The 72,089-nt window shown below is 38.4% G+C and overlaps 2 protein-coding genes and 1 long non-coding RNA gene across 5 annotated transcripts; 1 reads left to right on the top strand and 2 right to left on the bottom strand.

The window, feature by feature from the left end:
• Positions 1–5,528: 5,528 nt before the first annotated feature.
• Positions 5,529–22,488, top strand: IDNK (IDNK gluconokinase). Of its 2 annotated transcripts, XM_031447191.2 has the most exons (7): positions 5,529–5,648; positions 6,027–6,057; positions 6,452–6,538; positions 15,716–15,759; positions 17,576–17,711; positions 21,201–21,322; positions 22,275–22,488. In XM_031447191.2, the coding sequence occupies exons 1-7, from the start codon at positions 5,599–5,601 to the stop codon at positions 22,342–22,344; spliced, it is 540 nt and encodes a 179-aa protein (XP_031303051.2). In that variant the 5' UTR covers positions 5,529–5,598; the 3' UTR covers positions 22,345–22,488. The 2 variants fall into 2 exon arrangements, with proteins under 2 accessions (XP_031303051.2, XP_031303050.2); XM_031447190.2 differs by lacking the exons at positions 21,201–21,322; positions 22,275–22,488 and having other exon boundaries at positions 17,576–18,294.
• LOC135322244 (uncharacterized) lies at positions 8,560–14,156 on the bottom strand. Its single transcript, XR_010382579.1, has 3 exons — positions 14,103–14,156; positions 12,361–12,406; positions 8,560–8,753 (listed from the first exon to the last, which is right to left on the bottom strand). It is a non-coding gene; the product is annotated as an uncharacterized LOC135322244 (long non-coding RNA).
• Positions 22,489–26,407: 3,919 nt separating the features above from the next.
• UBQLN1 (ubiquilin 1) lies at positions 26,408–66,612 on the bottom strand. 2 transcript variants are annotated; one of them, XM_031447188.2, is made up of 11 exons: positions 66,217–66,612; positions 49,347–49,498; positions 47,553–47,668; positions 40,579–40,841; positions 39,935–40,093; positions 39,528–39,762; positions 34,648–34,790; positions 31,670–31,753; positions 30,327–30,442; positions 29,808–29,976; positions 26,408–28,410 (listed from the first exon to the last, which is right to left on the bottom strand). In XM_031447188.2, the coding sequence occupies exons 1-11, from the start codon at positions 66,394–66,396 to the stop codon at positions 28,258–28,260; spliced, it is 1,770 nt and encodes a 589-aa protein (XP_031303048.1). In that variant the 5' UTR covers positions 66,397–66,612; the 3' UTR covers positions 26,408–28,257. The 2 variants fall into 2 exon arrangements, with proteins under 2 accessions (XP_031303048.1, XP_031303049.1); XM_031447189.2 differs by lacking the exon at positions 31,670–31,753 and having other exon boundaries at positions 66,217–66,582.
• Positions 66,613–72,089: the final 5,477 nt, after the last annotated feature.

Here is a 72,089-nt window from a genome sequence, read left to right as displayed (position 1 = left end):
TCATTTAAAGTATTGTCTGAATTCAGTTTAAATGATGGAAGTAAATGCGGTGTAGTGGCAGAGAAATGGAGTGACAGCGATACTTATCAGGAACTTCAGAATTTTAACAACTTTTTTAGGAAACACTACCTCTAATGAGTATGGAAACAAAAAAATGTGAGAGTCAAGAGGTGAATTATCTAAGTTCATAGTCTACCAGTTCTCTAGGTATCTGCCACTTATTTTCTGTGCTTCATTGGGAAAAAAATCACATTATCTGTGAAGCGGTAAGGAATATTTAGAGAAGCTATAACATGTTAACCTCTTTAAAATGAAAGGGTTAGAGATATTTAAAAAATTAAGTAAGCATGCTAAAACTTTAAGGAAAATTACTAAAATAAGACAGAGTATATAGCTTTCCAGAGTGGTAAAAATGAAAGAAGACAAAAGGCAGAACAAAAGAATAATAAGTCCTTGGGAGTCTTTTGCTGTCTTGGTAACTGGACAAAACCTGTATAATGTTTTTATCAAGTACTTCAGGATGTCACTTGGACCAATCATGGAAGAATTATTGAAGAAATTTCTAGTACACAACAATTAGAAATCAAAGGCATATTTACAAGCTAAAATGAGTGTACAAAACCAATAATTTATCACAGCAAAATAATGTACTTGTTTTAAGTTGTAAATATCATTTGAAGAAGTGTCTCTGGAGTTAACCGTAACATGTGGGAAATTTCTGTGAATTTTTTTGACCACAACTCAATGATCATTTATAAAATTTTTAAAAGAAATAACTATGTGATGAGCAATGCACAATGTGAATAATGTACCAAAATGATTTATAAAATTGATTCAGTTCTTAAAATGAAAATAAATAAATAAACAGATAAATAGATAAATAAATAAAGAGTCTGAATCAACTGGCCGCTCATAGAGGAGATAGAAGAATTAGAGATATGATAAAAAAATAAGCAAAAGAGTATTTCTGTTTTGTTTTAAAGTGGATCTGATTTTAACTAAAATGTAATTCTTATTTAGTGGCATGAAGTCACAAACTGACACCAGTGAGGGAGCACTACCATGTCACTGGTGTCAGAGATAGTTACCATGTCAGCAGAAACACTAGCAGCCGGTTAAGGAGTAAATCAAGCTGGAGGAGACGAAAGTCAAGGTCAATTTAGATTCTTAGCATATCAGACAGTACGCACTCCTGCTTCACCAGCTCACTTTCCTGAGCCCCTCACTGCTGCTAGGACTTGTAAACTAGGCAGGAAAGATCCCAATTGTGTGTGTGCATGATACATCATACATACAGAAGTATGTAAGATGTGTATGTACAGTTTAAAGTAAAAGAATAAAATGAAACACCCGTGTATCTGTACTAGTCAGGGTTCTCCAGAGAAACGGAGCCAACAGGAAATATATAGATACAAAGAAGGAGATTTATTATTGGCCCATGCAATTATGGAGGCTGAGATCTGCTACCATGATCTGCTGTCTGCAAGCTGGAGGTCCAGGAAGGGCAGTGGCATAGTTCCATCCCAAAGGCCTGAGAAGCAAGAGCCCAATGTCCGAGGGTGGGAGAAGTGGACGTCCCAGCTCAGCAGAGAAAGAAAATTCACCCTTCCTCCCCATTGTTCTGTTTGGGCCCTCAGTGGATTGGATGATGTCCACCATGCTGGCGAGGGCCATCACTTTACTATCAATTAAAATGCTATTCTTTTCTGGAACCGCCCCCTCACCACACAAAAACACCCATAAATAATGTTTTACAAGCTATCTGGGCATCTCTTACCCTAGCCAAGTTGACACATAAAATTAACCATCATACTATCCAATATCTAGGTTAAGAAATAGAATATTGCCAGTTCACCAGAAGATGTTTTGTGCCCCTTCTGACACCCATCATCTAGAATTTTAGTTTAATCATTCTCTTGCTTTTCTGCATAGTTTTATTATATGTATATGCATCCTCAGACTGTAAGTTTATTGCTTAATTTTTTCTTTAAACTTTCTGTAACTGGGAATTGCACAGATTTAATTCTTCTAATCAGCATTTTGGTTTTGATATGCTTTTGTAGCTGTACTTCATATTATTGGCTCCACAGTGTTTCATTGCTTGAATATGCAATGACTTATTAAACCACCTTATCACTGATGGATATTCAGGTTGTTTCCAGTTTGGGGCTATTATGAACACAACTTCTTGTACTTTTATGTACATATGTCCAGGAGTGTTAGTCTAGGAACGAAACTGCAGAATTGCACGGGATATGCCTATTCAGTTCTACTCTATCATGCCAAGCTATCTTTCAAGAGCGGCGACATGAATTTACATTATTCCCAAAGAAGGGTGAGCATTCTCAATTCCTTATATCCCATATATACATCTTCAGAGTACAGGTTTTGTACTTCTTTTATTAAAAATTTTCCTCCTTATTTTGTTCTTTTTGATGCTGTTGTAAATGGAGTTTTTCTTCTTAATTTCATTTTCAGATTATTCACTGCTGGCGTATAGAAATACAGTTGCTTTTTGTATGTAGATCTTGTAGCCTGCAACCTTGCTGGACTTGTTCATTAGCTCTAATAGGGTCACTGTAGACGCCTTAGAATTTCCTGTATACAACATCATGCCATCTGGAAATAATAATTTTACTTATTCCTTTCCAATGTTGATGCCTTTTTTTTTTTTCTTGTCTAATTGCCCTGGCCAGAACCTCCAGTAGAATGTTAAATGGAAGGGGTGAGAACAGACATCCTTGCTTGTTCCTGATCATGTGGGAAACATTCAGTCCTTTACCACTAAGTAGAAGACTTGCTGTGGGGTTCAACAGATGCTCTTTATCAGGTTGAGGATTTGATATTGCTAATTTGTTGAGTATGTTGACCATGAAGAGATGTTAAATTTTGTCAAATGCTTGTTCTGTATCTACTGAGGTAGCTAAAATTATTTGTCTTTGTGCAAACTTTGTTCTGGGCCCTTTGAGTGACTCTTTTTAGTTATGAAGATGTGAAGCAAGCATATAACCAATACTTCCGGAAGATGAATAACAGATGACTTTTGGGCTTGGTTAAGACCTGGGATTTGGTCTGCAGGGCTCTCCTATGCATCTGCTTGAATTCTCAAAATTAAGCCAAGATCAAGAATTCATCTGGAAAGGAAGAGGTTACAGATGTAACCTCTTCTTAATAAGACACTTCAGATGTGAGGCTACTTTTACGGAATCATCTGCCCTACCCAGCCACGCTGGTAGCTGCTTTCTCCCCAGGGAGGTGTCTGTGCGCATTAAGAGAAGATGCGCCCCCCTGCACCTCATCTAACCCCTGTGTAATGGGCAGCTGCATACAGGAGTCTTTCCACGGCCACCATTACTAGACAAGACTCACGGTGCAGGCTGACTTGGGTCACTATAGTAATGCATGCAGGAAGCAGTGCCTCACTCAAGGTCTCTTCAGGTTTGCAGGGCACCGTGTGCCTCAGCTGGTACAGCAGTACTGCAGTAGACAGACAGGACCTAATAGCAGACCAATGCTGGGGCTCAGGGTTGCCCATTAGTAACAGCTGAGGAACTCTGAGACAACCAGGACCAGCAGGTGTCAGAAAAAAAAAAAAGTGAAATTCAGCTCTTAGGGGCACCTCTGAGCTCTGCTGTCCTGGAAGCAAGCACAAGAGGATTGGTTCACTGACTTGAGAACAAAAGTGTTGAATATCTTTCCTCTACCCCACCAGATATAGTCTACAACGTTATCTTCCCTGCTCTGTGCCAGGGGGACTGGCATGCATGGGACAACTCAGCAGACCCTCTAGCTCTCTGCCTTCTAGTTAGGATTGGCCAGTGGGGTTTGGCCACTAGCAGGAGATCAGAGGGCAGAAGAAGGGGAGGAGAGGTTGTTCATTGTCCTGATTCTGTCCCTGTTGGGTCAACAAGGGGTACCCATCTCTCTTCCAAAGGCCACATTTCCTGTCAGACACCTCTATCCACACAGCGCTCTCTCTCCTTACCCCAGTCCAGTAGAGGCTCCCTTCCATCATCCCCTCACACACCCCGAGTTACTAAGACCAGGACACCGTCATTGCTTTAACGGACCTCACCAGCATCTCGGTAAATAATCCCTTTGTTGAATCCTTTTCAGATGACCCAACTTGAGTTGTGCTGTTTCCTGCCACCACCCTGACTAGTACCGAAATTTGAGGTGCTTGGAGATATCTTAGGAGGAAAATCTGGGGAGAAAAGCCAGACTTTCTGCTAATCATTCTGATTTGAACTTTGAAAGAAATGTGAATTTTTTTTTTTTTTTTTTTTTTTTTGCCTGAGCTGGTAAAGCAGAGCACTAATCACAGCAATGCTTACACATCTATCCCCCTACCTGCCTGGGAGCACCTGGAGGGTGACAGTATTCACCTTTGAAGTCCTGCAGATGGTAGATGGTCAAGAAATGTTCAGTGGCCACAGCTGAACTGAAGACCTTAGTCAAGTGACCTCGTCTCTCCAGGCCTCAGTTTCTTCATCCGCACAACTCGATCCAGAAACACTGAAGTGTCACCCACTCTAAGTAAGAAAAAAGTCAGTGCAGGGGTAATTGCAATATTCATTAGATAAATGCTTTTATGTCAGCTTTATTGTTTTCAAGGACACAGAGTAATATAAACTTGAGTAACAAAGGAATTTGGGCAGAATGTCGTTGGGAGTACTTTTAATCAAATACTTTAAATGGCACACAATTAACACATTGTTTTAAAGCAAAAGGGCCCTTTAAAGGGGTGCTTCTTCCCCTTAAGTAATTCACCTGAGAACAGGAACCAGATTAGGTAGCGGAGACATGACATGTGCCACTATGGTCCAGTCTATTTGACACCAAAAGATACCTGCCTCATATTATTGTGACAAACTGCCAGGTTACAAAACACTGTGTACATTATGATGCCAAATTTCATAAAATATTCATACCCATTTATCTACATGGGAGGGTGAATCATTTTGGGACTGGCTGCTTGTTGTCTCACGGTGCGGGAGAGCGTGAATTTATTTTCTCCTTATTCTTGTTACAACATTTTAAAAAATTAATAAAAGCGCTTTCCAGCGGTGGAGGAGGTTCAGGAGGGCCCGGCCTGCAAGGACGAGGCTCCTCTGCTGCCGAGAGGGGCCGCGAGTGGCGGGCCTGGGGGCCGGCTCCCTCCCGCCTGAGGGCCGGACGCTCCACTTACCCGCGGGCCGCGGGCGCGGCGGAGCAGCGGGCGGGGCGGGGAGGCGGGGAAGCCGTAGAGCGCTGGGGGCGGGGTCTCGGCGCTGAGGCGGGGAGCGTCCGCCGGGGACCAGGCGCTGGCGGCCGTGCGGAGCCGGCCTGGGCGCTGGGCCTGGGAGGGGCGCGGCGGGGCGGCTGAGGGGCCGGGTGTCTCCGCTGAGGGGCCGGGTGTCTCCACTAAGGGGCCGGGTGTCTCCAGGGAAGGGGCGGGCTGGGGGTGGGGGAGAAGGGGAGTTGTAGGGGCGGGGTCTCGGACGGGGGGCGGGGTCGGCCCGCGCGGGCAGGGCGGAGTCATGCGGCTCCGCCCTCCGTGGCCGGGAAGGCGGGGCGGGCCGCCCGGGTAGGCGGCGCGAAGGATCCCGAGCTTGGGCGATGGCGGCGCCCGGCGCAGTGCTGGTGATGGGAGTGAGCGGCTCCGGGAAGTAGGTTCCGGCGGGCTGGGGCGCGGGGGGATGAAGTGGGGAGGCGGCGGCCAAAGCTGCCGCCGTTCCAGACTCTTGGGGATGGGAGGACCCTGGGGAGCGCCCCTCCTTTCCCTTTGCTGATGAGGAAACTGAAACCCGGGCACCTGCTCCCTCTCCCTACTTTCCAGTCTGCTCGCCTTGGAGCGCGTGGAGAAAACTAAAGTCATGCTCTAGACTCCAGGGTCAAGAGCATCCATCTTACTGCTTCAGTATCTTAAGTTGTTGGTATTTAACCCTGGTGGGTACCCCTCTACTTCTCAGGGCTTCTCAGATGGAAGGAGGCACCAAACGGGGTGGGAAAGGGCAGTCCCATGAACATCTGTGTTCTCTCCACAGATCGACTGTCGGCGCCCTGCTGGCATCCGAGGTAATCATTCTAATGCCTCTCAGTCGCGAGTCCCATCATGTTGTCTTGTTGCTTCTCTCCCTTTCCTCCACCCTTTCTTCTGGCCTGAGTGGTTTGTAAACTCTGCACAGACACCTCCATGCAACTTGTGAAACCTAATGGAGCAATTTTTTCTCCTCGGTGATTATAAATAGTGATGGATTAAAAAAAAGGACCTGCAGCAGCCCAGAGAGCAGGGATAATGAGGCAGTGTTACAAACCTCTGCACCTCGGTGGGAGAGGGGTGTCCTCAGGCTGGTGGGCAAGAGGGTGGTGGTGGTGTTTCTACACCAGCCCGTTTGTGTTAGTAACCCCAAGTGGCTGTCCCATGGGCCACCCTACCTGCCATATACATACTTTCACTTTGTTTTTAAAGCTGGGATGGAAATTCTACGATGCTGATGACTATCACCCAGAGGAAAATCGACAGAAGATGGGAAAAGGGATACCGCTGAGTGACCAGGTAAGGTTCATTGTTTTCAGTTTCCAGCACCTATGTTCCAGCTGGGTGACGCAGGTTGAGATCCCTGCAGTGCTTGATGCAGGAGTTCCTGAGTCATGAGATAACTCGTGGACAGTGCTCTGAAAGCCACGTGCATAGCAGGTCTGCCATGTATGTTAGCTTTGGCCCTGAACTGTCTAAACTCAGAGTCAGGAGTGATGCCACCCTCTGCCCCAGCTTGGCAGGATCTTCCAAAAACACTTTGCTAAAGGACTGTAATCTGCAGAATGTAATCCCTGAGGGAGCAGAGGCTCCCCCGTGCCTCATATGTGAGGAAGTGCATCTTCTCTCCCCAGGACCTGTCAGCCGACCATCTCACGAGACCCTGGCATCCATCCCAAAGCTACAGAGATCTTTGCAAACTCAAATCTGGCTCCCTGGAGGTCTCCCACTGATCTCAGGGTCAAGACCAAACACCTAAACTCCTGCACATGCACAGTCAGGCTGGACTGACCATGCCCTATTCAGTCCCTTTGGGTGTCCCCCCCTACTGTCTCCACTGGAGCCATCCATGACCCCTTTCAATCACTCCTACCTCCATGCTCCTTCCTGCTGGGCCTTTGAGTCTGCTGTTCCCACTGTGTGGAATACACTTCCCCTTTCTTCTGTTACCCTGCTGATGCTGCCCACCTCAGTTCCCCTGCCCCTTCTTCAGGGAAGCGCTCCCTGACTTACTAGATAAAACCTCCTGTAATAAACTCTCATGGCACAAGATCCCTTATCATCCTTGCAACGTGGCATTTGATGGAGTGAGAATTTGATTAATATTTATCTCTGCAGCTAGATTTTACCTCCAAAAGGGCACGGACTGTGGCCATTTCTATTAAGCACTGTATATCCCCAGTAAATATCAGAAAATACCTGTGGCATATTTGTAAGTGAATGAATGAATGAATGAGTAGCACCTCATTCCTTTATGCACTGTCATGAGGCCCTTTCCTGGAAAGTCTCTCTCAAATCAGAGTCACAAACTATAGATTCATGGCGTGACTGACTGTAACTCAGGAGAGACTGTGAGGGCAGAGTGGAGGGCTGGGTCCACAGAGCAGCTGAGAGCAGGGCCCCATCCAGGCACACGTGCCAAGGGTGTGCAAAGAGGAGGTACAGAATGGAACCGGCCAAAGAGCAACACTGGTGTTTTCACTTTCGGTGACGTTGGCTCACCCCCAGTTACATCCCACTGTTTTCTCTTTGTCCTGCCTTGAAGCACTGGAGTCATAAAACCACATGAGGTCTAATTCTAGAGCATTCTGAGGGTGCATTTTTTGTTTCAGGGAATGCAGCTTGAGTTTGCGATGGCTCAAGCCTTGAACCATCAAAACTTGAATAGGTAGGGAGAGGGAACCCTAAAAGAGATACAGATAATTAATTAAACATAATAATGATGTTTATTAAAGATAAGACACATAATATAGATAACCTGGCCCCACCACTGAGCTTGTGTGACCTTTGGCAATGGCTTAGTCTCTCTGTGCCTTATTTTCCTCCTGTGAAGCAGGGATGTTGACAAGACCTATTTCATTGGGTTCTTGGTAGGATTAAATGAGATAATATGAAAAAATGTGCAGAGACATGCCTGAAGCTTTAGTAAATATCACTTCATATTGTTGTTGCTAACATCACATCTATATATACATACATGTAACATAAACCATTTCAGTGTAGTGTGTAAAATGTGATTGTGCCAGTGTTAGTGTATTTTTCTCCTTGGTGAGTGCAAATGAAAATTAAGGAAGTAAAGCAACCCAAGTGGATGGATTTTAAAATGGCATTTAAACATCCTTCCCCTTGTTCACCAGTGAGGCTTGTTAAGTGGGCAGTATGGATGGGGATAGGGTGGGGAGTAGAATTCAGAAGAGGAATTTACTGTGCAAAAGAAAAGGTTATCAGTTACTGGAAGAAACATAACAAGTTACTAAATATATTCAGGGGAAGCTGTACAAGTTAGCTTGACTTTAGAGAGAAGCAGAACAAGGAGAGAAAGGGGTAGAATGGCAGATGGTTTACATTTTTCACAAGAGCACAGCAAATCTAAGAGTGAAGGGTGGGTCATAGCTGGGCTAGCACCAATGCCCTCCTGGTTGCCCTGGCAACCAGCCTCACCTTCAGGATACTGGGCTGAAGATCAGGTAGAGTGATGGAGGCAGTGACACAGGTTTGTCTTGGGGTAGAGAGTCTGAGGAGAGTTTGGGGAGGGTTTTGTGCTCAGAAGGCTTAGATTTGAAAGGAAAGAACCTGAGTTAAATGTACCAATGGCTCCTTAAGGCTATTTCAGTTAAACTTCAATTAAATTAAATGTAAATAAACTCCGGTTCCTAGGTTGCACTGCAACATTTCAAGCGTTCAGTAACCACATGTGTCTGGTGGGTATTAACACAGACTGGTGGGTATTAACACAGATGGCATAGGTAGAGAACATTTCCATCAGGGCAGAAAGGTCTGTTGGACAGCGCTGGTGTTGAAAGATAAGCCACCAAGCTAAGATACAGTATTAGCGTGATGGTGATAATAAAAATTATAAAGAATTTTCAAGCTGCCAGTCAGTGAGTCTCCTCTAGGCGCCAGGTCCATACTGTCCTGGCGGCCCACAGTGACACGTGAACAGACTCCACCCTCAAAGTCTATCTGAAAGAGGAGTTTTTGAGAATTTTTCCTGATTATAAATATAGTGCTTATCCTGTATAGAAAATTTGACCAGTGTTGAAAAATTCTTTCACAGAATACATCACTCTTGGTTTCATCTTCCAAAAATATCTGCTAACTGAATTTGAGTTTTTTACCCTCTTTTTGGGGGTACATATTATTTTTACATGCATTCTTTCCTCTGTGGGCTTAAGTTCACTTTTGCACCAGATAAAACTCGTCCATGCCACCTTCTGCTCCCCTCCCACTTTCTTTGCCCTCTCTTTGCCTCCCCCAGTAATGCCGAATACTCTCCTCTTCCATCTGTTCCTCCAAGCTTCATTTAACCATTGTCCCCTTCCAGAAGACACTGCTTCCCTAGATGTTTTCATCAGATCACTGGAATCTTGGGCCAAGGAAGCTTTCTCTGTCCTCATGATGCTCTGATTTACCCCTAAGTGCCTGAGCACTAGGCTGGGGGCTGGGAGTACCCTTTCCCCGCCACATCCCTGCATGTAGGGACTATCAGAAATGAGGTGACCTAGAACATCAGATCCAGCAAGTAGAAATACTCATTTGGTTTATGTTGTTTCCTCCTCTTTTCCCTAAGACTTTGTGTTTGACTTTCTTAAGTTATCATATTGTCTGTAGTAACTATTCATACCTACAGTTCAGTGAATCTGCTCTAATATTTCCTCCATTTTGCCCCAGTTTCTGCACCTGTGAAAAGGAGATCTTGATCACTTTCTTTATTCACAAATGTCAATGAATACAAAATTTGGAGCTTGTGTGTCTAAGTCCTCCCTAAGACCCTGACAATAAAGTCCAAATTCCTTAGCAGGTCACTTAAGGTCTTGACCATATCCCTGATGGTGTCTCTTGACCTTCTTCACATATCAGCTCCCACACCTCCTGCTCACCAGTGCTAAGCTCCTCCCTCATCCATTTACTCAAGGGTCTTGGGAAACCAGCTTTAATGCTCCTGGTCTTGCCCTTCCACTGCTTGGTGGGCCCTACTTCAGTTGAAATCCTCTTTATCCTTTATCCTAGAGTCTGGTCAAAATTGACCTCTTCCCCTACTGTCTTATCATAGCCCGTCTTAGTATAATTCCTTGAGCCCTCCTCACTGCCCTGTGGGTAGTTTAATTGATCATCCACCATCATCGGGCTGTCACTCCTTTGAGGACAGGGACTGCAACGTTCATATTTATATCCCCAGTGCTCAATGATCACGGTAGTCAGGCCCTGTCTTGCAGGCTCAAACCCTGATATGTCTCATATGAGAACCCCAGGTTCACAAGGTTCCTACATAAAACCAAAACTGCCAGTTGATTAACTTACAGGAGAATTTTAACTGCCACATGGCTCGTAACACTCACATTGATCTGATCTCAGAAGCCGACATACAATCAGGCTTCTCAGTGAACATGCAATCAGAAGAGTAGGAGAGTTAGGGCTAAGGTTTCTAAAGGTTTCTAATCCCTTTATAGGAAGAAGTTTGCTACTGAGAACATGATGTTCAAAGTCCTATGACCAGAACCCCATGTCCTCTGGACAGTGTTTAAATCTGCAGTGGAGGCTCCTGCCTGGGGCTTTCACGTCCGTCAAGCCTCACTGGGACAGACATGCTTCCTTTATATGTGTAAAAATATGCGGTTCAATCACAGTGATGTCTTGCTAGCCTGAGGGTCACCCTTACTCCTTTGGATGAGTTTATTCATCTCTGCCCCTCTCTTTTAAGTATTGATCTTTAAATTAAAGCCTTTAAGAACAAGCTTATTTCCTTCTTTTCCAAGAGCTTAAGAAGGTACCTCACTGTGGCCCCCCATATGCTGTTAAGAAGACTCCTTAATTTTATGAAAGTTGACATCTAAACAAATCAATTATCAAACACACATACATACACACAAAGTGTCATCATTTCTGCGACTTGAAGCTGGATGCCCACATTTGCATGTAAAACACTCTTGACGTTAGTCGCCTTGATCCTAAGTATACCGCTTTACCAAGTATGTGGCCTGCACTGCCTTTCCTGCAGGCGTGAAGGTACCACATCTTTGTAGGACTGGATCCTAGCTGGGAAACAGCCCATCCTACTGACTGGTGAGTCTTCAAGTTCCAGTCACCCTACTCTGTTGCAACTTTCTGTTAGAGGAAATGTTTTAGAAAATATAGCCAGGAGGCTAAAAAAAATTTTTTTTTAAAGATCACCATATAAATAACAGTGTTCTCACCCCCATTAGTTCATGAATATAGTAGAAAAGCTTGATTATGCACAATAGGAATAGAGGAGAGAAAGGAACTTAGACAAGTCACCCAAAGAAGAACACACCAAATCACACTGTAATCAAAATGACAAAAATTAACAATAAAGAGAAAATATTAAAAGCAACAAGGAAAAAGCAACAAATAACATACAAAGGAACTCCCTGCTGATTTTTCAGCAGAAACTCTACAGGCCAGAAGAGAGTGAATGGCATGATACATTTAAAGTGATGAAAGGGAAAAACCTACAGCCAAGAATACTCTACCCAGCAAGGCTGTCCTTCAGATTTGATGGCGATCAAAAGCTTTACAGACAATCAAAAGCTAAAAGAATTCAGCACCACCCAACCAGCTTTACAACAACGCTAAAGGAACTTCTCTAGTTGGAAGAGAAAAGGGCACAACTAGAAACAAGAAACGTACGAAATGGAAAAGCTCACCAATAAAGGCAAACATACAGTAAAGGTAGGAAGTCATCCACACAAACTAGTAAGGAGATTAAAAGACAAAAGTAGTAAAATCATCTGTATCCACAATAAACAGTTAAGGGATACACAAAACAATTAGATGTAAAATATGATATCAAAACCAGTAATTGTGAGGAGAGCAGAGTACAAGTGCAGGGTATTTAAAATGCCTTTGAAATTAAGAGATTAACAATTAAAAACAATCATGTATGTGTATATATATAATGACTGCTATATCAAAACTTCTGTTAACTACAAACCATATATATTAGATATACACACAAAAAGGAAAGAGGAATCCAAACATACCACTAAGGATAGTCATCAAATCACAAGAGAAGAAAACAAAAGAAGGAGAAAAAAGACCTACAAAAACAAATCCGTAACAATTAACAAAACGGCAGTAAGAACATACATATCGATAATTACCTTAAATGTAAATGGATTAATGCTCCAATCAAGAGACAAAGACTGGCTGAAAAGATACAAAAACAAGACCCATGCATATGCTGCCTGTGAGAAGTGCACCTCAGATCTAGACATACATACAGATTGAAAGTGAGAGGGTGTAAAAATATATCCCATGCAAATGAAAATCAAAAGAAAGTGGAGTAACAACACTTAGACAAAATAGACTTTAAAATAAAGATTGTTGTAAGAGACAAAAAGGACACTACATAATGGTCAAGGGATCAGTCCAAGTAGATAATAATAATTGTAAATCTAAATGCATCCAACTTAGGAGTACCTCAAAATACAAGGCACTGATGAAAAGAATTGAAAATGATACAAACAAATGAAAAGATATACTGTGTTCTTGGTTTGGAAGAATCAGTATTGTGAATGTGGCCATACTACCCAAAGCAATCTATAGATTCAATGCAGTCCCTATCAAATTACCAATGGCATTTTTCATAGAACTAGAACAAAATATTTTTAAAATTTGGATGGAAACACAAAAGAGCCCAACTAGCCAAAATAATCTTGAGAAAGAAGAATGGAGCTGGCGGAATTATGCTCCCTGACTTCAGACTATACTACAATGCTACAGTAATCAGTATGGTACTGCCACAAAAACAGATAGATCAGTAGAACAGAACAGAAAGCCCAGAAATAAACCCACACAGTTAAACTCAAAATGGATTAAAGACCTAAATGTAAGGCCAGATACTCTAAAACTCATACAGGAAAACACAGAACACTTTTTGACATAAATCACAGCAATATTTCTTTGGATCTGTCTCCTAGAGTACTGGAAATACAACAAGATAAACAAATGAGACTTAATTAAACTTAAAAGCTTTTGTACAGCCAAGGAAACCATAAACAAAATGAAAAGACAACCTATGGAATGGGAGAAAATATTTGCAAGTGATGAGACCGACAAGGGATTAATTTCCAAAATATACAAACAGCTCATACTGCTCAACATCAAAAAAAAAAAAAAAAAAAAAAAAACAATTAAAACATAAGCAGAAGGCCTAAATAGACATTTCTCCAAAAAGACATCCAGATGGCCAACAGGCACATGAAAAGATGCTCAATATTGCTAATTAGTAAAGAAATGCAAATCGGAACTACAATGAGGTAGCACTTCACAGCAGTCAGAATGGCCGTCATCAAAAAGTCTACAAATAATAAATGCTGGACAGGGTGTGGGAAAAAAGGAACCCTCCTAGACTGCTGCTGGGAATGTAAATTGGTGCGGCCACTATGGAGAACAGTATGGAGGTTCCTTAAAAAACTAAAAATAGAGTTACCCTATGATCCTGCAATCCTACTCCTGGGCATATATCTGGAAAAGATGGAAACAATGTCTAAATGTCCATCAACAGATGAATGGATAAAGAAGATGTTGTATATCTATATAATGGAATATTACTCAGCTGTAAAAGAGAAGGAAATAATGCCATTTGCAGCAAATTGGATGGACCTAGAGATTATCATATTAAGGGAAGTAAATCAAAGACAATTATCATATGATATCACTTACATGTGGAATCTTAAAAAGTGAGACAAATGAACTTATTTATAAAACAGAACGACTCACAGACATAGAAAACAAACTTACAGCTACCAAAGGGAAAAGAGGGGACGGAAGAAATAAATTAGAAATCTTGGAAAATAACATATACATACCACTATATATAAAATAAACAGTAAGGACCTACTGTGTAGCACAGGGAACTCTGTTCAATATCTTGTAATAAACTATAATGGAAAAGAGTCTGAAAAAGAAAATATATGTGTATAACTGAATCATTTTGCTGTACACCTGAAACTTACACAACATTGTAAATCAATGATACTTCAATTTTTTTTAAAAAGAACAAAAAAAGGATTAGGTAAAATTGGACACTTTTGTAGAAAAATATAAATTCCTGTGGGAAAGTAGTTTTGGATGGCTGTGATTTGATGGCACAGACAGTGCTCAGAGACACAGTCTGCTTTTTTCCCCCCAAATAAAAATATAACTTTGCTGATTCTAAAGCATTTGGCTTTAGAATCCAGCTTCCTGCTATCTCAAATGTTACAGTTACCAAAACTGAATCAAGAATAGAAAACCTGCATGTAACACAATGCTCATTAAAAAAATTTAATCTGTAATCAGAGATCTCTCCTCAAAAAAGTCCCCAGGCCCAGACAGTTTTTCAGATGAGTTTTAGCTTAGACTGCTATAATGGAACACCCATAACAGGTTGACTTCAACAATAGACATTTGTTTCTCACAGTTCTGAGGGTGACAGTCCAAGATCAGGATGCCTGCATGGTCAGCTTCTTGGTGAGCGCCCTCCTCCTAGATTTTTACTGCATCCTTACTGGGTAACTGAGGGGGAGGGCAGCAGAGGCAGGACAGAGTGCACAGTGGTTTCCCCAGTCTCCTTATAAGCCGCCCTACTTATTTTATGAGGCTACTATAACCTTGATACCAAAATTTAATGTGGACAAGAAAAACAAATGGAGGTCAGTCTCTATTATATAAACACAAAAACCCTAAATAAAATGGGAGTAGTCAGATGTTTAAGAGCATGTACTTTTAAAGATGCATCATATTTTCTGAATGATAAAGGATGGGGACACGGGTGAGGATATGGTTGGGACAGATATAAAACCAGACTGTGAGTTTAAAATTATTGAATCTGGATTATGAGCACCATAAAAGTTTGTTTTGTACTATTTTGTCTGTTCCTGTGTATGTTTAAAATTTCCACAATAAAAAGTTTGGTTTGTTTTTTTAATGTATTATGGCCAATCAATATTTATCCCAAGAGGATTTCTTTGTGAAACACTCTAGGGTGTCCTTTGTGAACTTCCTCTGCCTTCTCTTTGGAAAAATACAAAATTCTCATAATGTTTTTATAGGAGCTTTGTTTTGGAAGGTTTGAAAAATAGGATTGGGGGCAGCTGACTTATATAAGGGTTTCTGTGAATACTTCTCCACATTTGAGTTCAGAGGCACCTAAAGAATCATGCAGTTCAGTAAAAGATTTGTAAACTTGTCAGAAACAGGGAAAATATATTAACAATGGGGAGATGGAGATGGGGGAGGTTAGTTACATAGTGGCATTTTAGGGCAATTCTTATTGTGAGAAGAGCCTCTGATGCTTGGACTAGGAAGATGCTTTTGCTTAAATGCCCAGGGACTTGACCCTTCAGTCCTGAGTATGGCCTACTTCTCAAAAACACTAAGACCTCTCTGGACCTTAACACTGAAGAACATGATGAACTATGTTCTGTACAAACAGTACCTGGAAAAGCCACTGTGTGTCTGTTTTCTTTCCAGGACAGGATTCCATGGCTCTGCACCCTGCATGACATTTTACAAAGGTAAGAGAGCATCAGGCCTTAGACAAGTCAATGAATAAAGAAAACCCATCAGAAAGTACAGGGCAAAAAACACTCTTGAAATCACAGCCAACCGATCCCAGAGATGGATCCCAGAGATGGAATGCGCCTCTATCAAGTAACCAACAATTTCATATCAGCCACTGACACAACCTAATGGAATCAAACTTCTAGACAAACCCATTGTTACTCGCTGGGAGTCTTGGTCAGCTACTGGCTTCCGAGAGCCTATTTCTTCATCTGCAAATGGAACAAATACAGTTTCTACTCACAGATTGTTGTGAGGAATTAGTGAGGTGAATAATACCTAATACATATAGTAAGTGCTGAAAAAAGTAACTGATGACACCACTGTCATAGCCACATGTTAGCCACCACTGTTACTTCCCTCCTACTGCAAGTTCTGACAACTGCGAAGATCTGGGGTCATCTGTAAGTCAACAGATAAGTGGCCACGAGGGTTGTCCAGCTCTGTAGCACACCTCCGAGCAAACCAGGTCCTCCCTACCCACCTGCGGGCCTGAGCCTTGGGAATCCTGGTTGGGACACGGAGGATAAAGAAGTTGCAGGAAATGGGTTCTAAATCTTCCTGAGATAAAGTTTTATAAATCTAAAACCATCAGGGCCATATATGATATTGGAGTATATTTATGATTTAAAATTCAGTTTGCTTTTTTCACACTGCACAAACATGGCTGGCAGCCCTGTCTTTGTATGGGCTTAGGGTTTTAATAAAGGTTTAGGGTTTCAGGGTTTGAAACTTCCTGCCCACCCGGGTCTCTAACATAAATAGACTTGTCAGAGATCAAATATACTGACCTGTGATAGAAGCAGAAGTGAAGATCCTCAGGAGAGCAGATAACAGACCTCCAGGCTCAGAATAAAAAAGCTCTCACTCATGGCCCGAGGGAAGAGCTGGAAGGCTCGGGGACATAAGGTTGTTGCTGATGACTCTCCACCCACTAGGTCCCCAGTCCACACTGGCCATAGATCAAGGCAGGCCCTTCAGAATTGTTTTGAACTGAACTTTCTACTAAGTACCCAGTCTAGCATTTGCCCTTCACCCCTTTACTTAGTTCCTTCCTGGCCCCGGGGACGGTACACATGGGCTTGGTGGGAGCAGGGCTCACCCGCATGTACGGTCTGGGACCACACTGGATTTCTCTTATTGGTGCCTTGTCGCTCTACTTCTACTTCTGGCTCAGGTTTTTTTCCTTAGCGCATCCCTGGAAGCTTCTCACATCCCACTCACCTTGACCTCACAGGGACTGATGCTCCCTTTTCTCCTGCTTTCTCCAGCTCTGCACTGGTAACGTCCCCAGACTCTTCCAGCACACTGTAGAGTAGGAATGGAGAGAAGCCAGTTGTGGAATTCAAATCACTGAACACCTGAGGAAGAGTCTGAGCTGAGCTGTGTGTAGGATGCCGGCACCTGCTGGCAGCCACCCATGTCCACAAGTGGCAGCTGAGCCACATCCTACCAAGCGGCAGTGTGTGCCGGGCACCTTGATAAACTTCCTCACCAGTTCCATGGGCAGGTACTCTGAGCAGCCCCATTTAACAGATGATAAACTGATGCTCAGGGAGGTAAAACCTTACCCAAGATGGCTCACTAGCTGAAGATCTTTACCTCAAAACCAGGACTGCCTGATACTTGGCCACTATTCGTAACGCCTTCCACTGTCAGAGAACTAGGACTTGGAGTCCTCAAACTAGACCTGACACCAATTATTTTAAATGTCTTCACTCTTTAGCATCTCCCCCTACTTCCTTCCCTGCTTTTTTTTCCTCCCCACAGAGATGTAGCCTCTGGACAGCATGTAGTTCTAGCCTGTTCAGCTCTGAAGAAAGTATACAGAGACATCTTAATACAAGGAAAAGACGGTGCACCTCTGAAGCGTGATGAGTCCGGAAAGGAAGAAAAGACGGCTGAGGTAAAGCTCCTTGTGGTCCATCTGACTGGGTCATTTGAGGTCATCTCTGGACGCTTACTCAAAAGAAAAGGACATTTTATGCCCCCTGAGTTACTGCAGTCCCAGTTCAATACTCTGGAGCCCCCATCAGCTCCAGAAAATTTCATCCAAATCAGTGTGGACAAAAATCCTTCAGAGATAGTTGTTATAATTATGGAAACTCTAAAATGAAGTGAGAATCATTTCTATCAGTGGTCCAAAATAGAATTAGGCGCAAATCTCAATCTCCCATCCCAAACCATGTTGCAGTATCCTTGGTGATAAGTATTCTAGATTCTTCTTAAGGTGAACAAATGACAGTGTGCTGAGATACGCTCGTTTGGGTATATTTTTAGGAATTTGTGGTACTCTTGTCATCATGCTCTGGCACATTCAGAGAAAAGGATAAGAAAATTTGAAAGCACAGCTTTAATTGAAATTTAAATTTGTGTGATCCAATCAAATGATCAGAGGAAATTCTATAATTGATGCTGTAAATCATGACCTTATTTGGAACATCTCTGATCATGGCTGTACTCAAATAAATGAAACTTGACTGTCCTCAGCACCCTCTGTAGACTGGTCTTGAGCAGAGATGTGTATAAAGTTGACCATTCACCAGCAAGTCACGTTACACCACACACCTCTTAATCCTCTCTTTGGATCATTTCAAGATAAATAAAAGGCATAAATAATTCATGGTTTAAAAAAAAAATTGGAGACATGGAACTTGACTGAATGAAGTGCAGGACTCACTGATTTCAGTCTGCCCCCCACTCATTTATAGAAACCCCTGTGATTACCAGTCTGGTTATCAGCCTACCTACCTTCCTGCTGTAAAAGCCATAAATGGACGCTAGGCAGGTGAGGAAGGAACATGAGTTGCTATGGCCAAAACCTGAAACAAAACCTTCCAATGGGCAGCAACGTGCCGGTGGCAGCCAGGTCGGCGAGGCTGTGGGGAGGCCCGAGGTGATGGTGTGTTGCTCGCACACAGCTTACCAGGCACCAGCTAGCAAAGCTGCAACATGGCCAGCAAAGGTTGGGTTTGAGCCCTTCCCCCATGGGACTCCAAGAAGCTTCCTTATCCTTCTATCCTAACCAGGGCCACTGGCTGGTTCTGGCCAGAAAGTGAGTTTGGAACCAATTACCTGTTTTCTTTCACAAGGATATACTTTTTTTTTTGTCTCAGGAACTGCAAAAAGAGTATGTGTATGTAAAGAGTAAAGGGCCCTTCTGGGTGGATGGACCTTGCCTAAACAAATGGGAAGCCCTGGATCTTCCTCTCTGCCAGACTATTTGGGGTACCTCCTGCCTGGTTTAGGTTTACATCAGCATTCATATTCAAGGTCTAGGTCCTAAAGTTGACCAGTCAAGATAATCTGGCTAGACGAGAGTCACCCTCAGGTGTAGAGAAAGGACTCATTCAGCTCAGTGTACTTGGTGAGTCTGTGCTGAGTGCTGTGATGGGCGTTCTGGAGAGCTCGAGGACCCATAACACAAAGCCCCGGCTCTCAGGGAACCTACGCTGGAGTGGAAAGACAGAGCATCTTCTATCCTCTGGTACCAGCTGCAGTTCTCAGTGAAGGCAGTTCTTCACAAAAAAGAATTTTCAGATATCCTGCTAGACTTTCAAGTAGGATCAAACGAAAAAGGCTGTTTATAATTATAGGAACATTGAATCTAACTCTCTATTACATATAAATAAAAACATTTTCGCAGTTTTAATATATACTGAAATTTCCAAGACTGCAATAAAGGGAAAATGGTATTCTACTTTATTTTTAACTTTACTAAGAGTTGTTTACCATTTCAGAAAATCACAGTGAATTTGTCAGGAATACAACCATCTACATCCACCTGCATTTCTAATTCTTTATTGTCAGTGATCTACTGATGGGCAAAGCACCAAACTAACTCTACTGTGTTCATCTACTGTAGCCATGTCCAAGCATCACATACTGAGACCCACTGGTTTATTACACATCACTTTCCCTTTTTTCCTCCCTTCAGAGTTAAAGTATCATATTATTTGCTTAGGTAAGTCTTATTAGGAATTAATTTCACTTCAAGATGACAAAGGGAGCATGAGACGATAGTTATTTAAAAAAAAAAAAAAAAAAAAAAAGAAGATGCTGGTGGGGCTGAGAACCATGGCTCTGATCTTCCCAAGAATGGCCACAGGGAGGGAGGCTGCAGTGTGGGCCAGTACTGCCCTCTTGTGGCCCTGGGGGACATACAAGCACAAACTGCTCTCCCACCCTTAAGAACCCTATCTAGTTGCCAAGGGCCAAATCTCTGGGTCAGAGGCTGTGGAATGCTGCTCCCCACCCAGCCCTGACCACACCCCTGCCCAGCCTCTATGACCGGGGAAGAAGCGGCAAGTGAGAAATGTTTGCAGTGGTTCAAAAATAGATGCCAACCGAAGATTTCCTCAGTCCTGCAAATACCACGTTAACACACCCTCTGGTAGGACTCCCCACCACCAGAAAAGATGTTTAGCTTAAACATTCTCCTCTTCTATTAAATGGAGTCACCGCCTGCCTCATAAAGTTAAGGGAACTGAGACAACACATGCAAAGTGCTGAGACTGAAACACAACATACTAACTGTTCAACAAATGTTAGCTCTTGTATTACTTGTCATCCCCTGGCATCTGAGGCCAGAGGCTGAAACTTCTGTGTGAGAACTTAGGAACCCCTTCTGAGTGAGTCTTCAGTCTTTGAGCTCTGATAGGCCTCCTCCCTGCTTCCCAGCCCTTGGCCAGGTCAAATCAGACAGAGTCTGAGATGATGTCCTTGAAGCCCAGGGTGACTGGGCAACCTGCTCAACAGCAGGCTCTGGAATCAGGACCCCAAAAATGCTGGGCTCTAGGTGCAGCACTGGGTCACGTACAAGGTACCTGTCACCACATGCCGTCAGAGGTCCAGTACTCATGTCCTGTGCCTCACTAGAGACTGCTCTGATGAGCAGACTTTTCAGTGGGTAGGAGTACAAGGGAGAAATTAAAATAGGCTGACTTAATGATACCATCAAGTAGAGATTTTAATTTTCTGAAACTGTAATATGCAGGTTTATTCTCCATTCACTGAGTAATTGGATTGGAATTGAGATTGGAATATTAACTATTATGGGCATTAATGAATGCCCAACAATTACCAAGGAAATATTTGATTGATTAGACGTCAGGCCCACAAGCTGGGTTGGGCATCAATGTTTCAACCCCTACAGAATCTCATGTGAAATCTAGCCTGGAGCTGATTTCCATGTAATCTTGAATCTCTCCAGTGGAGCTTCCCCCCCCAGCAACCAATCTTAGATGCTGTGGGAAATTTAATTTCACTTTGTGGATGAAGGTTGAAAAGTCATGGGCCATTGCTCAATAGGACCCTAGACCTCATCACTTGTGAAAGGACGAGTCAGTCAATGTAGCAAACTTCACTGTTGTCTTACTGGAAAACAATGCCACAGCCACCCCAACCTTCAGCAGCCACCACCCTGACCAGTCAGCAGCCGCAAACATCAAGGCAAGACTCTCCACCAGCAAAAAGATTACAACTCACTGAAGCTCAGATGGCTAGCATTTTTCAGCAGTAAGTATTTTAATTAAGGTATGCACATTGTGTTTTAGACATAATGCTATTGCATACGTAATAGATTACAGTATAGTGTAAGCATAACTTTTATATGCACTGGGAAACCAAAAAATTCATAGGACTCAATTTATTGCAACATTAGCTTTATTAAGGTGGTCTGGCACTGAACCCACACAATCTTCGCAGTATGCCTGTATTACATAATTTCATTTATATGATCCAGAACAGGTAAATCCATAGGAGACAGAAAGCAGATTAGTGGTTGCCAGGAGCTGGGGTAATAAGGGAGGAATGGTGGCTGCTTAATGGCTACGAGGTTCCCTCTTGGGATGACAAAAAGTTCTGGATGATTGTGATGGTAACACAACACTGAATGAATGTACTTAAACACCACTGAACTACGTATTTTTAAATGGTTACAACAGTAAATTTTGTTATATCTGTATTACCACATTTTTCAACAAAAATGAAAATCAAAGGCCTTCTCTTCTCCCGACAAGAGCCAAGCCTTTCTCACTAACCTTATTACCAAATGCTAATAAGACAGCCGACTAGAATGTATGCTTCCTTTGGACAGACTGTTTCGCCAAAGGTGGGTGCTCGGTCAGGTGTACCCTGTTCCTTCTACAGCATTCAATAAGCAGATGAGTCCCTAGTTCTCCCTTGAGAGAGAGTGAACACTGGAGAACAAAAATGTGCTCCTCCAACATTTTTCCCCTTCAGGGATCACAGTGTGTGTGGTAGATTAAGACAACCACAAATTCTATGACATCGTACCCAGCAAGCAGCTGGGCCTATGACCCTTAAATCTGGGCAAGCTAAGACTGCTTGACCATCAGAATATGGGACAAATGGCACTGGGGCAGTTGGGGGGCCAGACTTTAAAAAACTGACAGCTTTCCTTTTTCTTGAAATACTTGCTCTTGAAACCTATCAACCATGCTGTGAGGAAGAGAAAGCAGCCCTGCAGAGAGGCCCACGTGGAGAGGAACCAAGACCCCGACTGCACTCCTAGATGAATACATGTAGCAGTTAAACAGCTACGTGAGCAAGCCCTCTTGAAAGCCACATCTCCAGGCCCAGTCAGTTTGCTCCAGCAGTATTCACCAATCCTCGCCAAACTGCTCATTCATCAATAAAGTTAATGACTGGTTTTGCTCTAAGCCACTAAGCTGTGGAGTAGTTTGTTACGAAGGAGCATTAGATAACCACAACACAGTGGAGATTCCCTTCCCTCTGTGGAAAGGAGAGGAAAATGGGTCTGAATAGCTTTTTTAAAAAAATCTAGCTTGAATACACAGCAATTACTCTACGTATCCCATTGAAGAATTAGGGCCCACATTTAGCTTTGGTCTTCCAGCGGAAACTATACTGGGAGCTCCTGTGTGTGCCTAGTTCTGTTCTAAGCATAGTGTGGTAAGCAAGGCAGGCTGGGTTGTGGACCTGGGACAACTTATGTTATAACTAGGGAGACTGAAGCACAAATGTTAACGTGTGTAAACTGGAATTACAGTCTGAGGATGTGCTTCGTCACCATCCCAGCTCTGGAAAAAATCTCAGCCTCATTCTATTCAATTTCACTGAAGCAATGATGTTGAGAGTGGGGTGCTTTCCCTCTATTTCTGAAAGGGGTGACCACAAAAAGTAGTTCAGACGGACTGGGAAAGTACCACTGCTACTGACAAGGAAAAGCAGCTCTAGCTGAGGAAAATGATGGCTTGACAGACAAGGAAACCCTCTCCCTCACACTTTAGTCAGTGTAACAAACGTGTCTGCCTGCTTGTCTAGATCTATCTATCAAATCTATTCTGGGGAGTAAAGCTAGTGGTAACTTCTTTCTCTTTGTAGTTTCTGGGAGAAAACAATTACCCGATACTCTTCTCCTAAGTCAGGTCCTCCTCCACACACGCAAACACACATGCTGCAGAGCTTCCCATCTCAGAATACAAAGAGCAGACTTCCTCGACACCACCGCCACTCCCCTCACCAGTTACTGCCCCCATGTCTCTGATTCTCTTTACTTCAAAACTCTTATGTCCTGATATTTTCTAAGTCCACTCTAACCAGAATTTTGCCGTCATCACCCTTTAAAACCTCTATCATAATCATAGAGGTCCTTCCCTTTACTAAATCCAAAGGTTAATACTCGATCCATGATGAGTACTTGAAGCAACAGCACTTAACAGTTCGTTCACCATCTTTCTCATACAGAAAAAGTTTCTCCACTTGCTTTCAGAGTACCTGTCTGTTCATGTCCTTTGCTGGTTTTCTCTCAATCTCTCTGAACTGGAAGCTAAGAGTGAGACAGGGCTCAGTCTTCCCCAAATGTGTTTACCAACACTCTAAAATTCATCCAATCAGGATTTCTCAACCTTGGCACTATTAACACTTTTGGACCAGATATCCTTTGTTGTGGAAGGCTGTGCCGTGCATCTGAGAATGTTAGCAGCATCCTTGGCCTCTACTCACTAGATGTCAACAGCAGCCTCGCCAGATGTTGAAAGGGTGTCTCCAAACCTTGCCAAGAGCCCCCTAGGGGGGGTAAAATCACTTCTATGAAGAACCACTGATTTAGTTCCTTGGCTTTAAATACTACCTATATATATTGGCAGCTGTACAACCTGTCTGTAGCCTGAAACTCTCCTCCAACTGCCTTCTCATTATCCCCAATTATGTACCTAATCAAGTACGTCTCACTTAACATATCAAAACTAGACTTCTGATGAACACTTCTCCCTGGAAGTCTCTACCTTGCTAACTCCGCGTGACAACTCTCTTGCTCTTACCCTCACACTTTTATCCATCAGTAAAACCTACTGGCTTGGCCTTCCAAATTACCCTAAATCTTTCCACTTCTTACCACCTCCACTGCTACCAATCCAACCCAAGCTGGTATGATCTCTCATTGAAATTATTACCTCCCAACAGTCTCTCTACTTCCAATCTGTCCCCTTAGTCCAGTGGCTCTCAATTGAGAACCTGTTAGAAATGCAAGTTCTCCTACAATCCTGGGACTAGTAAATCATAAACACTGGGGATGGGACACAAAATCTGGGGTATCAAGTCCTCCACATCAAACACCTGGAGCACTCCCGGTCCCCATCTCTCCGGTCATAGTCCCTACATGACTTTCTCCCAAGCTCACCTTGCCCAGTCACGTTAAACTCCCTGTGTTCTACAAACACAGTAAGAACATTCATATTACAGGGCATTCTAATTAGCTGTCCCTCTTCCTGAAAAGCTACTCACCCTCCAAGATATTCAAGCCTCTATTTAAATGTCATCTTCTCAAAGAGGCATTTTCTGACTACCTTATATAAAATACAAGGGGAGGGATAAGTTAGGAGTTTGGGATTTGCAGATACAAATTACTGTATGTAAAATAGATAACCAACAAGGTCCTACTGTATAGCACAGGGAACTATATTCAATATTCAGTATCTTGCAGTAACTTGAAATGAAAAAGAGTTATTATATATATAATATATATATGTGTAACTGAATCACTATGCTGTACACCAGAAACACAACACTATAAATCAACAATGTTTTAATTAAAATAAAATAAATTAAAATAAAATAAAATAAAATAAAATAACCTTCTTCCTGAACTAGTCTCCTTATTGTTTTCCACCAAAGCACTTGTCACTACCTAACAGGCCATATGTATGTTTTGTTCACTGTCTGTCTTCCTACATTTCTACTATGTAAACCCTCTACTTACAGCTATACTTTGAGCAACTAGAAAAGAAACTGATATTCAACAGATGTTCAATAAATGTTGACGTTCTAAGGCAGTGGTGGCCTATGGTTTATTAGAGGAAAGATACAAATATGTTGAGGAGACACATTTAATGTTACTTTAGTATTAGCCACGAAAATTTCAGAGCAGAAAAACAAAAATCCCCAAAACTGTAAGTGAAAGAGAATGCAGCAGTTGACATTCAGAGCATATCAACTGGTTAGCAAAGTTTAGGAAGACTTTACAGAACTGATCCCAGAAGGCAGAGTAGGCTTTATATAAGCCAAAGACAACAGATGAAATTCCAGAGAGGAGAAGGCCATAAGCAATGAGAAGCGGAGACTTGCTAAGCACAGTTTTCCCCAAATGTGTTCACTGGATATAGCATTACTCTGAAGAACAGTTAAGTGAAAAGAATAGTAGAGGATAGAAGGCTGAATTAAACAGGTTTCTTTAATGTAGGACTTCTTGTTGACTTTAACATGCTCAATTTAATGTTAATCTCTAAGAAAGGAAGTACAGTACGCAGTATTTCCCTGCCTTAACCACGTAACTTTTTTGTTTTGCACAAGGGCACAGATATGTGCCTTAGCTTCACTTTTATCACCAATGTTAGCGACATTTTTATGTCCTATTTTGTTGTAATTTGCCTATTAACATAGTAATTATGCCTCCCCCAAACAAAAGGCCCCTCTCATCAGTATACTCAAGCCAAGTCTAAGCTCCAACACTGAATATAGAGGCTAGCCGTCATTTACCTGATTTGCTACACTTAAAGATTAAATACTCCACTTAGGAAATAAAATCTTGAAATGTTATTTTCACCACTCTATTCATTTTGTAATAAATAACCCAGTATGAGAACAATTTAAGTCCACAGTATTTTAAGAGTCTTTTTAATGCTTTTAAGAATTTTAAGTATTTTGAACTCCTTAAAAGATCAGATCTAAGATGAACATATTCACAACAAACAACAAATCATACCAGTGCAACAACTAAAATGTCCTTAAGAGATCGCCCAGCTGGGTGTGCTGTGCAGACCTCGCTGCCACTTTCACAGTGAAATCATAATGCCTTGACTCAAAATCAGATAACTAGTCAAGTACCAAAAATAGCAAGCAAAGCCCAGGTCACCTGACTTCGGAGTAGGTTTTCTTTTTAAACCACAATACAGTATTATGCACATATTTTAATAGAGGAAACAAAAAAATAATGAAAAACAACTCAAGTGTGCTAAATTCTGGGGTAAATCAACTCCAATAATCTTTAAAAGACACAGTTAGAGAAAATAAATTGAAGACATCTTTTTCTTTCAAAAAAAAGGCAAAACAAACCAAGTGTAAAAGCTAGAGATTTATTGTTATTTTCTGCTTAATAAATCGTCAAACTGGTTATGACACTATCCCACACTGTATACCACCATTGGCCAGTACAAAAGTTTTTTAAACCACACTGAGGCATAAGGCAGAGAGAGCAGAGACACATGAATATCATCCGAAACAGCGTCCTCTAGTCATGCCTCCATCCTGACCTTTGTACAATGTTTTCTTCCTGGGGAAAGTGTCAGAACAGTGTGAGGGATGGTGGGCAACCTGGCCTCTTTACCTTTTTTAATAGCAAGCAACTTACGGAAGTAATGGAATTCAACTGTATTACCCTTGATTTTACTGTCTGAATTCATTTTAGGTTACTTTAACATTTTAATTTCCTGTAACTGTACATGAAGAGAATATAATGACCTAAGAGAATACTGAACCAGAGTCAGCCAAATATATTACTGACCCCAAAGTTATGTTTAAATTGGTCCTAAAGGAATGTACCACCCCAACAGTTTGAGAGTTAGGCAAACAGAACTTCTTTGGGGAGGGAAGAAAAAGCTGTAGAACAGCCAAATATACTCAGCATTGTTAAAACGGCTCTGTGTTTCTCACCTCTGAATGGTACTTCTTTACTACACTATATGCACAGATACCCTAACAGAATCTTGGATGCCAGCATTATTTAGGCTGGCCCCATCCAGGATAGATCCCCACCCCCACCCCCCTAATTCCCCTTCTCTGAGGCTCTGAAAAGCACAATATTTAACTATTTCTTAATAGAACTACCAAAACACTTCAGAAACAAGTGGCTCACAAATCATTTTAAATTCATGTATTGCCTGTGCATGAGAAAAATGATAAACCCAAAAGATAGTTCTATTTTTATATGGCGATTAAAAATAACTGAAACATCAAGACACTTTCAGTGAAAGCAACATTTCAATTACAAATTGTAATGCCTGTTAAACTACCTATGGGAGAAGCTGAAAAGTCCTCGGCAAATGCACTTCTGGGTTTATACTACAGTGCTCCTTCAGTCTGCACAAAGATTAAGGTAATTTACAGTCAATCTCTGAATGCTGAGACAATGATACATCATGTTGTCTGTACAATTAAATGTCCTTAAAGAGATAACCACAATCAGCTCTTCTACTGTATTTTCAACAAACCTGACTAACCAGTACTTCTGCTGAGAGATGTTTATCAAAGATGCTGTAAGATTCTACGCAATCAGGAAATACTCAGCTTTGAAGTATTTCCTTATCTTTACTTTTTTGGTTACAGGTGTTTTGCTCAGATAATCTATTACAGTATGTTTCTAGAAATGCAGTCCCAAATGTGCTTACATACACTGTATACAAATAAAGCAAAAACTGTCAGTAGTATAAATCTTACAGCATTTTTGTTTGCAAAAATACATGCCAAAGTCACAATAAGCAATGTTGTACCACAAATTATAAAGCGCAAATGACTTGCTTCTTTTTAATGCTTTTATTCTACATAAATTACTACCATACGCTAATGTTTAAAAGCAAATAAACTGGACAGATGCAGGACAAAAATCTGTTCACCCAACTATAAAAGGTGGCATGTTTTTTAAAAATTACAATAAATGCAGAAGTGTTTGATGCATGCAGTAGCCTTAAATGAAAAAGCATTGATTCCCACTGTTTCAGGAAAAAAAAAAAACAAAAAAAAACAGAGAAACCCACACATCTTATTACTGCACTCCACCTTAAAATGCATCATATTGGGTTTGTTTATAACAGCACAGAATTCCAAAAGTCAAAATGAAATAAAGCAGGTATTTTAAAGATTTAAGAGCCGTTATCAAAAATAAATTACATTTTTCCCAAGATACAGAAATGCTGCTATGATGGCTGAGAGCCCAGTAACCTTTCAATAGCCGCATTGATATCACCTCCTGTTGCTATTAGCGCTTGCAAGTTTGCTTCACGGTTCAAAAATCCCATTGCACTGAGCTGTTCCAGTTGTTGCTGAAATCTGACTTCTGGATTCTGTAGCTGTTAAAGAAAATAAGCAAACTAAAACTCAAAGGAAAATCAGTCCATTCACACCTAAATAATCTTTTAAAAATTTTAACTGCTTTTTTAATAACATCTGCTGGTCTCCTAAGCTATATAAAAAGCACTGGTCTCTTTTCTGAAATATATTCAACATATTTAGAAGTCCATTTAGCACTTTATTTTAAACAGTCTAATTTATATGTAAACCATCATGTCACACAGATCATATTAACTGCTTCAAAAAAAAAGCCTAATAGACTTCAACCATTACTTTAGATATACTTAAGATGCTAATGAACATACAGGGAAACTTAAAAGTATCTATGCAAACAGTTTAGAATTAAATTATGTATTTTGTAGCTATTGACCAACTGAGTATTATAAAAGCCAGTGTCCTCATGTATACAACTCTAAAGTTCTAACGAGGCTTATAATGTGAATTTAATTTCTGTGTTGGCCAGTCAAGTCTTTAGAAAAGAGTTCCAGTTTCCAGATGCATAGACTATACTCCTGACAGTTCAGCTGCATCTTTTTTTTTTCCAGAAATGAGGTAAGAAAAAAATGCATAAATGATCAATCAATTCTGGGCAACCTGATAATGGTGAGGCCTGTAGATTGTTCAACTTACATAACAATTCTGTCCAATAACTAAAATCTTTTTTTCTTATTAATTCCATGAATATTTTCTGAGCCAGAAGTTATGCCAGGTACCAAGAATACATACACTTGTGTAAGATAAAACACAGCTCTGTTTATTGAATTTAGTAAGGCTTGAAATCAGAAAGTATGCTGTATTTTCGCCATGTCTAAGTTTAAGGATAATCTACCATAATAGGTCTGAACTGGCAATCATCTCTTTATAATGGCAGATTCTTAGTAAATGAATGTTTCCAGATGCAAGAACATTATTAGGCATGCACATTTTTCAGCCATATTTGTGAGGAGTATACATGTAACACAAGTTACCACATGAGGCAGCAGCAGGTGGGGTGAGGTAGTTAGGACTTTTTTTAAAGTCAAAATTCAAAAACTAAGGTAGAATACAGGAAGTATTTGGGATAATAAAGTTTATCTTCTTCCTTGACAAACTTTTATAAAATATAACCTATTTCAAATAATTTTCAAACAGGGACTGCAAAAAAGAATGCATTTTAAAAGACAATTTCCAAAAATTAAGGCAAAGCATTTCTTCCCTTCCACTAACCTTTCCTTTAGTGTCTAATATAGCACCCAAAGTAAACAATTTTTGTAATGCCTGTTTTTAAGAATCAGTATCTTTAAGAATGTCCTTTTCATCATGGTCTACACCTGAAAGGAGAGCCATTTTTGATTTTTCTTTCTTTGAAATTTCTAAAATTAAGAAATGCAAAATGTGAACAGAAAAGAATCATTACCTGAGGATTCACTCCAGCCAGAGCCTGCAGCATTTGCTGGATAAACTGCTGGTGCCCAGGCTCAGTGGTTCCTGCTGTGGGACTTGGGTTTTCACTAGGTGCAGAACTAGAGCCATTGGTTCCTGAAGAGCCTCCAGTGGTCCCTAATGTTCCCAGGCCAGGAGTAAACCTAGAGAAAGCATGAATTAGCAATAAACCTAAACTCCTGCACAGTAAGAGGCCAGATCATGCCAGCCTGTAGTAAATCAGTTATATTTTAACATGGTATTAGCTAAGTTAGCTTCTAAAACCAAGCGTTTTTAGCTTTGAAAACTGTCTTAAAAGCAATCTCAAAAAAAAAAAACCCTCAAAAAAAAGCATTAGCAAACAATACATACATACATACATACATACATACATACATACATACATACATACATAAAAGCAATCTCAAAAAAAAAGGCAGAATGACATTAAGTGTGAAATTCTCAGAGAAAGTAACCACTGTGCACTTCCATAACCTTCCCCAAATAAGCCTACCCTGGGATGAGGCCAGGGGCTTCCGTTGCTAAGGTCTGTAAACCCTGCTGAATCTGTAACAAGGCCTGCATTGCTCTAGGGTTTGACATTGCCGATAACGTATCAGGATTCTGCATCTAAGGAAGAAAGAAAACCAGAGGTTACGAGGGAATTAAAATCAGTGAATGTAAAATTTAAATGTTTTCTTTGCTATGTTTCTGGGGGAAATCTAAAACCTTACTCCTAGACAGTGGTAATCCATAATTTCTTTCCCCCAAAAAACACAAGCACCTCCTCTCTTTGACAGCAAACCTAGTGTGCAAATCATTACTTGACCTACTCCCAAGTCCATCATGAATGCCTTTTTTCATAATGAAAGACAATCAGGAGCTCCTCTGGAAGCCACAACTGTTCCCCTTCTCCAACAGATGAAAGTATTATTTCTAAGAGACAACATCCAAACGCACAGTAAATATAACATGGTAATATGGTGAAAGCCACATATTCCTCCTGACCAAGTGTTATCTGTTGCTGATGTAACAATTTTACCAGTCAGATACACTCAAAAATAGTTTCAAATTCGAAGTTAATGCATGCGTCCTTAATTCGGCTTCACTACTTCCAAATACACACCACCTGACTAACCAAAAAAGATAGGCTTACATCATTACATAGATCAAGGACACTAACTAACCTTGGATAAGTTTTACAGGCCTATGGATCATCTGCATTGTATTTTGAAGCCCTCCCTAGAACTTCCAGTTTCAAAACACCAAGACTGACTTCTCTTTTATCTTTTTAAATAATAAAATACCATGGCAATCTCAAATACTTTTTAATAATAAACCTTCCTTATGACAACACTGACAATTTTAATCTTGCTAATTCCGAGTCTGAGGAATGAGATCTACCCCACCCCCCTTAGAAAACAGGTCTTCTATTAATTTGGAAGAAGTAAAACATAGGAAGAAACCAAACCTGTAAAACGGGTTAGGGTAGCTCTTTCCTGTTACTCGAGATTAGTTAAACCGTAAAGCATAACACGACACAATGAAGCACTTCAAAGTTAGTAAAGTGAAAGGAAATGGTTTATGGTATTAACGAAGCATTAAAAAATCCTACATCCTCAAAAGCAAAAATCAAATGGTCCTTTCCTCAGAATTTATGTTTAAGAAATATAAGCAAAAGGTCAGCAGTGAAATGGGGCTCAGTTAAGATCAAGCTGAATTCTCTGCAAATTGACAGCATTACCAGACTCTATTCTATGTTTTGCTATCAGCCAGAGAAGAGCAAGGAAAATGTTTATTATCAAATTTTTTCAAGCACATCATTACCGAAGATAGCTAGCATCTTTTCTTACTCACTTGTTGGAGGAAAGTTGGGAGCTGTTGTCTCATTTGTTCTTGAAGCTGAGGATTTCCAGCAAATAGGGGATTATTCAGCATCATCTATGGGGCAAGTGTTCAAACAATTTTAACTGGAAATATCTGAAACAAGTAATGTACCTTGTTTAATAGTCTATCTTCCCCCAAGTGCCTAACCTGGCACTTAAAAGGGAGGAAGGTAGAACATGAATAAAAAAGGGAAGATACTGTCCACAAGAGGGATCTCCAGAAAAAAAAAAAGAAACGAGGCATCTTCTCTCTCAATGAGAATGGTGATTTATGATAATGACATGCAATACCCTAAAAAATAAAAGCACTCATTTTCTCAGGCTGTCCCTTGAGTGAAGGTGAATATTTGCCTTTGAAAGAAAAATGGGAGTAACTGCATTCACAAGGATACATTTTCTGCTACACCGACAGAATAAACTTAAGCATCAATACATGAAACTATACATGGCTTGCTTAGACACCGCGACACACAAGTGGCAAGCACAGAGAAAATCCAGATCTGGAACCACTATATCTACCTGCGTACTACGAAACAGCTAATATTAGGTCCAGAAAAATAACACCACAGAACAGCAACCAACTTGCCAGAGAACTGGAGCTGCTAGGTGAAAATCAGCCCTGGACTAGCACTGATAGATCTCTGGGGAAAGTATTGAAATGCTTTAAGCCCTAAAAGATGTAAATCCATTTGAGAACACCAAGATTAGCCTCTGGATTTCACCTCACTACCAAAAGAGATGAGAAAAATGGCATGCCTCCTAACCTTCAAATGGGTGTTAGGAATTTAAAAGTCAGGGTCAATGTTAACATGATGTTGCATAACTGAAAATAAGATTACAATACACAATCAGCATAACCAGAATCTAGTAAATTCTCAGAGCTTCAAAAAAAAACAAATTTTATATCAGTTTCTCCAGATGGAGTAAAAAAGTCAACTAACAATGATTTACTGATAGCCTATTTAACCAGTCCACATCCAAAGTCTGGGGGGGAAATAATCTTGCCCTTAAGTAGTTAGTCATATTTGAGAGTAATTATATGTAGATACTGGAAGTAGAAAGAATTCCTCCCTACCTTCTTTAGTTTATCTATTGTTGCAAAGTAGATTGTTTAGTTAACTCCAATAAATAAATAAAGCAGGAAGAAGTCAGACAATGTTTTATGGATATACAGTATTTATTTCAAAGTGACCAGTAAGTTCACAATAAATAAAGTAAAATCTACTTGAGACCAATGAACCTGCTTCTTTATTGGCTCCAGTCATTATTATGAACATATCAATGAAGTTCTCACGTCTTTGTTTCAGGATTCGTGTTACTTGAAAAAGCATGTCATCTTAAACTTACTCATTCTTTCTCAGAAAATTGTATCTCATTTCATTAGGGTGTTTCTCCTAACTTACCTGACTGTATATAACAAGTTTTTATACTCAGAGTTTTTTTAATACCTAAAAATCAAAATCAGAATTGAGGCACTACAAACTTTAATCTGCTGATAACCAAAGTACACTGTAAATGTTTCTGAATTGTCTATAATAAAAGACAACTCATATCTAGCCTTCTTTAGTCTACATTTTGCTTTGGAGTCAAAAGCCAGAATACAAAAGTGCTCGAGTCACTTTATAAATGTCAAATTGTTAGTTTAAGTGGCCAGGAATGTGCTTGTTAAATAACATCAAAATTTTAAAGATGCGCACTTAATACTTGGCCAAATACACATTTAAAAACATACAAGTAGGATCACTCTGCACACATATTTTCCACATTTATTTTAAACAAAGGTGCTATCATCACAGTAAGCTGAAGCACTTAATACTAAGAACTCAGTCTAATAGTTTTATGAATAAAACAATCTTTCACTCAACAAAATGCAAAATTTAAATATATAAAAATTCACTTAAAAACTTTATTTCCAATCCCACAAATTTTAAGAGGATAAAGTTGTTGCTGAGGATTATAACCTGAAAATATCTACTATATACTTGAATCAATATGGTTCCAGGCTTCAGAAATATAAAAAATATTCCATTCAACATAATGAAGTAATTAAAGTTAAAGGTTTTTAAAATTTTGGAAATGGGAAGAGACTGTAAAAAAAACCATTTAAAATTCCAAACATTCCACAAAATCCATTTTTAATAAATAACAAATACAAATTATAGATAATCAAGGCTTATTTTCACATCCTCCAAGGTTTTTCAAGCCCAGCAGTTTTTAACCTACAGTTACATCAGAATCACCGAAGGAACATGAGGGGGGAAAAATCCACTACAGTTGCATAAAAACTGCTCAGGATGGGGCCATTTTTTTTTTCCAATTTTAAAGTCCCCAAAGTCATCCTAAATGTTCAGCTAGGGTTGATATCCACCAATCTTAGTTACGGTCTCTTCAGAAACAAGTTAGAAAATAAACTATTTAATAAAGGACCATTAATACTAACTTCAGGGGGAAATCTGTAACTGAAAGCATGAGAATACTATTCCCACCAATCTCCCTCTGCCTGTACTAAACAATTTCAGGTTATTTTATAACTGCCATTTTGTACATGACTATTACTCAGAATCTGTATAATCTAATAAGTAAAAGGTTTTCAAATGTATTAACACTTCTTAATCAAGATGCATATTACACTAAAGAATGTATCTTCAAAAGGGAGAGCAATTCAAAACTTTTACACTCATCTCCTAAATCAACATGTGCAGAATATATAAAGTAAAACTCCACTTCTTTTCAGGCAGTGAATACCAGAAATGAAGCTGTTTTTAACTACATTAAGAAGCATTCATTTACTGTGAGGAAATAAACTGTCCAAAAAATTGGAGATGTATTTTACCTACTTCTCTAGTGTGTTAAGGTAGCACGCACAAAACAACAACAAAAAAACAGCAATTATTTGATTAGGCTATTTCAATTCATGCTGCATAGTCCTTAATACAGTTACAAACTCACCTGTGCAGCAAGGTCGGGGTTCTGGCTTAGTGACTGCATCATGCTCCTCATGTAGGGGGCAGACAACATGTTTTGCATAAGTTGTGGGTTTTCAGTTATTTGTTGCAACAAGCTCTGCATTCCTGGTGTGTTGAACATACTAGCTGAAAGTTTGTTTAAAAAAAAAAAGGGATATTTTATCAAGGAAAAGATACAGAAACAAAAGTGAAAGTACAATTTTAAAATACCGCACTGTGCATAATTTTAGCAACTGCAAGTAAGTATACATATTACTTATCAATTAAACTAAGAAAGACTTTTAAACCTAAGATCTCCAAAACTACATGCCCAACACATACCAATAAAGGGCGGCTTATGGACTTCAAACATTCTAGGTGCTTTTATGGTAAAATTACATCTATGGAAAGGGTAGGTTCTAAAGTCAATTTAAGGCAAAAATTAGGTATGGTCAAAATTACTATTGCAAAATCTTATAAAGTGAAGGAAAATCTGGGCCAATTTTTCCTCCAGGATCACTTAATTAGCATTGTATTCAGCACTCCATACCTAGGAAAGAAGGAAGCCTTCTCACTGAGGCCTCCAACCCATTTTCACTGAATCGTAGCACTCAATGAACTGAACCCCAAATTAAGGACGTTTCTTCATCCTTTCCCCACCTGTAAAATGGGGTATCTACTTGATGAGATGGTTGTGACAATTAAATTAACGTGTAGATGCTTGTTACTATTATTTTTTCTTTTTTTGCTGAGAGCTACAGCTAAACTTATGTCAATTCAACATTTTTTGAAAATTAATTTGTTCAACATATATCCATATTTTCACTTGCTGTCTAGATACAATCAAATTCAAATATATTCTCAAGCTCATTAAGTGAAATTTTTCATCTCCTTTCTGTTCTTAATCCATTCAGCAAAGTTTTATCAAGTCTTAAAACATTTGACTCTTTCCGCTTTTCTAGTTTATTTAATTCTGCTGTTTTTCTGTAATAATTCTTGTTTTTCCTATTTTCTCATGTTGTTTCAATTTAGGTTTTTTCCACATCTTAGAGTTCAAGGATATTCTAGGACAAGAATTGACAAACAGCCTAGAGGGCAAATATGGCCCATGACCTGTTTTCGTACAGCCCATGAGCTAAAATGGTTTTTACGATTTTTTTTACATTTTTAAATGGTTAATGAAAAAAATTTATGAAATGTGAGAACCATATGAAATTCAAACTTCAGTGTCCACAAATAACATTTTAATTAGAACATGGTCATGCTCCCTCATTTCTTGTCTATGGTTGCTCTTGTACTACAAAAGCAGTTGAGTAGTTTCAACAAAGGCTCCACGCTGCACTATCATACTACACATTGCTGTTCCGTGTTCCACAAATCACAGTGACTCAGCTGTACCTCATGCCACATGAGTCACTGTAGCATGCTGTTATTTCTTTTTTCATTACCAGTGCATACCAGTCACGTGAGAACAGAAGAAAAAGAGAACTGAACTATCAATGTGCTTTTAAGGCACAGCAGAGTATGGATTATTTTATCAAAAGAGATGGCAAAACACCATGTTTACCATGCAATGACACTAAAAGAATACAATATACTTCAACATTACTAGACAGAGCACTCATCACAATACTCCCACTCACAGAAAAGGAAGTAAGAAAAATACAAAATATAGAGTATCTCATCATTGCCAAATTTCTTCACAAAAATAAAAAATAAAAATAAGGCTGCAAAGTTAAGTTCTCAAATGGCTTATGTGCTAGCCAAGCAAGGAAACCAGTATACTAGCGGTGATTAAATCTTCATTGCAGCAGCCAAATAAATGTGTCCAGAGAAAACCAACTTGTTTAAAGACTATTAGCCTTTCAAAGAGAATAGTTTCTCAAATGTTAAGGACAATTGGGCTCAACATCAATAACCAATTAAAAACCAATGCAAATTATTTTTAGTAGATTCCTTGGTTCTTGATGAATTGTTAAATGTTACTGCTCAGTTCTTGTTTGAGAAGTGAATACCAAGTTTGAAGTAACAGAAAAATTAGCCTCTATAAGCAGTCTACATGGAGTAACTACAGGCCAAACTATTTTCAAAGTTGAGAAAACATTCATTTGGTACAACGTGAAGTAGAATATGATAAGATGTGCTACCTCTGATGATAAAAACCCATGTGAAGGATTAAAAGGATTAGTTGGAGAAAGATACAATGCCTGTAAAAATATGAGGTATTTAAAGATAACAGTTATTCACTGTCTTATTCATCAACAAGTACTCTCCAAAATATTTTGAACTATCATGTTATTCAATGAGTAGGAGCATCAGGTGAACTTCATTCACCTTTGTGAACTTAACCATAGTCAATTCCATGAACTTTTCTCAGATTTATCTTGACTTGTCCAACCAGTTTTTTTCTGCTTACAGTAGTTTGATGGCTTAACAGAGGTAAAATTTTGTTGCCATTTTTTTTTAAGTTCAGGGCTAAGACTGAAATTCTTCTGAAACAATCACCATTATCAAACACTAAATGACTTTGAAGATTATCTTTTGCTAGAGACTTGGTAATGTCTCTCAATGAATTCAACCCCAAAATACAAGGTGAAACATCATTTACATGCCAAACTCAGACTGTGGTAATTCATTACTACAACTGAAACTGTCTGAATCACAAGCAACGTCAAACTGCTTTATACATTCTTGTGCTGTCAAGTTAAAACAAGCAGCAAGATCTCCATTCCCATAAATTTGCAGTAGATATACTTTTGAGCTCACACTGTAATTCCAGAAGCATTTTTGGGGCCTCAGTGCAAGCACAAAGAAATTTCCACATTTTAAAATTCACTTAACTGTATAGTTGAGGCACTACCACCTAACCTTCAATTAGAAGTGGTTAAACTACAATGATATCCTAAAAGCAAAGAAGAATCTAACAGAATCCTATAAATTCTTTCCAAATGATGCATATGCCATTTAAGATCATACGTTCTTGAAATGAATACATATCTGAATGAAATGAAATTTAAAATCTCATTATATATCAGTATTTATAAAAGAGCATTTGCAAATGATCTGCCAGTAACAAAATGGAACACTGTGAACATCAATTAAGCAAAATGTTATTCCTTAAGAATTCCATTCCTATCATTAGCAGATATGTATAAGAAAACATTATATCCAATTATAATTACATTTTAATTCCATCAAAAACAAAAACAAACTTGTGCTATTTTGCTTTCTCTCGTAACATAATATTCTTGATTTTGCCTCTTGGTCTGCAAAGTCTTAAAGTATTATTATCCCTTTGCAGGAAAAATATGCTTACAGAGCAAAAGAAGAGTCAAGAATCTCACCTTTCAGGTATATAGTGTGTTTATGAATATGTATGTGAATCTAACTTCAAAGAGTTAAGTAAAAATCATAATAGTACAAAAATGCGTTAACAATTTGTTAAGCCAGGGTACATTAATTTTTGCTGTTTCTTATTTTCCTTTGATGGAAATATTAACATGAAACCTTAAACAAAGCATCAAGCCATTCAATAAAATAATTGAGTAAAAAGTTGCAAAACCAATTATTCATTTGTAAGACGAAGTTGATTCTATAGACACCATGCTAAAGTAAAAACAACAATTTGCCCATCAGTTGGGAAATGACTGAAACCTTGCTGTCTCTGCTCTTAGACCCTTAAAATATGAATAAAGCATCTCTCTCAAAAGTTTGCCAATAAGAATCAAATAAGCAGTAAGTAAAATACAGAGCAGGTTAATTTTCTTCCTTGATTTAAATATGGTATTACTTTGGATGTTTAACTAGACTGATCACAGTAATCATTCTGAAATATATATAAATATTGAATCATTACATTTTATACCTGAAGCTAATCTAATGTTATATCTATACTTCAATTTTTAAAAATGGCATTAAATTTTTATAAAACCTGTATTTTATCCAAAAACCTCATGACACCCACTTTATTATAGGAAAGAATATATACTACAGTAACCATTCTGATTTTTTCCTCTCAGTAATGAATTCTTTAAAAAAATTCCTCATCCAGTATCCACTTCCTCTGCTAACATGTAAGGATCTTTTAAAACATACCTAGTCACTCTCACCTTAGGAAAGTGCCCCAAGCTTTCATCTCTTCTCACTTACGTGCCACATACTGGGACTAAAATCTTCATTCTGGCTGCTGACTCTGGGCCTAATTCTTAGCATGTAAATATCTGAATAGTTGAAAAAAGGGCAGATGAAAAGACTCATTTATTGAGTCTAGTCTACAGAAAAATGACCAAAAGCAAATTCCTAATCTGGTCACACATCAGAATCTCCAGCAACTTTACACAAACACAAACCTTAAACCCCACTGTGGAGAATTCTGATTCACAAGGTCCGTGGTTAACACCTAGAAATCTGATTTTTACCAAATCTGGCAGGTGCTCTGATGCAGCTGGTTTAGCCCAGGTATCAGGAGTGGATACCCACTGATTTCTATAAAAGAATACGAAACTGGACTCAAGGCAAGAAAAATGTGTTCCAGTGATAAGTACACAGGTAACTGTGTTACCCCTACAGTTTCATTTTCCTATATTGTTGAAAGGAAAAGGCCACTTCTCCCAAACCATCTTGAGAAGACAAAAACACAAAAATGCCTCTGGAAATCTTCAGTAACCTTTTGCATTATAATGCACTTGAAGTGATTATATTAATCCTTACATATTTACAGCTTCCTTAAAAAACAAACAAAAAAAAATATCTTGCAACATGAGAAGATAGTTCATAAAAGCTGTCCCTCATACAAAAGCACAGAGTAACAGTATAAGAGATGTTTTCACTATTGAAATAAGTGAGGACAACAAAGGGAAAAACCATCAGTTGTTATGAGCATACCTCCTACTCCAGGCCCCAAATTTGGCGCAGTAGAACTCTGCCCAGCAGTGCCACTGGCAGCACTGCCACTAGTGCCCCCCACAGCGCTGGTGGTGCCGCTGGAAGCTGATGAACTCTGGGAAGCCTGTGGAGCCCATGGATTGGGTAATGGATCTCTATTTTCTGTACGGGAAGGCTGGCTACCTTCACCTGAGGATGTATTGCTCACTAAGGAAGCAAATGGATTACCACCAAACTGTAATAAAAGACACAAAAAAAAAGCATGAAGAATAAGCTTTTGTCTTAAATATCAGATACGAAACTCTTTTTAAATGAAACTGCATTCCACACACAAAGGTACCCCTCAATCACACACATTTGTGTTATAAAAGGAGCCTTGGCCTGAGCCTCAGAGCCAGTGTTATCACCTGTTCCTGAGCAGCACTCAGCATTGGTTCCTGAATATCTGTGTACATGCGCCGTAAAGCATTATATCCCCCTGGGATGCTTTCTAGGTTGCTTAAGGCTCGGTCCTGGTTTCTCATCATTTCCTGCATCATTGCTGGGTTCCTGGCAAGTTCCAATGTCTAAGAAAAAGATTTCCAATGGGGAAAAAAGGGCACAAAAATACACATAAATTATTTTAGCTATTAACTGCTACAGATAATTTTGTAAGTTTTCTAATTCTATGAAATTAGCAGTCTTCATATTTTAAATTAGAAAATTATTTTAAGTAATTCTTGCTGGATTTCACCTCAGAAAGCAAGCTAATATTCAAATATCAAGAGGAAAAAAGGCAGTTTGTTATGAGTGAATGCCCATCTCTTGAACTGGACTCTTTGATTCTTAAATCTGCAAAATAACTATTTATTAAGATCTTTAAAACACAGCAGAAGTTCAAAGTTCAAATAGTTCAAATCAGTGCTTTGTTTAGTTTTCCTAAACAAGGATTAGGAATTTTTTTTAATTTAATCATACATATATGGTGAGCTCTTTAAACACAGAAAATTAAATAGAAAGAAGTAAGTATATAATTTCTTAGCTAACTCAACTGAAAGAATTTTCCACATACTTGTCTCATAATATCTGGATTATTCAGCATATGACTAATTTCTGGATTTCTCTGTATCAACTGCTGCATTTGCGGATTGGCCATAATTAACTGCCTCATCAGGTCAGGATTTGAGAGCATGCTCTGGACAAAGGGATTCTCCATGATCTGGACCATCATTTCAGGATTGGACATAAGTTGCCGCTGCATCTGACTCTGTAGTTCAGAGAAGTTGGTAGTATTCAAACCCAAGCTACTTAGGCCTGCAAGTCCTCCAAGGCCACCTAAGAAGATAAAGGGAAAAAGACATATAAATTAAAGTCAGAAATTTTATCGTTAACATGACTGTGCTAAAATATGAAGATGCAAGAAATATTAACTGAATCAACAGCCCATTACAGAAAACCATTTATTCTAAAGCAAAAATAGAATTCCTATTACTTTTGTACATACATGTTTAATTTTATGAACTAGTTAAAAATATATTCACTTTGATATTTAAGAAATAAAATCAAATAAGTATATGTTTCTTCTGTGTGGTATAATATAAAAATATATTTGATCTTTGCATATAGGATCTTTGATCCTAAAACCCTTAGAATTTCCTAAGTGAAGGGAATGTCTTGTTATTCATAACAAGCCCCTGGAGACTACACTTCATTTATGCTAATGATGTTACATAGGGTGGGGCCCTTAGGTAGCCTCAGGATGGATGGCCACCAGAAAGACCAAGTGATTAGGAAGTTGAACTTTCAGCCCCACCCACCAACCCCTAGGAAGGGCAGAGGGGCTTAGAGACTGAGTTCTGGGAAACTCTTAGGCAGTGAGATTCAGAGTTTCTGGGTTGGTGAACACATCTAGATGCTATTAGGGTGACAAGCCAAGAAAGGGAGAAGCTATGCACTCTCCCCCACCCAAATGCCTTGCCCTATGCGTCTCTCTCTTCCATTTGTCTACGTCTGAGGTGTATCCTTTATACTAAAGTGGTAAATTTAAGTAGTGTTTTCCCGAGTCCTGTGAGCCATTTTATCAAATCACCAAACCTGAGAAGGAGGTTGTGAGAACACCTAATTTATAGCCTACCAGCAAGTACAGGTGCCAGTAAGAATACTTTCACTGGTATGTGAAGTAGGGCAAGTCATGGGGGACAGCCTTTTAAGTTGTGAGATCTGACACCAACTTCAGGTAGGTAGTATCAGATTGAACTACTGGACACCTGTCCAGGCAGTGCTGGAGAAATTGTTGGCGCCTGAAAGAACACCCTAGAATATGCTCACTTAAGAAAGAAATGAGAAAAATACACTAGATTATACTTCTAATAATCTCTTTTCAGAAGACTAGTTTAACAATTAGAATTCATCTGTTACTCTGGTTGGAACAGAGCTACCAACCATCAAGAAACAGATGTCTCTCTGAAGGAATTAAATCATAGAGAAACCTAACAGATCAAAGATGATGATTATGTGCTTATCGTAAAACTTTGTAAAATTATATAACCAACTGAATGCATTCATTCCTCACTTACTGAGCACTTCTTTATAAGCCAGGTACTGTGCTACATGTTGGGAATAAGGTGACAAGAAAGACACAGAACTCAATCTAGTGGGAAAGACAGACAAGAAAAACAAATGCAAAGTACAACAGAGAAGGTCACAGGATATGATAATATAGTACCTAAGTGAAATGGCTGCTTTCCCACAAGACGGCACTTAATGAGTTTGGAAAATGAAAAGTTGGTGTGAAGTAGGGAGCACTGGAATATTTCATCCTAGGTACAATAAATATATACAAAAGCAGAGAGAACAGGAGTACTGATGTACTCTTGAAACCCCCAAAAATTCAGTATGATGAAATGGCAGATAGCAGTGCTCACAAAACATCCCATGTGCAGCCTTATGTTTCTTTTGTTTTTGGATAGGCCCACGTGACTAGCTATGATCAAAGGACTGCAAGAAATAATATGTCACTTCTGGCCCAAGTATAAAATAAAAGATCTGCCTTGAGACACTTTAGCTGTCTCTTCTGGCATATTTCAAGTGGTACAGCTACAAGACAGCAGAATTTCATCAGCTTAAGTCCCTGAGGATTATGTAGATGGAGGTCTCACTGACCAGTGAAAAACATGTAGCATGAAGAAAAGCTTTGAAGCAAGAAATTAAGCTTTGTGGTAATAAGCCACTGACTCTGGGGTTATCTATTACCACAGGATAGCCTGTCCTGACTAGTGTAACTGTTGAGGTACAGTAAAAAATGAGAATGGAGACACAAATGAGTGCTACATCACAAAAAGTGTTGAAAGGTTTTAAGCAGAAGAGTCACTGAAGATTTTCTAATAACAGTGTGGAAATAACACAGAGTAAGCATTTTTAAAAGTTGATGACCTGCATCAAGGAAGTAGCAACAGAACAGAGTAATTGCATGGGGTGGGACAGAGAAGAGATTATGGATTAAGAGATTTGACTGGGGAGAGGTAGGAGTTTGAGAGACATAATGATGAATGTTTATATTTGTTTTGTTCTTTGCTTTCTAAAGAGACACATACAGGCTAAAGTACTTAAGAGAACATCAGGTAATATGCAGAGGTGAATACAAGTTCAGAAGTGATGTGGCTTGAGGTAAAGATTTGAGTCACCACGTTATAGTGACAGGATAATGTCACTTTTGGAAAATAGAGGAAAGAAGAGGAAATACAAGGCAGAACTTGGGAAACAATACCAACATAAGAAACAGGAAGAAAAGACCTACAAATGAGAAAGAAAAAAACTGGGCAGAAAATTAACCAGGGGAAAACAGTATCAGAAATTAAAGGAAGAACATTTCAAAGAAAGACTGACAAGCATTAGAAGAGAGGGATTTAGATTTTAAATCACTTTCTTTTCATCTAAAAGTATCTAAGAATCTAAAAAAGTATCCACTAAATTAGGGGAGCTAAGAGGTCAATGGTGACCTTATCAAGGGAATCTACAGTGAAGTGGTAAGGGGAAGAAATAGGGAACAGCAAATTTAGTGAAAGGGAAATAGAGACAGAAAACAGAAAATGCCTTTTCCAAAGACAGCTGAGAAAGGAAGCAAAAGAAAGGGTGGTAGTGGTATTCTGTGGCTTTTAAACATGAAACAGACCTTCATGAGAAGAGACAGGAAAAGAAAACCTGAGTACAAAGGGTAAATGGAGTTAACTGACAGAGAAAAGTACCTAAGACAGGGGGTGGGAACAAAACAAGAAATGAAAGGATTAAGGAGGCGTATGGTAACAGATAAATTAACTAAAAGCCTCTGTGGGCTTCAATTTCTTTCCCTATAAAATAAGGAAAGAGGGGAGAGGTTTACCTCAATACCTTTCAAGAGTCAGAACACTAAATAATTGCATCCTAATCTACTGTGTTAGTAATTTTTGCCATCTAAAACTCATGTATCTTAACCAAAAGAGAAATGTTTAGCCTAAAATTTTAGAAAATAAGGGCATTAAACATTAAAAAAAAAATTGTGAATCCATGCCATGCCCTAAATGTTTCAAACAGTTGGCAAAGTAGAACTAAATTACTAAAACAACACTTTCTGAAAAGATAAAAGATACGATCCTTACTATGTGAGAACTGTACATATTTCTTAAGATGTCATCTCAAGGTACACTTATCATACAACTTAGAAAATTAAAAAAGCACTAAGCCATTTATCTATCTAGTTCAACTATGGTTAGCTTCAGAATACTCTTTTCCCCAACAAACCTCCCACAGAACCTCAGTGTAAAAACTGATATAAGAAAAGTGGTTTTGGCTGATGCAAGATATCCTTAACCACTGGGCTTGCTCCAAGGCCCGTCTTTCTGTGTGTGTTTGGAACTGTTAGAAAATCACTAATGCAGTCTGATCACTTCATTTTACAAATGAGAAAATTGTGTTCGGGGGTTAGCTTAAAATCAGTTAGCTAATTTTCCCCAGAGTCAATTATGTGGTCGGATTACGTATACATACATTACATCTCTGTCATTACTAAAAAGAAATGTGTCAATTCTAAGAGGCTACTACGAGCAACTATACATCAACAAAAAGGACAACCTAGAAGAAACAGACAATTTCTTAGAAAGGTACAATTTGCCAAAACTGAACCAGGAAGAAACAGAAAATATGAATAGACCAATTACCTGTACTGAAATCAAATCAGTAATTTAAAAACTCCCAAAGTCCAGGACCAGATGGCTTCATAGGCAAATTCTACCAAACATTTAGTTTAGAGTTAACACCTATCTTTCTGAAACTATTCCAAAAAATTGCAGAGGAAGGAACACTTCTGAACTCATTCTGAGGCCACCATCACCCTGATACCAAAATCAGACAAAGATATCGTATACACACACACAAATTACAGGCCAATATCACTTATGAATATAGACTCAAAAATCTTCAACAAAATACTAACAAATCAACTCGAACAATGCATTAAAGGGATCATACACCATGATCAAGTGTTATTTACCCCACAGATGCAAGGATTTTTCAATATCTGCAAATCAATGTGATTACCAAATTAACAAATTGAAGAACAAAAACCATAAGATCATCTCAATAGATGCAGAAAAAGCTTGATAAAACTCAACACCCATTTATGATGAAAACTCTCTAGAAAGTGAGCATAGAAGGGAACATACCTCAACACAACAAAGGCCATATATGACAAACCCACAGCTAATATCATACTTAATGCTGAAAAGATGAAAGCATTTTCCCTAAGATGAGGAATGAGACAAGGAGGCCCACTCTCATCACTTTTATTCAGCATAGTTTTTAAGTCTTAGCCATAGCAATCAGAGAAGAAAAATAAATAAAAGGAATCCAAATTGGAAAAGAAGAAGTAAAACTGTCACTGTTTGCACATGACATGATACTATACGTAGAAAATCCTAAAGATGCTACCAGAAAACTAATAGAGCTCATCAATGAATTCGGTAAAGTTGCAGGATACAAAATTAATATACAGTAGTCAGTTACATTTCTGTAAACCAACAACAAAATATCAGAAAGAGAAATGAAGTAAACAATCCCATTTACCACTGCATCAAAAATAGAAAACCTAGGAATAAACCTATCTAAAGAGGCAAAGAACCTGTACTCTGAAAACTATAAGACACTGATGAAAGAAACTGAAGACAACACAAACAGATGGAAAGATATACCATGTTCTTGGATTAAAGAATCGATATTGTTAAAACTACCCAAGGCAATCTACAGATTCAATGCAATCTCTATCAAATTACCAAAGACATTTTTCACAAAACTAGAAAAATGTTAAAATCTGTATGGAAACATAAAAGACCCCAAATAGTCAAAACAACCTTGAGAAAGGACAGAGCTAAAGGAATCATGCTCCCTGACTTCCAGACACATAGATCAATGGAACAGGATATAAAGTCCAGAAATAAACCCATGTACTTATGGTCAATTAATCTACAACAAAAGAGGTAAGAATATACAATGGAGAAAAGACAGTCTCTTCAATAAGTGGTGCTGAGAAAGCTGGACAGCTACCTGTTAAAGAATGAAATTAGAATATTCTCTAACACTATATACAAAAATAAACTCAAAAATAAAATTCCCAGAGGAAAACAAAGTCAGAGAACTGTGACATAAATTGCAGCAATGTTTTTTTCCAACTGGCTCCTAGAGTAATGGAAATAAAAGCAAAAATGAACAAATGTGACCTAATTAAAAGTTTCTGCACAGCTAAGAATACCATCAAAAAATGAAAAAACAATCTATAGAATGAGAAAAAGTATTTACAAATGATGTAACAAACAAAGGACTAACTTCCAAAATACACAAACAGCCCACAGATTACTATCAAAAAAAAAAAAGAAATGAAACCCAATCAAAAAATGGGCAGAAGACCTAAACAGACATCTCTCCAAAGACATCCAGATGGCCAACAAGCACAAGAAAAAACTCATCATCACTAATTATTAGAGAAATGCAAATCAAAACTACAATAAAGTATCACTTTACACCAGTCAGAATGGCCATCATTAAAAAGTCTACAAATGATCAAGGGTGTGGAGAGGAGAGGAATGGAATCCTCTACCACTGTTGGTGGGAACGTAGTTTGGTGTAGCCATTATGGAAAACAGTATATGGAGGTTCCTTAAAAAACTAAAAATAGGCCTACCATATGATCCAGCAATCCCACTCCTGGACACATACCTGGAGAAAACTGTAATTCGAAAAGACACAAGCAACCCAATGTTCACAGCAGCACTTTTTACAATAGCTCAGACATGGAAGCAACCTAAACGTCCATCAACTGATGAATGGATAAGGAAGATGTGGTATATATACAATGGAGTACTATTCAGCCATAAAAAAGAATGAAATAATGCCATTTGCGGCAACATGGATGGACCTGGAGATTGTCGTTCTAAGTGAAGTAAGCCAGAAAGAGAAATACTGTTTATCACTTACATGTGGAATCTAAAAAAAAGATATAAATAAACTTATTTACAAAACAGAAACAGACTTACAGACATAAGAGAACAAACTTATGGTTGCCAGGGAGTAAAAGAGATGTGGAGGGATAAATTGGGAGTTCAAGATCTGCAGATACTAACTATTATATAAACAACAAGTTTATATACTTTAGCACAGGAAACTATATTCAGTATCTTGTAGTAACCTAAAATGAAAAAAAATATGAAAACATATGTCTGTATAGGTATGACTGAAACACTATGCTGTACACCAGAAATTGACACAATATTGTAAACTGATTATACTTAAAAAAGAATGCAAAAAAAGGTGTCACTTATTAACCACTTGTTTTATGTAAATACAAGCTAAATAAGCACATCTGTATTCCCAACTACTCCTTTAATATCTCCAATTACAGAAATAAGCTATAGAACCTTTTGTTGTTGTTGCTAATGTTTAATTCTGTCATTTTATTCAAAACCATCTGGGGAAGAAGGGAAGTTTTTTTCATTCCTATAAAAAATGACTAAGAACACATACCTAAACCAAATGGGCTGCTAGTAGCAGAACCAGATGTGGAGCTACTACTAGGAGCTGATGATGTGGTAACATTGCTTCCACTGGTGCTTGTTTGCTGAGCTGAATGATCCTGAGGCCTAGGAAAAATAATTACATCCTGGTGTAAACAATGGAGCTAGTTAGTTTTAAACAACCCCTGAAATTCCAATACCCAGAAATAAAATGTAAGTTTTCAGACCAACCCAAATTATCATAAAGCAAATACCTTGAGATAACTAAGCAGTAGGAACACAAATATAAAGAAACATAGATAGTAAAACCTCACAAAATCCAAATTATACTTCAACTGCCCCTCCTTGAGTATAATGTATATAAATACTTCATTACTTTCAATCATACTGATTATATAGAGGGAGACAGGTTACCTCACAGAAGAGAATCAATGACTAGTCACAATTACAAAGCTTGACTATATCAGCAGCTTTTTATCTACACCCCCTTTAAGCTCCTGAGCATTAGGAGGCAGTTTTACTCAAAACCTAAAATTATTAAAAGTAAAAAATAAAAAGAGACTTTACTAGAAGAAGGCTGAGAAATCAATAAAAGTAACAACTGAGTATAACTTAATGTTATCTTTAAGTAAAAAACAAGGAGACTTTATTGGAAACCCCTTCCATCTGATACCAGTTAAGAGTTGTTAATCTCACTCAAATGACTGCTTCTTTCACTGATTCTAAGATGCATTGTTTTTTCATTTTACCATTTCTATAATAGATCTTTCTTACAATTGCTGAGAGCCAGGCATCAATGGCCACGCCTGCACACATGTGTTTTGTATGATTTCAACTGAGTGACTAAGTACACTGTTAGATGAGACATCCTATGTTTAATTACCACATAAAGTGTCTTCAGGAAGATTATACCATTAATTGGTACCAAAATGAGGATACTATATATATAGAAAAGCACAGAAACAGGAACACAGGGAATGAATTTTGTATCAGTGAAGCAAATTTTACTACTGGAGGAAAACCAGCATAAAAATTTGCAGAATGGGTGTCAACAGCTGGGAACAAACTCCTGAAGAAAATACTGTAGCACTCCTAAGAAATGCTGCACCACTTACACTCTTGACAGAACAGTTTCATCCCATTAGGAAAAATATGGACACTGATTACTAAGTCAAAAGGCAATTCAAAAGAATGAGACTCAAAGTGAAGTAGGGTTAAGAAGGCTTTAAACATTTATTCATGCATATTTTCTTTGTATGTATGCACAGAGTTGATGATAAGATACTATATCCAAATAAGCCTAAAGGAGCTCTTGGAGCTCTTTAAGCATAAAATAATTTTAAGTGAAAAGAAAATACACTAATTTAACTGGCAGTATTTTTTCTTAGTGGGACACAAAATAAGGATGCCTCTTAAAAATTGAATAGTGCCTTAGATTTAATAAAATATAGTTACTGATTCTGCAGCTTGCCAAGGAGGTAAGTCACTCTGATCTTTATCCAAAAATCTCCCTAAAACAAAAACCATACCTAATTATGTATTAATGTGCTTGTTCTGTAATTCAAAAAATATAATAGTTCAATAAAGATGACCTTTCTAAAATATCACATGTGTAAGCATCAGCATTACTGAATCACACTGGTTTTTTTTTAAAGACATCTGCTATCAACAGCAGCAAATAAATGAATTTTAACCCATTTAAATATTAATGACAGAAAGTTATCTAAAGCCAAGACTGGTTATTTTCAAAAGAGAAATATAAACATTTATTCAGTTTAAAGCTAAATGTCTTCTAAAAACATACCTGTTTTGTGTTTTGATGACAAGGTGAACAGTAAGTCCATCGTGAATTCCATGCTGACTCAAAGTATCTTGATCTTTTAAAATTTTTCCAGCAAATATCAACACAAGTTGGTCAGTATGTGATTTGAAACGTTTAGAGATTTCTTCTTTGAACTAAATAAGACAAAAATAAAATAAATATGAATTACAGGTGTTTGCAAAACACCGTTTAGTCTAGTTTCTAGAAGAAAGTACCCAATATAGTACCAAGAAGCCCCTAATATACATATTGCAAGAATTCAAACACTAAAAGACACATCCTGCATCCATATCTTGATCTTAGTTGAAAATAAGTATTACCATTTCACCTATCTCTAACACAAACGTTTAATTAAAGGTGCACATATCCTATATTCAATCTACTGCTAAGGCTGAATAATGCATTTGTCATAGCCTTATTCTTTTTATATCAATGGTGCTAAATGTTGTTCAAGCCACACATAGTTCTCACCAAGTTTACAATAACTTTTTCCTCAGATTTCCATCTCCAGTCCTGCTCTTTTCTACTTGAATATAGAGAAAGCCAACCTCATATTCTTGGCCTATTATACTGACTTTCCTCCACATCTCTTTCATTCAACATTAACAAGCAATATTATGCAGATATAAAGACAGAAAGCAAAAATCTTTCCCTGAAGGAGTGCAGTCCAATGGAAGAGTCAGTCAAATAAACCACAAAGTACAGAGGAAGCACAAAGGGCAGTTAGAGAAAGTTTCCCAGTGAAAACCAATTGGGAAATAGCCAGGAAAACCTGAAGAAAGGCTCCCCAGGAATGAGAATAACAGGCAAAAACAGACAAGAGAAGAGAGTGCCATACTGTAAGAAAAGCTTTACCCTATGCTAGATCAGTGTTTCTCAAACCTTCATCAAAACCTGTATACTTAGGTTTTACTCCACTGTCCAAGTGAGTAAACCTCAGGGTGGGTCAAGGAATTCAGAAAAGAACCACATCTTAAACCACTCTACCCCAATGCCCCACAGAAGTGGGTCTCAATTAATCACGCACTATTGCCAAAGCAATGTTTTGGAAATAAAGGGTGCTGGGGGGTATTTCTGGTTGTCACAGTAAGTGGAAAGACACATTAAACGACATTTGAGATTTTAGAAAATCTTGCAGGGACAGGAGGGGTGAGGTAAAGGGATATAAATATAAAACAAGACATGCCATATGTCAATCATTGTCAAAAATGACAGGTGCTTTTGAAAGTTCACCAAATTCTACCTTTATGTATAAATGAAATTTTCCGTAATCAAGTTACAACACTCAATGTAAGCAACTGGTTTTCTTTAAAAAAAAAAATCATAAAGATAATGTGAAATTATACTGTGGTAAATATTTTCAAGATTTTCCATCTGAACTTTCCTTCCTTTACTTAAAAATATGACATATAAACCTTTTATCTAAAATAAGCAATTTCCAAGTAACTAGAAAAATCTTTTTAAACAACATTAGCACAATATTCTATATAGAGAGATTAAACCAAATCATGACTGTTATGCTCTCCTGTTATTAGAAATGATTTCTAATCTAATCTTACTTCTAGCTATTAGAAAAAAGAATAAAGTAACAAGCAGCAGAGCACATGGTTTTGTGAGGACTAATGAAAATGTACGTAAAATGCAAGCATTCGGCACCACAGGTAGTGGTCAGTAAATAGTGGTCAGTAAATATCACTATGTCAGCTCTTTTAATCCTCAATAACTGAAGCAGACGGCTGTTAATACATTTCAGATACAGAAACAACAGGTTGAATACGTCCTCCTCCTCACACAGTGACACAGGTTAAACTGCCAGGTTACATTTCAAACCTAGATCTGACTTCAAGAACCAATCTAGACAGATTAATTGTGTGTTTCTTAACCTTAAACCAAGAAACCCTTTTCAGAATCCTTGATATCCCTCAGATGTCATTCAGAAATAAGTAATCTTTGTTCTTGTTGTGCCATATTTTTTATTTTTCTTTGAAATAAGTAATTTAATTGTCTAACATACAAATATATAGCATTTTAGCACATTTAGGATTTAAAGGTAAGATGCTAGACTGATGACACACATCTACTCTTAACATCCTTTCAAATCCCCACTGAAACAAGATTTTCTAATGCTACATAGACATACAACTCACATACAATTTGCCCACTTAAAGTGTACAACAGTTTTTAGTATGTTCAGACATGTGCAACCAGCACCACAATCAATTTTAAAAATTTTCATCTTCTCAAAAAGAAACCAGTATCCCTTACCTATCACTTCCCTATCCCTGCAACACTCCAAACCATGAGAAACCACTAATCTACTTTCTGTCAAACAGATTTGCCTATACTGGACATTTCACATAAGTGCAGTCATATAATATGCAGTCTCTGTGACTGGCTTCTTTTACTTAACATCTTTTCAAGGTCCACCCAGGTTGTCACATGTATCAATACCTCATCCCTGTTTGTGACCAAATAATATTCTTTTGTATAGATATACAACATTTTATTCATCAATTCAAGGACATTTGGGTTGTTTCTACCTTTGGGCCATTATAAATGATGCTGCCATAAAGATTCATGTACAAGTTTTTACATGATCATGTGTTTTCATTTCTCTTAGGTATAAACCTAATAGAGAATTACTGGGTCATATGGTAACTCTCAGTTTAATCATTTGAGAAACTACCAGAGTGTTATCCTAAGTAGCTACACCATTGTATTTTCCTACCAGCAGTGTGTAAGGGTTCCAATCTCTCCACATCCTCACCAACACTTATTATCTGATTTTTTAAACATTATAGCCATCCTAGTAGATGTGAAGTACTTTTGATCTGCATTCCCAATAGTTAAAAGATGTTGATGCATCAAAATAATGAAGAACACAGAGGGACCTTAAGGATACATTTATTTGAAACAAGACTGGCTCTAAGATTAATTGTCAAAGCTCGGCGAAAGATTCATGGGGGGCTAACTTACTGTTATCTCTACTTTCTGTATATTTGAAATTACCCATAATTTTTAAAATTAGGAAAAAAATTTAAAGGAGGAAGAGTAACTGGCAACCTAAACTTTTATATCCAGTGCAAAATCCCTCAAAATGAAATAAAAAGAGACATTTTTCAGACACACAAAAATGGAAAGAATCTGTTACCCAGCATACACAGACTAAAGGAAATGTTAATGTGTTCCTCAGACAGAAGAAAATGATCCTCTCCTAGACAAAGACATAAAAAAGTATAAATAATAAATCAAAATAAAAACTGATTTTATAAAGCATTAATAACAATGTTTTGTGTTGGGAGGAAAGAAGGCAGAAAGGGAGGTTAAGTGTAATCCACAGGCTAGTAAATAGAGTTCAGTTGTTCTAAGGGTCCTTGCATTCAATGGAAAGAAGTACAAGTACTTATTAAAGACATTTTATAAGACATATATGATAATCTCTAGGATAACTACTAAAACAAGAGTATAATCGTCATTCATCTACCAACCTAACAGAAGGGGTAATTCAAATAATACAAAATAATTCAAAGAGTAAAAAAGCAGCATGGAGGAGGAGAGTATAGCTCAGTGATAAAATATATATGTCTAGCATGCACAAGGTCCTGGGTTTAATTGCCAATATCCCTGTTAAATAAATAAAACCTATTTATGTCCCCTCATAAAAAAATAAAAATTAAAAAAATTTCTTTAAAGGAACAGAAACAACAACAAAAAGCAGCCTAGAATAGACAGCAAAAACAAATCAAATAGTATAATGGTAAACGTAAACTAAATGTGTCAGTGATTACATATCAGACTATATGCTAAAAAGACAAAATTTGCCAGACTGGTTTTAAAAACCCAATTTCATGCTGCTTAAAAAAGATACACCTAAACTAAGAAAAAGAAAGGTTGAAAATAAAAAGAATGGGTAAAGACAGTCCTTGCGAAAACTAACCAAAAAAAGTTTGTGAGGCTAATCAACAAAGCAAGCTTCAATATAAAAACTAGAATGCTTTAACATTATAAAGTGTTCAATTCACAAGAAGATAAAACTTCAAATGTGTATGTTCATAACAAAGCCTCAAAATACATAAAGCAAAAATTAAATAGAACTACAGAGAGAAAAACAGACTAATCCAGAAGTACAGTAAGATATTTTAGCACATTTACCTCAGTAACTGATAGAATAAAACAGGTTTGAAAGAAAGGTACAAATATAAAAGATTTGAACTCAACTAACTGATGACTTAACTAGCATGTACAGAATAATGCACCCAATAACTAGAGAGAATAGCATTCTTTTTCAGTATATTTACATAATTATATCATATGCTGGGCTATAAAGCAAGTCAACATATTTCATAAAGTTTAAATCTTAGGGAGTATGTACTCTAACCACATGCAAATTTAACCCATGCAATTAAACAGCACCTGAAAGATAAATCAATAAAGTATTAGTTCAACTGGAAAAGATTTACTAAACAGAACACAAAAAGATGTAACCATAAAAAAGCACAATAAATTGAACCATCATTAGCAGAGTAAAAAAAGTAATAAGCAACACAGAGAAAAATGTCTTCAATACCAAAAACCAACAGAGAGCTTGAATACAGATTTTTTATACAGAGAGCCCGCAAACCAGCAAGACAAAACCCAGCTGAAAACTGGCCAAGAGACTGAAATACGAACTTCACAAAAGTGAAATCTAAATGGCCAATAAACACAGGAAAGAGTACTCATCCTAATAAATAAAAATCAGGTAACTTCAAATTAAAACCAGTGACACATCCACTGAATGGTCCAATATAAAGAATATTACAGTGTTGCAGAGGATCTGGAGCAACTGGAACCCACATATATTACAAGTAGTGAAAGTACAAATTTGTGTATTTTGGAAAAACATTTCACAGTAGAAGCTGAATATATGCTTATACTCAGCAATTCCACTTTTGAGATTTATCTAATAAATTACACATCAAGTACATCAAAAGACATGTTCAAGGAAGTTCAAACTTTGATATTACCCAAAAACTTAAAACAACACAAACATTGCTCAATTATAGAACAAACTGTGATATATTCATAATTAGTAGACTATTCCACACGGTGACAACAAATGAACTACAGCCATTGATGCAAAGCGAAAGCAGCAAATCACAAATGAAGAAAAATTGTTATTTCATTAACACAAGTTAAAGTGGGAAGGGGCAAAAACCATGGTATGAAGTGAGAATAGTGATAGGTACCTTTGGGAGGTGGTGGTGATTGTAAGGGATCACAAGGTGACTTCTGGGGAGTTGGTAAGATTCTACTCCTTTACTTTTGTGCTAATAAATGAAGCTGTACATTTATGTGTGCTTTCTTCTGTATTACACTTCAATAAAAATAGTCTGAAAGTTGATTGTGAATGCCCTACACATAAGAAACAGCAGGAAGTCAAAACATAGATGACCAACTTTCCTGAACATCCAATTTCAAGTGACTCAACTAGCCAGAGAGCTAGCATTTACCTTGTCTTCGGCAGGTCATCTGAAAGGAACTGGGATACAGATAACCTAGTTTTAGGGAGCAGACCAGGGAAACCACAACAGAGATGATCATGCGAGAATAAGAGATGGTCATCCATGAGCATCATATCTAACACAGACAGGTAAGACATGATATCTAAAGAAGGCACAACCTCAAAAGCTTATAGAACAATAGTGAATAGTTAAGTTGGGCCCTTAGTAATATTTACAGTCTGGAATCCTCCTAACCATTGGTTGTCAATGTTAGTATTGAAGGGTAGCTGGGCTTTCTGGACAGACTAAGGGCTTCTCTATAGTGTCCTACATGTAAAGAAGTAAGATCCCACTGCACACAGTTCAAAAAGCATCGACATTAATCATTAGTTTATCAAGCAGCTCCACTGTGTCTGACACCACAGCCATATTATGTTATCTCATTCAATCCTCAAACAAAACCTCAAGAAACCAAAGTCCAACAGGCCCATAAGAAATCACTTTCTCCTACAAAATTACAACATTGTTGAAAATTCACATGATTGATAGATACTAGAATCCTCCAGCCTCATGGAACTCACGGTTTTGAGGGGCACCTAAGGCAATTTAAAAGTATGAGTTTACAGCATTTCATGGTAAAAGCTGGAAAGCATTATAACACACAGGGTACAGCTATACTTCTAGTATTGTACAGAGCAAAATTATCACCTATCCATTATAATTCAAGTCTTTTTATAAAAAATAAATTTTAAATTTCAAACAACCAATGTCAAACAATTTCAGTATCAGAACCACTCCCAAACAGACGAAAGTAATATTGATTTATTCTGAGTAAATTATCCAAAATGTGTTAACAAACTAACAAAAACCAAGGGATTAAAACAACTCTAAATTCAGCTGCCTGCTACTCCATTTGAAACAAAAATGAATGAAATCTTAATTTTAATTGTACCATATCAAACAGATATACTAGATCTTCTCAAATCAGCTGCATTTTATACAATTGATCCAAATATGATCAATTAAAACAATGTTATACTTTTGCAGAAGAGCCAAAAATTCTGCACATACTTCATACATGCTTAAACTTCTATTCTGCATTCTAAAAAAGGGAAGAGGAAAATTGTTCATTCACAATGGCTTCAAATTTTCCAAAAATTTGATCTCTAACATTTGAACTTTGCTTCCGTATCTGTTTTATCTACTACACTTTTACTGAACACAAGAAAAAAATTAGAAGCTAAGTAGTACTGACTTAGAACAAAAAACCAATTAGCAATCTTAAAAATTCTCAAAGCAGCTTTAGACAGAGGCAGTCCACAGACACTACTGCTCTGTAGAAACATAAAACTTACTGCGCCAAATTACATAAAATGTTTCCATCTATCTAGGAAAGAACTGTAACCATAAATGAAAGATTTTTGTAATTTCTTTTAGGTATTTCTAGACTACGTAGATACATTTATTTTTGTCGTTAAGCCCATGTGGCCTCCACTAACTCAAAAAGAAAAATCCATAATGAAATGGGCTTCTAAGGACCCATATTTGTTATAAATGTATTTTTCCTACTCTGGTCTTGCACTGACAACCTACAGTAATAACCAACTGGCCAGAAAAGTTGAAAACTGAGAATTACTAGATGCTTTCTCAAAAACCGTTAAGAATTAAAATTTTAACATACCTCAAAGTAAGTAATGATTTGAAGCCAACCTAGCATTTACAAAACAACCTTCTGTAGTACATATATGTATATACCCCATTTTATTTATCCATTTAGCTCTCAGTGTTCAGCTGGGTTGCTTCTATCTTTTGGATATTATAATTTTAATGTTTTATTAACCTAGTATACTTAAATATTTCAACACGTAACTGATATAAAAATTTAGATATTTTACTTTTTTTAATATTAGGGCTTCAAGATCTGGTATTTTACATTCACAGCGTATCTCAACTGGAACTAGCCACATGTGGCTAGATACTTCGGAATTTGATGGCATAGCTCATAAAGTCTTCATGCTTTGTTCCCTACTTACCTCTCCCACTTCAGTCACTGCATTTCAGCCACTTTCAAGTCGTTCCCCCCAACTGTCACTTACTAGTTCTTTTCCTCTTTGGGCTTTTGCCAATGCTGGTAATGACAGTAACATAATAGTAATTAGTCCAGGCTTATCAAGGCATAATGCAGTATCTTTTTTTATGTTTCACAACTTTATGATGAAAGTACTATTATCTCTTTTTTAAAGTCAAGAAATGGACTTAGATTAATAATGTGATTAAATTTATATACCTATTAAATAGTGGAGCCTAGATTCAAATCCAGTGACTATCTTTGGAGCCCACACCTAACCACTGCTCAAAGTTGCTTTGACTTTTCTCTGGTTGGCTTTTCAGCCTTTAGGTTTATTTAAATGTTAGTTCATCAGATATTGATTGGTCTCACACTCTAAATCAGATCAATGATTGTAACCTCTCATACCATTTTGTGATTATATGCATTTTATCCTCCCTACCCTATACTGTAATAATTTACAAAGGGGCTGTTTTGCTTACCTTTTAACCCCATGGTACCTGCCTAGTACTGCACTTGGCACATACTGAGTAATGCAAGTATTTAGTGAACGAACAGTGTTTTAAAGACTTATTTGCAATATTTAGAACTTACTAAGGAGTATTTTAACAATGTGGTTTACTTAGAAAAGGGATGCTTATTAGTTTAAATGTCTAATGGCATTATTTTAGTTGTTTTGTGTGAGCAGCTTCCACTTTTAAAAAAAAAAAAAACCGTTAAAATTAGGACTGAGAGTTTCTTGAGACTAAAGTTGGCATCTCCAAATTTGTTTGATGCAAAACTGAGTATACAAAACAGATTTCATTCATTATTGGAATGAATAAAATGTATAAATGTGTGTCTCTATTTTGCAAATATTTTCATTATCAGAAAATCTTAACTGTTTTCTTCCAGGTAATTTATGCCATTATGATAAAGTGTGATGTCCTATAAACATAACATAGACTGCTTGGTTTACTAGTTAGGTAACTGGTATACAGATTTCTAGACTTGGGTAAACTGCCTTCCATTAAAATTTTTTTTTATAGACTTTAAAGCTCTCTCCAGTTTTTATAAAGGATGTGCCCTTACTAGTTTTAAAAATCAAGACTGCAAAGAAAATTAAACATAGTACACATGCTACTACTTTAGGAAATTTCAATGATGCAGAAAAGTATGAAACAAAAAGGGGGCCCCACTCAGCATTAATCTTAGTTTATATCTATCTGTTTAACGTACTTACCCATACATTATTTTCTATTCCTGTTAAGCAGTTGGATCATTACCCACTTTTCTTTACCTTAGTACTTTTTATTTGTATCTTTGCAATCTTTCCATATCGGCATATGTAGAGCTAACTCTTTCCACTATTATTTATTGATTATTTGTGTATTTTTTTAAATTAATATTTTGAAGAAGGGGGAAAGGATGTTGGCGTTATTGATTAACTTAGGTGTACTGAAACGTGGTCTGCATTTTGGAGAGAGCATGAATCTGGAATTTGAGAGATCTGACTTCAGGCAAAGTGCTTTACTCCTCTGAGCCTCACTGGCCACATTTTTAACATGTGATATAATACCTGCTTAACTAGATTGTTTGGAAGATTTCATAAGGTAATATATGAAAAGTATCTAGCTCAGAGTTTATATACTTTACTTGTATTGGTTTCTTTCCTCCTGTACACTATTGTTTGCCAGTGAATTGAGTCCTGATTTTTTGCAGTAGAAGGACGCTTAAAGAGTTTGCTAGCATGTGAAAGTGAAACATTTAGTTTGTTATACTTTGTTAGATTTAGATCACAGAAACTCTTCAAAATAAACATTTTATTGATAATGTACTGTAACATTTATGACTATTAAGTGTTATATTTATAAGAAGGTGCCCTTTTCCCACATAGCTGCTTATGTCTTTATAGTTATTTCTAATACTTCAACATCTCCGTGTTAAGATTTATGCAGGGTTTTCTTAATGAGGGTACTTTAAGGTTACTCAAACATTAGGCATTTGGAGAATGATAACTGGCTGAACTACTGCATAGTATGATTTGTTGAATATGGATTTTTTTTCAAAAGGTATTAGCAGTACTGAATAAGAAACTCATTAAAAGATAGATACTCTTAAGGGACTTGCTACTTAAAACGCTGAAATAGCAAATGTTTGAATGCATTGTATTACTCAGACAATTATTTAGAAAATTCTTGCTAAATGCTATTAACACATGGTTCTGCTGCAGGAAATGAAGTTAATGTGTATATTTCAATCTTCAGAGCTTTTTTTTTTTTTTTTTTTTTTTAAGAGCCAGCAAGATTTTTCTGTTTTTCTTCCTGAGGATATTTAATAGAAAGGAGCAGAGACTGGCTGTTTAAAGGCAAGTTTGGTTTGTGGATATTTGTAAAGGATGATTGTTTCTTTTAGCTAGCTTAAAATCAGATTAACTCAATTTTTTAAAGGTGTTTATAATTCAGAGTTTATACTCACAGTTAGGTTGGCAATACTGGGGTGTTTGCCTGAGTGTGAGTACTATGCCCAGGCAACTTACATACATGTCTTGTTCCATTGTTCCATTAGCCCTACAGAATAAATATCATCTCCATTTTACTGATAAGGAAATCGAGGCTCAGACAGGTAAAACTACTAAGTGGCAAAACTAAGGTATGAATTCAGGTCTGCATGCCTCAAGAACATTCTTTCCTAATACAGTAATGCTTTGTTTCCCCTTCTTCCCCATCAACCGTGTGTGTGTGTGTGTGTGTGTGTGTGTGTGTGTGTGTGTGCGCGCATGCACGTGTACGTATGTGTGTGAGAGATTTTCCTCCCCAAAACAATCAAGAATGGGAAATAAGTGAAGTGGGCCCTGAACTGCTGAGACTGGTATCGTAAAAGTTCATATACAAAATCTTATTCATTTCAGGACAGCATTTCTAAGTCTTAATTGCTTATCTGCATCTTCCTCTCCAGATTAAAAATAGCAAATTTAGGAGGAAGGGAATGTATACTGTCAAGAACAGAACTGATAGTTTGGTAAAAAAACAAATATGGAATACCTTGAGAGTCTGGATCTATATCTCTGTATTGCAGAACAGCAGTTGATATTTGCACCAGTAACTCAGCATTATAAAAAATTATTACCTGTAGGATGGAAAACAATTTTGGTGCTCATGGAGGGATGAACTTCAATTAGCTAGAGAATCCACTGATGTGAAACACTTGACTTTGGATAACGTTGAGAAAATGGGAAGCTACTGAATTATCTTGGAAAAAAAACAGGGAAGAAATTCTGACACATGCTACAACATGGATGAAACTTGAGAACATTATGCTAAGTGAAATAAACCAGTCACAAAAGCACAAATACTACGATTCCACTTTTACAAGATACCTAGAGTAGTCAAATTCAGAGAGACAAAAAGCAGGATGGTTGTTGCCAGAGGCTGGCAGGATATTGGGGAGTTACTGTGTAACAAATACAGGGTTTCAGTTTTTTTAAGAGGAAAAGAGTTCTGGAGATGGATGGTGGTGATGGCTGCACGACAATATAAATGTATTAAATGTGACTGAACAGTACACTCAAAAATGGTTAAGATAATAAAATTCTATGGAATGAATACTGACTATGTTAAAAAATTAATTTTATTTAAGTGGCTATGAGAAAATTTAAATTGCATATGTGGCCTGCATTATGTCTATTGGACACACTGTTAAAACCTAAGTCATCGTAAAATTTTCCAATTAGAAGGGTTTTGAGGAACTGTGTGACAAGATCTAGAACAGTAAGCCCGAATGCCCTAAGGCAGGGGTCAGCAAACTTTACGTAGAGGGCTAGAGAGTAAATATTTTCAGCTCTGTGGCCATATGACCTGTTCTGAAAGCACAGATGGTACATAAAGAGAATGGGCATGCTGGATTTGGCCCACTATGGCTTGCTGACACTGGCCTTAAGTCATCCACTGTTAAGCAATGGCTCTTACCAGCTCAGACTGCTACATTTTCAGTAATTGTGTAAACCAGTTTATTATGAGTAACTTAAAATCTTCCATGGTAATAAATAAGCTTATCAATCAATCAACCAATCAATCAATTTTCCATGGCAAGAGGTATTTATACCATGGAAATCAGCAAACACTACAAATCAGTGCTGTTTTTCCTGAAGAACTAGGTGATAAACATTTACCAGCACACCAACTGTAAAGAATTAACGTCTCTATGCATTTAAAATTATGTTAGTTGTGATCCATCTTTAAGAAAAATGCATAGTCATTCAAAATCACTTTCTGTGTTCTGTGATTCAGATGAAGATCCTCAGCTAAGAAATGAAAGGCTGTTCTAGAAGAATTGTTCCAGTAACCAGAAGCAAGTGTGAATATCCTGAGGGAGTCAAGAGTGGTGACCTAAGGGGAGAGCAATTAAAAATGAAACTGCAAGAGGAGAGCAGGAAGCCATGAGACTACATATTATGTCAGCTGTCCAAATCCACAAAGGCAGAGGGGCAACTTTGAGATTTGAGCATCTGTGGATTCTGGTACCCATTCTAGTACCCATTCTGGTACTAATACTCTGCAGACACCAAGGGACAACCATACTTGCATTCAGTAAAGACTGAAAAACTGGTAGTGATTATTAATTACACATTATCACACATACGGTCTATATTCATTTGTAAATACTTACTGAGCCTAAACTATGTGCTAGGCTCTGGTAACACAACAGCGAACAATCACAGAAGAAATAAGTATTAATCAAATAATCACATAGATTTTAAATTATAATGAATTACAATCAAAATCACGATGCTATGAAAAAGCACAACATGGAATCCCAACCTACTCTGGACAATCAGGGATGCTTCTTTAACACAGAGACCTTTTGCACTAAGATTTAAGGGAGAAAAGGAATGGGCAAAGAGCAGGAGGCATTCCAGGTAGCAAGAACAAATTGCATAAACTGCTGACGCAGGGGAAAAAATGTAATTAACCAGTCAAGCAACTAAAAACTCATTAAGGCAAGAGCCAAGTGACCAAGGAGGAAGTAGTTTTGATCTCATGATCCTCCTAGAAGGATCCTGGATACCCCCAGCCCCAGATAACACTGAGAACTGCTGCTTGAGTAACAGAAAGCCAAGTAATCACAATGAGATACCACTTCATAGCAACTAGGAAGGCTATAATCAAAGATGGACAATAACAAGTGTCACAGAGAATGGAGAGTAACTGGAATCCTCACGTACTGCTAGTGGGAATAAAAAATGGTAAAGATGTTTTGGAAAACAGTTTGGCAGTTCTTCAAAAAGTTAAATATAGATCTATCACATGACCCAGTAATTCCCCTCATAGGCATTCACTCAAGAAATATGCATACATATGTCCACACAAAAACTCGTATAAGTATCCACAGAAGCATTATTCATAATGGTCAAAAAGTAGAAACAACCCAAATGTCCCTCAACTGATAAATGAAGAAATAAAATGCGGTATATACCCATACAGTGGAGTATTATTTAGCAATAAAAAGGAAGTACTGATACACGCTACAACATGGATAAACCTTGAAAACATACTAAGTAAAAGAAATCAGTCACAAGTTTTCTAAATCTGGCATGTATTTCACCCTTACAGAACATCTGAAATCAGTGCAACCACATTTCAAGTGTTCAACAGTCAGATGTGAAAGGAGGCACCACGGTGGTCAGGACTTCTAGATTCACACTCTAAAGTATAATTTTAAGTGATGTTTGTGATAATGACGCTAAGGCACAGCAATTTCCCTTATCAAGGAAAGGTTCAATTCTATTTAACACAGCACTTACATTATGTTTAAGTATGTTAATATTTTTCTAAAAGTTTCAAGCAACAAAGACATTTTCTAAAATTAGAACATACACTGCCTGAATATTCCAGGTAACTGTATTTTTAAATCGTATACTACAGTCTAAGAGAGCTACAAAATCCCAGAACAAGCTAGTCAGAAGTTAGTATAGGGTAGTACCCTTCCAGTTTCTGCACTAATTTTAATCACACACAAAAAACATTCTTCTGGACTTCTTGTTGACACTGAGAAATCCTCTGTTTCCTGATAGCAAATCATGAATAATTATTAGAAAACAATCTCATACATAGGGATCTTATGCCATTACCCATTTTTTTAACCTATTTACTTATACTATGAAAATTCTTATTAATGAAACTGCTTTGGAACATATACAGTGAAGTTTACATTCTAACCACCCTTAGGTAGAAATTTAAACATTACTCAATTGATTCTGAGTGCTCAATGAAAAATTTCATTTTAATTTCAAAAAAGTATAAGCTTTATTATCTTCAAACAAGTTAAAATTTATTAAATATCAATTGTATTAAAGTATCCTGTTTCTACCTGTTATATATACTCAGAAACCGAGGAGAAAACAGAAAAATTAATAACCACCTTACAACTTTTACAGCTGACCCAAGAGACTTAATATAATTTCATCCAATTAACTGTTAGAACATATTCATAAATATTACTTCAGTATAACATATTAGGAGAATTTACATTATATAGAAAACACTTAATGAAAGAGATTTTTAATTACATAAAATGGGATTTGCCTGATAGAAAGCCTAAGCCTTCAACATTATCCTTTTGCAGGTAACTCTTTACCTCTAAGATTAGATAAAAATTTTCAGGCCCAAATACTTTCCAATTTTTTACTAAACATTTTCCATGACATCATAATGTCCTTAAGTTTATTTTGATGTCAAATTTTAATCTGTAGCGAATAGTTTAAACCTGTAAAAATTCAGAGAAAAATTTTACAAAAATATCTTTTTTTGTGCTTCAAGTGGAATTTTACAAAACATGTGAAAACTGCTTTTCTTATTCTTGTACATTTTTCTGTATGTACATTCCTTAACAGAGCCTACAAGTAGTTCAACTTGTCTTCAGATTCTTGATGTAGTGATGAACTTCAATATTTATGTTTTCTGCTTGAACAGAAAGTATTTGTCAAAATAAAAATTCGACTGCCATGTGAAAAAGTTGCTGCAGAAAAAAGGATTTCATTTTATCTATTAAAATTTTATTTTGGTTACAGAGGAGTAAAACTAAAACTTCCATGAATCCTGAAATTAAAATTCACCATCACAAAAAGTTTAAAAATCCTCACAAATGTAACACCATAAACTGATGTAAAAGAACTTTATTTATAAAATATTGACTTTCTAATCTTTTACAGTAAAATGCTGAAAGCAGCCGGGATGGTGGAAACCAGAATTAGGGATTCTAAAAAATCTAAGGGCTTCAAAAGTTAATACGACACACCCATTACAATAACTAAGATAAAAAAGACTGATATTATCAAATGGTAGTAGGAATGTGGAGCAACAGGAACTCCCCTGCATTGTCAGTCGGATTGTAAAATGGCACAAGTACATACTTCCTTAAGAAACTAAATCTACAGCTACCTATGACCCAGTCATTCCACTTCTAGTTATTTAACATGAGAGATAAAAGCATTTGTCTAAGAAAAAGATCTGTACAAGAGTGTTAATAGCAACTAACTGGACCCCTAGATGACCCTCAACAGGAAAATGGATAGATTATGATAGTATATTCATACAATGGAAGACAACACAGCAATGAAAAGGAACTACTGACAATGCACAGCAATAACGAATCTCAAAAACACTAAGCCAAGTGAAAAAGCCTTACACAGAAAAGTACATATCATATAATACCATTTTTGTGAAATTTTAGAATAAGTAAAATGAGCTCATGGAGGAAAAAAAGTGAGTGTGAGTGACAGTGTGACTGAAACGACCAGGAAAGGGCAAGAGGGAACTTTCTAGTTGATTATAAAGTTCGACAACCCAAAAAGGCTTTGGATTACACAGGTGTGTATTTGTGAAAACTCATGGAATGGCAACCGTACGCATTTCACTGCATGTCAAATTTTCCTTAAAAAATTAAACTCAAGTTGATGATATGCACATTGCTGAAGTGCTTTTTAAGTGTAATGTACTAATATTTGCAACTTACTTAGAAATGCATCCAAAAAATAAAACTGACTGATAAATGATTAACTATGGGATAGAGCAAACACAGCAAGATGCCAAGTATGGGTGGTCACGAGTGTTCACTGCACAATTATTTCAATTTTCCTGTATGTTGGAAAATATAAAAGGGTTAAGGAAAAATTTTATAGAACTGACAGACCAAAAAAATGTTGATTCAATAGGTGGTCAAAGTTTCTCACCTGATGCTACACACTCTACTTACTACTTGACAAAACACATAAACCAATACCCCATTTATGGTTCCTAGAGAAACGTATAGGTACATTTCAGGAATTCTTGCTTCTTCATAAACTGTTCGTTGTCTGAGATCGTGAGAGATCAATTCAGTAATTATGGAAAAATATCCTGGCGCACATAACCAACAATAAACTAAAACAATCTGTTCAATTCTTTAAAATTCTCAATTAACTGTAAAATTTGCATTCCTGAACAGATTTTAAGCGGTAAATCATCTGTTAATGTTCTCCATTAACTAATTTCGTTCTCTTTTAACCGACTGCAACCGCTAACACCTGAATAACGTGGCTATCCTTTTAAAATCAAAAACCTCTCCAATGACTGGCGTCTAAAGGATGACAAATATTACCTTAAAAAAAAACAAAACCAGCAAGTTTTCAATGGAAATCATCCACCTTTCTCCTTAAGCCTAGTACTATTACTTGAAATGTGCTGAAAGCAATTTCTACGTCACAGTTAATTTCTTCTTTAAAGATGGGAAGGTGAGAAAGATTTCAGCAGTCAAAACGCAGAACTAAATGTACACGTGCTCTTCACCCCACCAAATCTGCCTAAACCCGCAAGCAGGTAAAACAATGAGTACCCCCCCCCCCTTTTTTTTTTAATTCATGAGACAAAACCGCAGACTAGACTAAGGCCAACCCTCGCCCAGCCCAGCCTCCACCCCGCCCGGAGCCAGGCGGCGGGTCGTTTTCCTTTGTGAGCAGTCGGAGGGAGGCGGCTAGGGGCGGGGAACTGGGGGAGGAGGCCGGGGGTCGGCAGACCCCGGTACAGGAGGAAGGCGCCGAGGGACGCAGTGTCGGCGCGTCCCACAAACAGGCCGCGCGGCCCCGCCACAAAGCTCTGTGGTGTCCCCAGGAGCAAACCCACGAACCTGGCTGTGATCTAATTCGGGATGAGACCCGGGAGAAAGGCCTACGGCACTGCCGGGGACGACCCCCTCCTCGCAGGTCCTTGCAGAGCCGTCTCCTCCCGCGGCGGGCAGAGGACCTGCCGCCATCCCCACCCCGCCCCGAACCCAGGGCGGCCCTCACCTGCTGGACGGAGCTATTCTCGGGCACTGCGAACTCTTCCTTCTCCTTCGGGGTCTTCACGGTGACTTTCATGATCTTGGGCTCCGCGGAGGCAGCGGCCGCAGGGGCGCCGGCACCTTCGGCTGCGGCGGCGCTGTCCTGGGAGCTCGGAGGGCCGCCGCTTTCAGCATTCTCGGCCATGGCGGCGGCGGCGGTGACTCAGGCGCGCAGGAGGGAGCGGGCGAGCGAGGGGGAGCCAGGCGACGCCAGAGCCGGCCGGCCCGGGCAGTGAAGAATGTGGGGCACGCCGCCTCAGTGACAGCGAGCGCAGGGCCGCCCTAGCGGACGAGGGGCCGCGGAGATCCGCGTGGGCTGCGGCGCAGGCCCGGCTCGGGCGCCCGGCAGCCTCCGTGCGTTCAGACGCCGCTCGGTCGCAGCGACATCCGCAGCCGCCGCCGCTTCCTCCTCTCCGCCCCTCCCCCCACGTCTCTCCGCCGGCGCCGCGCGGGGCACGCCGGGTAACGCAGCTGGCGACGACGCCGAGTCATTCCTGGCCGGCGCTTCTTCGAGCTGTGGCAGCTTCTCTTTCCCTCTCCCGCTCCATTCCTCAGAGTGTAGGCGCATTCAGAGTGAATGACTAAGAGCAAAGCGGGGCGGAAGAGGTCAGCTTGTTTCTTTTTATCAAAAAATAAATTTGTTGGTTCTGGGAGGCACTGTAAGGGCGCACGGAGATGACGTCACGGCTAGCGAAATTACTGGAAAAGAGGCTCGACCACTGGGCGCTGCGGTTGGAAGTGCGCTTGCGCGCTGGCGGGCCAGGTAGTTCCCCGTCCCCTCCCCCCCCACTCTTTCACCTCACACCCCGCGGTGGCGGTGCGTCCCCCTCCCTCGCCACGGCCGCCGGGCCTGTGCGTGTTCAGCGTACCTCACTGGGAGGAGGGTCTGGAACAAGTACCCCCCGATATTTAAATATGCTTAGACTGTCTGCTTGGAAGATATTAAACGTTTGATCTTTCTGTTCGGTGCGCGGAGTTGAAAGATAAATTAATGGAAGAAAAATCCTCATAACGAAAGGCGAATGGACTACACGCTAGTAGCCGCCCTGCTCAATTCCGCGGAGTCATTGCTCCACGGCCAGAGCTTCCCACCCTGGGGTTAGGCGGGTTTGATCAGGTGATGAGACCAGGTGTCTACAATGGTCCCCGCTCCCACGCCCAAAGCCCTGCGCGAGCACCCGCGAATTCTCTGTGGACACTATCCCCCAACATGTTCAGGGCAGAAACAGGATGCCCAAGGCGTACCCACCCAACTGGGATAGTTTAATGCAGCTGTGGTGTTCTATTGTCTATTTTTCTAAGTAAGTTATGGCTCCATTTCAGATTTTAGGTGGCATTAAAGGTAGTTGTTCAAAAATTATTTTTAATTGTAATATGAGGATAAGTAAGAAACAGGAAATTATTTTACCCCAGAGAATTATAAATTTAAAATGATCTCATCATTTGCCTTTAAAGGTGACTTGCAGGGAATGCACAGGACAGAACATGAACTTTATTAGCCGGGCTTGCGCAAATGTAAGCTCTGACACTCCACTGTGACCCAAATATGCAAAGATACACTGTACTACTGTTCTTAAACCGTCCACCTGTTCTGGCTATAAGTCCTTCTTGCATGAAGACCACTGTAGCAGAGCAACTTTGGGATCTGGGTCTAAGTATAAAAGCAAGTATAAGACATCAGCTGATATCAGCTAAGTTTTTGGCAGCATTGTTTAGTGACATGAAGAAATTACACAAGATTCTCTTCTGAAGGATGACTACTTATGTCTAGATGTGAGGTAATCATTATTTCTCGAAATAGAAGTTTCCACCATTGGACAGCCAAGCATTTATCTCTAACCATGCACGTATGAAATTGCTCTGTAATTATCTGTGTCTACATTAATTTCTAAAAAAATTCTGATGTCTGTGCACAATTTATGAAGTAATATAATGTATCTGTAAGGAAATACAATATAGTTATTCATTATGGCCCTTTTAAGAAATAATTCTACCTTTTAAGAAACACTATTGGAGGTGTGGGTCTAGGTCAGGCATTGGCAAACTTTCAGGGAAAACTAGGTAGTATACATGTTGATCTTTGTGGGCCATACATTCTCTGTCTCAAATACTCAGCTCTACCCTTGTAGCACAAAGCAGCCATAGACAATACACACACTGTCCCGGTAGAACTACTTACAAAAGCAGGCATAGTATCTCATTTTGGCCCACAGGGTCTAGACGTCTATTTGAGGCATTTTCTTTTGAGTGATTTTTATTAGGTGGTCAGTCTGAAAAAAAATTACAAGGGCATATTTCATTCATTCTGCAAACATTAATTAAGCATATCAATGTCCAAGTACTGTGTTGAGGATTCAAAGACAAATAAGATTCAGTCTCTGCCCTCAAAAAACTTAGAGGCAAGTTGGATGGAAGGTAGGAGGTAGGAGGGAGGGGGAGATAAGCAGTGCCATGCTGATAAATGTTTAATGACAAATTCTCCAGAAAACAAGCTTTGTTTTTTTTTTTTTTTTAGCATTTGACAATTTCCTTAATGTAAATACTTGCAAAATGGCCAATCTCAAGCTAGCAACTTGAGGTCCTTGCTCACAAAATTCCTGAAATTTTACCATTCAGTTCTCACAAGCCGATAACTGGATAGATAGGTCCCTTTTTATAAGTTCCAGTATTCAAACTTCAGGTATAATAATAAGAGGTTATTATTCACATGGTAGAAGAATTCTTCCTTGACAAAATGAGTCAATCAGTTTAATCAATCAACAAGAATTTATTGAGCAAACTTTAATCCTGTGTCCAGGAACTTACGTAATAACACAAGTCAGTGCATGTATCATGTCAGGTAAGTGGTGTAAATAACATGCATTCATCATTTTACTCCCCTACTCAAAATCCATCATAAGCTCCCACTGCCTCAAAAATAAAGCCCACGCTTCTTAAATGCAAGGCCCTCTACAATTAACTCCCGGTCTGTCTTTCAAGCTTCTCTCCCATTACTGTAGATACAATTTGCTGCAGCCAAACATGTTTATTATCATTTCTAGAAGCACTTGTACATTATACTTTCCACACCTAGGACCACTCCTTCAGGTCACTACACCTCTCCACGTTGTGCCCATTATTGCTACTTCCTCTCTTTTAGAGAACACCCGAGCTTACAGAATCATTTTTTTCTGTGACCTTTGTCATAATTATTTGCATACTTCACTTGTCAACTCATTACTTGTGACATACCTTTTATTATCTAAAGCTATTTCTCCTGCTTCCAGTCCAGTTCACACTCTCATTAATGCTGACCTAGATTGCAACAATAACCTACAGATTCTTCTGCCTCAGTCTAAAGTCACCATCCTCAAAACCATTTTCTATGGTGCCGACTGTTATCCTCCTAGAACTAAGCTTTGATCATGATACCCAGAAGATTTTCATTAGCTCTCACCCAAGTTTTAGAATAACATCTAAACTTGTGGCATGGAGTCCAGGGCCTTCTGTGACCAAAAGACCTTGCTCCTCATTCATATCTTACCCTAACCAAGTGAGTTTACTAAGCATTCCAAGCTTGTCTTCTGCTTTCCTGCCGGGGCTTCAACACAGCATTTTCACTGCAGGTAGAAATTCTTCCCTCCCATTTTGACTCCATTGTTTTACCCGTCTTTCAAGACTCACCTGAAATGTGACTTTCCCTAATAATTTTTCCTGATAACATGTTTTTGGCTAGACATAGTCTCTAAATACTCTATATTCCTGTATGACTTTATTACCTTTTTGGTGTCACTTAACACATTTTGCCTTGAATTACACTTAATTGCGTGCATAGATACTTCACTAGACAAGGACCTTGTAAACAGGGATCAAGTCTTAATCATCATATGTACCACACCATACCTAAACTAATTTCTTGGCATGAGAGGATTTACTGTTAAAATGAATGGTTGAACTGTCATGTTTGCTACTAGAGAAGAAATTCATTTAGATCAGTAGATCATATTTTATACTCCTTTGTCTCTCCCAAGGTTTATAGTACAGTGACTGATTGATTGATAGTACAGTGAGAGATACGTACATGCATACATACATACATACATACATACATACATACATACATACATACATACATATGTGCATACCCTGAAACTTAACTTGCTTTGCAGTAGCTTCAGAGGAAGAAAGTATTATTCACTCCCTGCTTGGTGCAAGGGAAGGAGGGAGAGTCAGAGAAGGATTTTAAAGGAAATTGCTTGAGCCAGACCTTAAGGAATGGATATGATTTGGTTAAGTGTGTTGAGGGGGCAACTTCAATGAGAAGAAAGATGCAGGGGCAAGAAACAGAAACTAGGGCACTGATCTCAAACTGTGGTCCATAGCGTAGGAACAGTCCACAAGATATCTCTAGAGCTACTTCCAAATCAAAGGGAATAGGGTGAAATGTTCAATACGTTTCTGAGCCTTAGGGCTGGGGAAGAGGTGGTGGTGTGGAGGGTTGTTTACTCTAATAATTTGCTGACTAAAACTTTAGACCGCTGGGTAGAATGCACAAATACATCTGCAGCCACCACAGGCTTTGAATACAAGCTGCTAAGTAGCACTACCACCCCACCACTATCATGACAATCAGAAATGTTCCTAGACCTCAGTTACTGCATTTTACCTACTCATCTCCAAGCAAGTCTGAATTTATTCAGGCTTTATGAAAATGCCTAAGAATATTCATAGGCTATTCTCTGTTGACCTCTCATAAAGAGGGTAGTACTGGTTACCTGAGACATAGTCCCTAGGACTGAATATCTGGACTATCTTAACAGAAGTGGTAAGACTGGTTCTCCTGGAAACATACAAATACAAGGATAAATATTTTTATAATTAGACTCCAGCTTGGTTTTATTCTATGTAAAACTCCCAGCCTTATGATTTCTTTTCAAGGACAAATTTATTGAAAACACACGTATTTGAAATGTGTTTCCTAACCTTAGAAGGTTACCCTCTGTGAAGAGTCTGCCATCATGTTGTGTAAACTAAGCAGATAAGCCATGGGGAAATTTTAGGTGCTCTCTGAGGGCAGAGAGAAGTAAGTTAAAGGGTACAAAATCTATTATATGAAGTTATGTAGAAATTCCAAAGAATAACAGTGGTTCTGGAAAAAATGCTTCTGATTGTTTTGTAGCACTCAAGAAGGCAGCCTATTGAGATATTTTACATAGGATGCTGAGAAGTGTTTTTAAAGTCATTCAATCCTTCCATTTCATCCAAATAATTCTTACAACCTTGGTTACCAAATGTGTTGAAAGGTGAAGACAGAACTACATTGTAGCTTATCTGAGTTGTTCTGTAATGTATCAAGAATAGTGAAGGGTCTGAGATTTTTCCCTACTTACAAACTAACAGTTTCTTGGAATGCTGACAAAAGACACACGACTCTTAGGTTAGAAACAAAGGACTTTGTTACAGCAGTAACAGTGGCCAGTGTATCAGCTTTTCCTTGCATCAGTTCCCCAATCCCTAACTTCTGCAGAGTGATGCAGAAAGGGCCAGGTGAACCTGCACACGCAGTGGGTTGCATTATAAGATAGGAACCTCAGGCATGGGGAACCCAGATCCTTTCAATGGGCAGTAAGCTTGCAGCCCTTTGCTCTGGGGGGAGATATTGTATTCCCCAAAACTGTTCACTATACAAGTATCCTTGAAAAAAATAATCCAGAACAAAGGCAGTGTATTCGTTTCCTATTGCTGCTGTAACAGATAACCACAAATGTAGTGGCTTAATTCAACACAGATTTTTCTTACAATTCTGGAGATCAGAAGTCCAAAAAGGATCTTAAAGGGCTAAAAATCAAGGACTGCGTT

The sequence above is a fragment of the Camelus dromedarius genome, chromosome 10 (genome assembly GCF_036321535.1).
Source record: "Camelus dromedarius isolate mCamDro1 chromosome 10, mCamDro1.pat, whole genome shotgun sequence".
NCBI lineage: Eukaryota > Metazoa > Chordata > Mammalia > Artiodactyla > Camelidae > Camelus > Camelus dromedarius.
Note: the sequence above shows the minus strand (reverse complement) of the source record. Positions and strands in the feature narration are given on the sequence as shown.

What these genes read in the sequence shown, in the direction of transcription:
- IDNK (XM_031447190.2), top strand. Translation starts at nt 5,599, where the DNA reads ATGGCGGCGCCCGGCGCAGTGCTGGTGATGGGAGTGAGCGGCTCCGGG. An exon ending in GGAGTGAGCGGCTCCGGGAA is followed by an intron (nt 5,649 to 6,026) that starts GTAGGTTCCGGC and finishes TTCTCTCCACAG; the next exon opens with ATCGACTGTCGGCGCCCTGC. An exon ending in GGATACCGCTGAGTGACCAG is followed by an intron (nt 6,539 to 15,715) that starts GTAAGGTTCATT and finishes TTTTCTTTCCAG; the next exon opens with GACAGGATTCCATGGCTCTG.
- UBQLN1 (XM_031447188.2), bottom strand. Translation starts at nt 66,396, where the DNA reads ATGGCCGAGAATGCTGAAAGCGGCGGCCCTCCGAGCTCCCAGGACAGC. An exon ending in ATCCAGATATTATGAGACAA is followed by an intron (nt 40,094 to 40,578) that starts GTATGTGGAAAA and finishes TCTTTTTCTTAG; the next exon opens with ACATTGGAACTTGCCAGGAA. An exon ending in TTTGGGGCCTGGAGTAGGAG is followed by an intron (nt 34,791 to 39,527) that starts GTATGCTCATAA and finishes ACAAACTTTCAG; the next exon opens with CTAGTATGTTCAACACACCA.